Source organism: Miniopterus schreibersii (genome assembly GCF_964146895.1).
Source record: "Miniopterus schreibersii genome assembly, chromosome: 17".
Lineage (NCBI taxonomy): Eukaryota > Metazoa > Chordata > Mammalia > Chiroptera > Miniopteridae > Miniopterus > Miniopterus schreibersii.
This window is the reverse complement of record NC_138117.1, coordinates 27413607-27474554: the sequence shown is the minus strand read 5'-3', so window position 1 is coordinate 27474554 and position 60948 is coordinate 27413607. Positions and strand designations below refer to the sequence as shown.

Below are 60948 nucleotides of genomic sequence, written 5' to 3'. Positions count from 1 at the left end.
ATGCACCCCTCTAAGGCTAGAGTTCTCTGGCCCCCACAGTCCTCTCTCAAGGCCAAACGCTGTGACACGCCCTCTGCCAGGCTTCCAGAGTGACCCCTTTCAGACTCCTCTCTATTCATTTTTGCCATAGTGACCCTTTTCAGCTAAGTGTTAGGAGAAAAGCAATTGATCAAAGTAAATTGACAATAACAAATAGAAAGCCTTAATATTCCTCTGAGGCATTTCCCTTTTAAATTGAGGAGCTTATAGATGCAAAATGCCAGCAGACAACAGTGAATCAAAGTTATTCTTCCCCCATCCCTCTGAATTTTTATTTTTTAATTTTAATTTTCTAAATACATTACTCACTCTAATCTGATAGAAGTCAGGAATGCAGCTGACCCCTGCAGTGTACTCCCTGAGTACAGCTGCTGATGGAAAACTGCAGGCGGTGAATCTGAATGCTGTATCTTCCCCGTGTCTTTCTGCCACAGGGGTGGGTGACTGGAGATAGCTTCAATATTAACCTTCCCTTAGTGCCTCCGCATCACCAGGACCACTCTGCTCCCCTTGAGTTCAGCCCAGGGTAGCCCCTAAGCCGGGCAGTCCACACACGTGCTTTCAGTGCTGACTCTGCCAGGCCCCCATCCCTGTGCACTTGTGTCGGGGGCTGGAGATCATCCCGTGAGTGTGACCATCCAGGGGCTCAAAGGAGCCCACAGAGTGTCCAAATAGAAGACTGGCCAAGTTCTCTAATGTGCAAAGTGTACTCCGCTTTGGGAGGAAGTCTTTTGCTTCCTGACCTTGTGACCTAAACACCGTGGCAACAGTTTCAGAAGAAACTGTACTTAGAAGAACTGGCCTCTCCAACCGAGAGGAGAGGACGCTCCTTCCACTTCACGACCGACCCCTCTGCTGGGGATTAGCAAAGGGAGTGCCGGCCCAGGCAGAGAGGCCTTCCCAACAAAGCTGAGGGTGAATAGCAGTCGACTGGACTGGCTTTAACCTGTCATTTTACTAGCCATTCTGAGAAACCAAACCCTAAGTGGATTGTGTTTTTATCCACGGGAAATGTATCCAGAGGAAGTAGGGCCTTCTATTAGAAAATAGAAGTTTTTCTAAAAACGATCTCCAAATCAAAGAGGCTTCCAAAGTGAAATGGACAAAGGAAAAACAGGCCCAGTGACTCTTAGAAAAAAAAAAATTATAAAAAATATATATCTTCCCAATGTCCCCAGTTATGCTCTCACCCCCCATCCCACCCCCCACTCCCGCCCGTGGTTGTGGGGCAGGGCAGGGCAGGCGGGGGTGGGGCTCTCAGTGTTTCTGTAGCTGGATCCACCCTGACCTGACGCCCAGGCTCAGGTGGGGGCGGGGGCGGGGCGGGGGTGGGAGGGACAGGAAATTCGCACTTTCCGCCTAAGGCAGTGAGCCCGCGGGCCACCCCTCGGAGCTCGAGGTGTGCGCCCCTCCTTCCTGCGCTGCAAGTAGCTGAGGCCCGAGAACTCCCCGCAGAAGTTGCGGGCCTCGCGCGGGGCAAGCTCCCCGCAGCCCCGGCCGGGCCGCGCCGCTCACGGCCCTTGTCGCCCCAGGTGCGGGCGCCCCGCCGCGCCAGAGGACGGCGCCCGCGGAGCCGCTGCGGCGCAGCCTGCGGAGGATGCTGCGCGCCGGCGGGAAGACGGAGCCGCGGCGCGGGGGCTACCAGGGCGTGGAGGCCGGCGCGGGAGACCCCCGGGACGCCGTCCAGGTACCGCGCGGGCCGGGCCGGGCCGGGCCGGGCCGGGCGGCGGGCGGGAGCCTGCGCTGTTGCGCTAGAACTTTCGGTCGATTGTATTCAAAGCAAAGAGCTCGGTGGCCGTACCTGGCGGGTGTGCGGAGCGCGCGGGCGGGGAGGAGCACTCGTGTCTCCCGCAGAGAAGCGGGGAAACCCGCACCTGCGAGGACGGGCCGCGCTGGGGAACCCTCCCGGGGGGCGGGGGGCCGCTACGGAGAGGGAGACCCTTGGAGGTGGGTCGGTGGCCCCCGGGCGTCCCCAGGACTAGGACGGGGCTCCTGTTCTTAAACCCGGCCCTGGACACCTGCCCTGGGGCAGCCGCGGCCGCCGCCCTCAGGTGGCGCGGTCCGGGCGGAGGCGGGGAGCGCTCGGGGCGGCCCCGGGCCCTCCACTGCCGGCGGGGAAGGGCCTCTCTTCAGGTCCTAATCCATCGTTACAGATGTCTCCCAACCCCCAGCACGAACCCCTTTCCACAGGGGAACCATGAACAGTTCCTGCGTATTTTCCGGGGAGGGGAGACGCTCATACAAATACCCACGTCCACAAGCATCTGCCTCTTATTTACAGAGGGGATGGCACTTTTATTTCCTCCCGAAATTATTTCAGAAAGCTTTCCGAATCAGCACCGGGAGGTCGCACCTCACTCTTTTTAGCAGCTCTATAGTATTCCGTTGTCGGAATGTATCATGCTTTACTAACCAGCCCTGCATCCGTGGACGCTTAGGCTGTGTCTGGTTTTGTTATTTCACGTGATTGAACGTGTCTGTGAGGGGAGACGTGGCTTTGTCTGTCTGTACCTTAGGGGGTGTGTCTGTGTGCTGAAGTCCTGGCAGGATCAAGAGGTATGTATAGCTTTAATTTTGGTAGCAACTGCCAAATTGTGCTCTAAACAGGTTGCACGAATTGACACTTGCCAATCGTGTGTGTGAGTCAGGCGGGTGCAGTAAATCACAGAGGCCCGCACACCGGCCCGGGCTGAGCCCTCTGCACATCCAGGCAGAACATGGACTCTTTTCTTCCTTCTCAGCATTAACACGTTAACCGAGGTCTTCTGGTTCAACCCCTGGTGCCGAGGTTATGGGCGGATTTCAAGCATTAGGATAGTGTTTCAGGAATTAATACTATGGGACAGGAAGGAATTATTAAAAAATTTTGCAGATCACACCAGAAATATTTCCTTGGCTTACCTAAGTGAAGCAGAGCTATTTGCATTGTTTTAGAAGCCTATGAGCCTATTAGAGCTTATAGGTGGAGGAATTGATATATTTTATTACCTGCAGCAATTCCAGATCATTCTGTAGAAATCTCAGTGATGAGACGAATTAGAAATCAATACATTTAACATTCCCGGAAGGATTTCCTGATTAAAAAAGATATTTTGTATAATGTTTTCTCCAGCACAGACACTGTTTCAGGAGCACTAACCAAATGGAAGGATGGCAGAAACCTCATAGGATGAGAAATGTGCATAAAACTGTCTGACTTACACTTCTGTCCTTTCCCAGTGGCTCTTCAAGAGTTAGTACTTTAGCTTTTGACCTGTCATTTGCTATAATCTCTCACCTTAGCCTCCCTCCTTTTTGCCCCATTACTACTTATATGCATTGCATTAAAGTAACCTGAAACCAATGTCTTTGATATCTCTGTTTTAAAGAAGTCTCTTCTTTAAAGGTGACCTGTTCTTTGGGTCCTGTGTGTAGTCATATAGGGCAACAGTGCAAACTACACCGGCTGGATGTATAATTGGCCTAAATCATCACATTTGGGGCTTATTTCAGAACTTCCCTTAAAGGCTGACTTATCATGTACTGAACTCAGACTGCTCAGCGCCTGACGAGCTTGCGTAAAGTGTTCTGATGCACTTGTGCCGCTGTGAATTCATCAGCTCCTTGGGTGCATCTGAACCACGTACTTGTTCCCAGGAGTGTGTAACTGGGATTCTGTTGACAGCACATCGCTGAACAAATTGCACTTTCTGGCTCTGTGGGGTGAGCAATATGATCACTTTATTATCACTGAAAGAGCATATCAAACTTAGGTGCTAAAATACTTCCAAATGGATTTAGGTAGACTTGTCTTTGATAGGGTAAGACATTAAGAAAGAGCCTATTTCTGTAAAAGGCTCATTTAAAATTTTTTACTGAATATATGTAAATTTGGAAATGGTTGGATAGCCATTGTCATATGCATTCACTAAAGGTATATGGAGCTTATGCAGAATTTTGTAATTGAGAAGTGACACATCTCTTTTTAAGGGCCTACCAGGGAAGACTGACTCCTTAGGTACTATTCTGTGTTAACGGACCAAAAATCAAAGATCAAAATTTTAAGAGATTCTGTTTTGTTTATTTCAACCTGACATTTATTATATGAATCCTAAATGCCCAATTTTTTATAAACTATATTAAAATACATTAAGAACTTTAAGACTTTATTGTCATGTGTCAAATGTGACCAGTCACAGTCAAAAGTAGGATTAAAGCAAGTGCCTGGATCATTTGTTTGGGGAGTTTCTGCATTTTCAGAAAATAGTCACTTTATAGTGGGTTCCATGAAAAGCTACTGTCTTATAGAACATTTTGCTTTTAGGTCCATGTGATGAAATACTTGCTAAGAAATAGCTTTGGAAAAAATTCAGACAAATGTATTGTTTGGTCATATATTTGCAAAGTTTGAAGGAACATTGAGAAAAAATTTTAGTCTCTGTATTGTCACAGGATTGGATGAGGTGCCATTAATTTTTCCCATTGGTTTTTTAAGCCTCTAGGGAACTGAAATTCACCAAGTAGTCCAGGGAAGTTCTAGTGTCTAATAGTTCACATGGCCTCACCTGCTGCTCCAAAGAGCTCTGGGTTTTCCTCCCTCCCTCCCTCCCTCCTTCCCTCCCTCCCTCCCTCCCTCCCTCTTTCCTTTTTTCTTTCTGAAAAAATTATTTACATATGACAGTATCATGGAAAATAAGTATACAAATGTGTAGTGCATATTTAGCATAGACAGTGTTAGGAAAGAACTAGAGAGAGTTTTTCAAATTTTTTTTTTTTGGTCTCAGAACCTTTTAAACTTAAACAATATGAAGATTCCAAATGAGGTTATAGCTACCAAATATACCATGTTAGAAACACTTGAAAACATGAGAATACACCGCACTTGTTCCGATACCTATCAGCGGTGTGATGTCACCGCATATCCGTGGCCTCTGGAAAACTCCACTGTGTATGTGTGAGAAACTGAGGGAGAGGCTGGGCTGGAGGGGGGGATCCTGTAGCTCTCGTGCAGGCCTGGAGGAGGAGGGAAGATTTAGGAGGGCTGTGGGAAGATGGGTGGATTGGGAACAAGGACAGGGAGAAGGGTGAGTCGTCCAGGTGGAAAGCCTGGTGAAGGTCAAGCCTGCATGCACAGGGCAGCACAGCCAGGTGCAGGACAAGCCCGGCTTCGGCTTCCGGATCAGACCACTGTGTGCAGTGCAGGGATATGTTTGAGAGTTGCCTTTCAGCCTCAAATAGGGGTCACTATCTGCATTCAGTTTTGGCCTTGGCCTTGCCTTTGGCACCAAATATTAGAAAATCTAATTTGATGCCATTTGTGACCTCTCTGAACTGGTGTGTGATCAATGATACTACCAACTCTAAACAATGTAAAAATGTGTGCAATAGAATAAGGTGTGTCATTCATATTGATTGATAATACCTAAATATTGACATTCAAATATAGGGAGTAATTCTAGAAGCAACTTTGAATGAAAATCTTGTCATTGCAGTATGCTTAAATATGGTTACAATGAATGATTTTGAAAATTCTTAATTTTCTATATAAACCAGATTAAGAATTTTCAAGTAGTTGAATAGGGAAATAGATTATCAGTTAATATAGATATTAAGAAAGGATGCATTAATTTTAGGAAGAACATAATATACTTTTATGGTATCTCCCCCAAAATGTATATACAGTTGAACGGCTGATAACTGTTAAATGAAAATGAAATGTATTTTAATAAACACTGCCTTTAAAATTATTCAAAGTGTGTGCATACATTTTTGGGGACACCCTATATATATAAATATAACTTGTAATGCAAGGCAGGCTCATTGAAGCAAGTTTATGACATGAAGGCTGTTTTAAAATTGTGTTTGCTATAGCAACATTAATAACATTGAATAAAATGATTTTAAAAGATTTATTTAATTTTTAGGAAGTTAATTCTATATATGTCATGAGCTTTTCAAGAAAGAGACCTATCTGAGAATTTTTCTTCATATCTTGTGAGAATGAATCAAACTCAGAATGTGAACACTGCCCCCCCTAAAACTTCACAAGGAGGAAGCAGGATGTCATCTGTGATAAGTCATCTTCAGTCTGCTCATAATAAAGAATATAAAAAGCTTGAAGAAAAGAAAGCATTAGAGGAAAGTGAGATACTCACAAAAGCTCTTGCTCCTCCCTGGATGTCCCTGGATGTGAGCATGTGTTTGAAATTACACATTTACAGGCCAGTGGCAGCAGCCAGCGATGCCAGCAAGTACTGAGTCTGCAAAGGCCATTCTTAGGCTCTATAATATCTTATTATATCACATTGTTCTTTGTATGAGGGTTTTTGACCTCTGCTTCTTGTGTATGTTGATTTTTAGCATCCATCATTCAGCAAAATATGTATTCCATGCATCTCCTCTTCAGATTCTAGCTTGGCCACTTACTGTGCCTTTGGGCAAGTGACATAACCTCTCGATGCCTTGATATAGGGTCCTAAGTAATTGCAAATAATACCTTCTCTTCCTGCATGCATAGAGCAATGTGGAGGTGAGCCTGACCTGATTTGGCTGCTGCAGGACCCCAGTGATAGGAATGCTTATTCCCAGGGGTGAGTGGAAGCCATTCTAGATTGCCGACCAAGTGAGTGACATGACAGTGCTCAATGACTAGCTCTGGCATATACAAAAAGAAACACTGGATGGGAATTGACTGTAGGAAGGAAGGCCAAAGACAGGGCAGCAATTTAGATTCCTGGACTTAATTCTTGCATTCATGAAAATCTTTTTATTTCACAGAAATCGCTCATGCTGTAGTTTACATTTTCACCTGGCAAAGAGAATTCCTCTATAGGTTCACTATACTTCTTATTTCTCAGATCACACGCCTTACATTGCTTTGAAATTTTTCTCAAGATCTTTATTTCTATAGTCTATACACATTTATAATCTGAAAATAAAATCAGTTATTTAATGTACTTATCAGTCTTTAGGCATTTGCTTGCACTTCCTTTATGTCTGGGAGCATTTCATGTTCTTAAAAAAATTGCCTCTTTTAAGCACGATAAATGGTTTTGGATGATAAGTTTTAACAGTTAGCTTATCTTAATAAATTCTACATATGCTTGTTTGAGGTAACATTTTTTTAATATACTTCTAGGTGGTTTTTGAAGGAAACACAAATGAATTACAAAGCTGGATGAAAAAAGCAAGAAAGCTACCCAAATATGATGATGTGGACGCCTCCCCTTTGCATTATGCTGCGGAAGAAGGTCAAGTTGAGCTGATGGAGATGATCATCAATGACTCCTCTTGTGAAGGTAGCAAAATGTTACGATTGCTCCCTACCCATTATCCCATTAGATTCATTGAAAAAAGTGCTGTGAAGTTACTCTAAAGGTAGATTAGTTCCAGATTATAAAGGGCCTGCCTAGCTCACTCAGAGTGTGATTTCCCCTATAGGCCATTGTTCCTCAATTTTCCCCACTGAAGCACTGCCCAGGACAGTGCAGAGATCTGGGACGCTGCATAGCAAGCACAGATTTTCTTTGAATTTTTCTGATAGGTCATAAAATTTAATATACGTTGTGTGTATCCTTCTATACTACTTTCATTGAGGTTATTCTACATTTAAATTGCTCATCAGTGAATAAAATTGACACTCTAAGAAGATGTAACGTACTTCCACAAACCCAGCCTCGTACACCCAGCCTCATTTGAGAAACTCAACTAGTCAAGGAAGGTGGATGCCACAGAGATATAAGCAGTGAGGTGTTATGATAAGGCCTTTAATATTTAAGCTAATTCTGACAATATTGTGGAAGATGCCTTGGAAGTGGAATCCCAGTTAGGAAGCTATTTTAGTGTAAAGAGAAGATGAGAGTCCACCAGAGTTTAGAAGTTGAAATAAGGAGAAAGGGAGAGATTCGAGAGCTATTTTGCACTTGGAGTCAACAGTGCTTGATAAAAGATTGAATGTAAGGAGGGAGTGGCAGGAAGTGACTTTGAGACTCCTAATTAAAGAGATGAGGCTGATAGTATAACCACTCGGGAAAGGAGGCATAGAAAGAAAACAGGTGAAAAGTGAGTGTGACGTGTGAGGGGATAATGAACTTGGTTTGGTCATACTGAACTTGGAAGGCCCAGGGGCTATCTACTTGGAAATATCCAGTAGACAACTAGAAATACAGAAGGAAAGGCACCAGCCCTACAAAGCCATAGGAAGTAGCTGGGACTGTGGACATGCATGGAATCCTTTAGGAGATCATAGAATTGCCCATAAAGATAGCTAAGGGGAGAGCCACCAACATAGGGGTCAGATGGCAGAGGAAAACCCAGAGGCAAAATGGTGAAGAGAGTGATGGGAAGGGGATTGATAACACACCCAACAAGGGGGAAGGAAGATCACAGTACACCCTTACATTAGAAAGCCTCGGGGCCTTTGTAGCAATGATTTCTGAAAAGTGGTGGACATAAAAGCCAGATTCAAGTTATTTAATTAGTGAATGGAGTGGGTAAGTTTAGGCCCCTGTTTAACCAAGTTTGGTGCTGACTGAAGTGCTAAATAAAGTGCTCAGTCTTGATCAGACCGAATAGTCAAGAGGGTGTGTGTGTGTGTGTGTGTGTGTGTGTGTGTGTGAGAGAGACTTGGGTTGTGTGAGTCTGTGAGTATATGTGTGTGTGTTTGAGAATGAGGCTTTTGGATGAATGAGAGGAAATAGTGCAGAGATAAATTTTGAAAAGAACAGACAGGGCTGCAGCATGGATCTAGGTGTTGTCGACAGTCCCCAAATCATTTTCACAAGTGAGTACTTTTCCCCCTTCTCAGACATACAGATAACTGCCACTAATTAAAATGGTGATAAAGCAGACAGTGGTGTCTATTTTAGAACAGATATAAGAGGCTGCCCATTCCTGTGCTGAGCACACAGAGTGAACAGCGCGATATGCCATACTATAGAATACATGGAGGCCACGTGTGGCATTGGAGGCTCAGGCTCTAATTCCGGTCTTGTGGTTTATCAGTGGCGTGTGTTTTTTCTCATTAACATTTTCTGAAACATTGCAATGGGCCACGCACTCTGCATGAAGACATTTCATAACCTCCCCCCCAAAACATTGCAATATGTATGTGTGTGTGTGTGTGTGTTTTAATTTTGATTGTAATTAAATTTAAATATAAGAAAATTGAGTTTCAAACAAGTAAGCAACTTTCTGAACTCTACAAGCAGTATAATGTTGGCAAGATTTTGAACCTCTGTAGGCCTCAGCATCTTCTTCTTCATAAAAAATGGTCATGGTTCCTTGCGGGCTATTGGAGGGTTCAATGAAATAATGGTTATATGGAACCTAGTAGAGTGCCTGACATATAATTATTGCTTTAATTGAGCATGATACATTATAACAGTCCCTGAATTCATACCACAGATAAAAGCATGTAGCAATAGGAGGATCTGTTTCTTATTGATGCCATAGAAGGACATCTTACTCATTTGATGTCAGTGTCATGATTCTATGCATCCCTTCCAGGTGTCCATTAGATGTTCCCTGAGAACTGAAGCTATGGTTTTAGTTTGCATAAAGAAGGGGAAGCCTGTCACAGTAGCACCTGGCACTGAGCTTTGAAGTGAATAGTGATGCAGTAGGCGCTCAGTCCCACCCAAGCAAAACCTAACCCGTACTTTGGCATCTCTTCCTAGTGTTGAATGTAATGGACAATAATGGAAACACCCCTTTGCATTGGGCGGCAGGAAAGAACCAGGTTGAAAGTGTTAAGTTTCTTCTCAGCAAAGGAGCCAACCCAAACCTCCGAAACAATGCCATGATGGCACCCCTCCACCTCGCTGTGCAGGGCATGCACAATGACGTGCTGAAGGTAAGCCTGGGCCGGGCGCCGGGGCCCGCTGCCCCTTCCTGGGAGAATGGCCAAGCTAGGCTGCCGGGCAAATAGAACGTGCTGATTGCACTGTTGGCTTTGCTTCTGACCAACTGATGACCATGCCAGTGTTGGTGATGATGATGATATAGTCTTATCTTTGTCAAATAGCTCTTTCTTACCAAGCATTTGTCTAAGGGCTTTATGTGTTTTAGTTTTTATATCCGCATTTAAGTAAGACTGTTATTATTCACATTTCATAGGTGAGGAAACTGAGGCAAAGAGAATTAAGTCACTTGCGTAATGTCAGATCACTGGTGAAAGCAAGAATTACGAATTCTGTTCTTACCTTGAGTTCGCAAATTGATGCTTTACCACCTTTTCATCATGGATTTAATGATTAAAAGGAAGGTGATGAGCGCCTCAGTGAAGACAGAAAACATAATTATAAATTATTATGTTGGTTCAAGCGGATGGCATGTGATAATTTTAGCAGAAGATACTACAATACTATAGGGAAATTCGTTATTTTTTTCAAGGTTTTTGTTTCTTTTCTTTTGAGAGTAAATTAGATCAAGTAGAGGAAACCCTGGTAAATGCCTGAAGGGCAAGGTTTAGGCCCTGGCTTTCAGACTGCATCTCAGCCTCGCAGACATGCTGGGAAGCCCACATGCTTACTTAAAGAGGAGTGCAATCTACAAATGGAACATGTTCCAGAAATACATTCCTAACGTAGGTAATTTGGAACTTATAATAAATTCTCCTGTAGAAACAATATTGCGAGTGACTTGGCTATCGTGCTAAGTCTTTGTCAGCTGGAGCTGCTGTGACACAGTATCATGGGCTGGGCGGCTTAAACAGCGAACATTCATCTCTCACAGTTTTGGAGCCTGGAAGTCCAAGAGCAAGGCACAGGCAGATTCCACATCTGGTGAGGACCTGCTTCTCGGTTCATAGATGGCTGTTTTCTTGCTGTGTCCTCACGTGTCCGAGGGGGCAAGAGAACTCTCTGGGTCTCTTTATAAGGACATGAATCCCCTTCATGAGAGCTCTGCTCTCAGGAATTAATCACCTACCAAAGGCCCCACCTCCTAATACCACCACATCAGGGATTAGGATTTCATTTTTGAGGGACAAAAACATTTGGTCCATCACACCACACCAAAACCTACTTTGTCTGTAAATCACCGAGGAGATCTCAGGGTGTCCAATGAGCTCCATGCTCCCTTTAACCCAAACACTGTCCTCTCAGCCCTCTGAGTCCTTGGTCCTTGTACTCCAGGAATAGAGGATGTGAGGGGAGCCCTCTTTCCACTTTCCCATTGTACCTGGTATATAGGCCTGTCTTAATTCTTAGCACAGGGTATTATAATCATGTGTTTATGTGCTTCTGTCCCCCTCTGGCTGGTTATCCTTGAAGAAGGGACTGTGTGTGAGTCATCTCAATATCTCGAGTCCTTGGCACTGCTGATAATGACTCTGAAATTAATGAATGAATGAATGAATGAATGAATGAGTAAATTGGGGTTCTGGCTGAAGGAGAAGAGGAGTTTAGGTATCAGCACCTAAGAAGTCAGGGTGGCCCCTTGAGGACGTTATTGGAAAAGCCTCTGCCTGTTTGTTCTTTAAATGTCTGCATCCTTCATTCAAGAACCATCCAAATTGGGCCACTAGTGACTGCAGGGACCCCACCTCCAAGCCCCAGAGATGTCACATAGTATTTCCCCAAGGAACTTTTGGGCTTCCTCTGAAGGCTCTTTTCAGAAACAAATGCCCATTGACTTAATTAGTCTTGGCTCTCAATGTGTGAACTGGGAATTCAAAGGCAGGTAATAGTTGAAAGGCTATTGTTAATTAGAAATCAGAATTCGTCAGGCCAACAAATACAGAAAGGTAGGTATCACACAGAAGTAGAAAAGAAAGTTTAGAAATAAGCCCATAAGTGATTTATAAATTACAATGGTGGCTATAGCACATTTTCCTGGGTGATACCAGGATAAGAAGGGAAGTAGGGTTACAAGAGAATGACATCATCTCTCTTTTACTTGGTCTTACCAGCCATCACTTCCTCTAAAAAATATTTTTAACCCCCTGTGCTTCACCTAAGATGAACAGAATAAAAGAAGGGGGAGGAATTTTGGAGTGTCTCACAGGCTTGCAAATGGTCTTCTTCCTTCCTCTCCCCATTACCCCAAGGGGCAGGCCTGTGCCCCACAAGTTCTGGCCAGTCTAGAATGCTTTTCCATTGTCTGGCCTGCCAGCCTTTCCCCAAACCTTCCACCGTGGCCCATATAGTTGTAAACTGAAAAATTGTTACCCATGGTGACCTCTAGTTCTTGCAGACTCTGTTGGCATGCATAGTGTTCCCCGGGGCACACTGGCCTGTGCATAGGAGGGGGCCTTGTTTCTCAGTTGCTTACAGGCCTTAGTCCTTGGGGCTTAACCTCAGAGTATCCAGTGGCTTCACCCTCCCATGAAGCTTCTTGGATTCTCATCAAAGGGTCGTCTGGAGGCCTCACCTGAGAAGCTCCAGACGTGCTTGGTGGGTGCACAGTTTAGTTGCTCTCCCTGGGATCCACGCACATACAATTAAACACAGCTTTGTGAAAGATTGTGCTTTTGGTAATACAACAGTAACACCCGACACATGCTGTAGATCTATGACCTATGGCTCTAAGAGGGGAAAGCGGAAAATCTCTTCCTATATACTTGTGTAGGTTACTTTGCGTGTGACTCGACCATTTGTTAGGAACAGAATGTGAAGGTGCCTGCGTCCATCAAGTGAGCCTTGTGTTCTCATTTCCTGTCATCCATCAGAAATTTCTCCGTATGCTCTTATGAACGTAAATCTCAGTTTCATTTTCTTTTAGGAGCACATTAGTAAGCTTAATTCATTTGCTGAGACAGCACACACTCTTTTATCAGGGTACTCTAGTAGGAGGTAGTGTGCTTTTTAAAAAAAAGTCAAGGTTTTTAAGAAACAGCTTGTTTTAATAAATTATTTTTAAACAATTTAAGTTGTAGTACATTATAGTTTTATTATAGGCTTGCTGCAAGAAAAAAGGCCTCTAGTAGGTCAATCCCAAGATTTCTGTCTTGGGAGAGAGATTTATATGAGATAAGTATTGTTAGGTTTAATATAAAATAAAGACTGGCTAAAGATCTGTAGATTCTTGGCCAGTGATCAGCTGGAAGTCAACCAGGTGAAGGGGTAACAGGTTTTCAGTCAAGTTCCATTAGAAAAACTGCTTAACTGTTTTGTCAGGGGTCCTAATTTCCTACATCATAGAAAAAGTTTCTGTTCCAGACTGTCTGAATTAACTGAGTTAAGCTATACCAGTGTTGCATGAAACTCTCTTTTCTCTATTGAAGACAATGGAATTTTAATTGACATTTCCCAAAATACTTGCAATCTTGGTAAAAGAAAAATAGAGGGGGAAAAAGAAAAACCACATTTCTCCCCCTCACTCTTCCCCCTCTTTCCTTTCTTCCACCTTCCTCCCTCCCTAACCCTCTTCTCCCTTCTTTTCCTCACCCCCAGTCCATATATTCCAACAGATTTATTTTCTTGAAGACTTTAGCTAACACAGTTTACTTAATACAAGTGAGAAATATTAAGTGAACTGTGTTAACTAATATCCACATTTCTTACTCTATGTCTGGTTCCACAACTGCATATTGTGTCAGTTGATGTGATGTGGAAATCGTTGCTACTCATCTGTTTGAGAAATCTGTGTAGCTAAGAAACAAACGGAAGCAAAATAGAGACAGATTCATAGATAGAGAGCAGGCAGGCAGCTCGGGGCAGGATGTTGGGAGGGTGGAGGGATTGAGCAAAAAAGAAAAAAAAGAGAGAACTCATGGAGACAGATAACAGTGTGGTGATTTTGCGGGTGGAGGGGGATGAGTGAGGGTAGAAGAGGGCATAGAGGGGGAAAATGGTGATGGAAAAAATTTAATTAAAAAAAAAAAGAACCTGGCTGGTGCGGCCCAGTGGTTGAGCATTGACCTATGAACCAGGAGGTCACAGTTTGATTCCCAGTCAGGGCACATGCCAGGTTGTGGGCTTGATTCCCAGTAGGGGATGTGCAGGAGGCAGCCGATCAATGATTCTCATCATTGATGTTTCTGTCTCTCTCTCCCTCTTCCTTCCTCTCGCTGAAGTCAATAAAAACATAAAAGAAACACAAAGAAATCTATGTAGAACCCACTACATGCGAGCTTTCGTGCCAGATTCCCTGGGAGAGGGATGAAAAGCTGTGAATAAGGTCGGGTCCCTGGCATCCGAGAGTTTATACTTTAACACCCGGTTTGGAAACCTGCAGGTGAACTTGTTCCCCTCTCTCCTGCAGGTCTTGATTGAGCACAGCAGTACAAATATCAATTTGGAGGGAGAAAATGGAAACACGGCTGTGATCATTGCATGCTCCAAAGATAACAGTGAGGCTCTGCAGATTTTGGTTTGTATCTTAACCTTATTTTTTGTTTTCTTTCCCTTTTTATTAGTACAATATTATTGTTATTTACAACTCTCAGTTTCTCTTTTTAGCAAAATATGAGATACAGAAAATATGTTATTAAAAATAGTTCTGTGTGTTTTTAATGTATGTACACACACCTTAAATCTTAAATGGATTCAGAAAACTAAAAGGAAACATTAAAGAAAATATGAGAAGATCAAACTGAAATGAAAGTATAGACAGGAAAACTTAAAATTAGAAAACCTGAGGTGGTGATGAGGCTAGGATACAAAATACAAAGTATAATAGCCCATGTGTTAATTAAAGTGGATCATACTTTTGACTCTGAACTTCTGAATAGTCCAAGGGAAGATAAATATAGTCAATTGCAGACTTACTGTTGGGCCCATGAAATAAAAGCCCAGAGAAACTTAGCCCTTCATGTTACCAAGATGAGAAGAAATTGCTGCCATGGATTCTCAAAAAAGGGAACCCTGTGTGACAATAATGCTAAGGTTCTTGGCCACAGCACTGGAGGAGAGCCGCCTTCTCTCTGGGGGGGTCTGTGGACCCTGGGCCCGCCCATCTAAATGACGGCCTCCTGCTCCACCTAGTGCCCCTTCCAGCGCGGTGCTGGAATTCCAGTAAAGAGCTTTCTTCCCAAGATTCCTTAATCACTTGTATGTTAGCCAAGCCACATTCTATATTTTTACTACTGGATTTTCCCTCTCCGCCTTCTCAGAGAGTAGGAAAATGAAATAAAATAATTTTATAATATCTTCCTAATACTTAAATCTACAAATACATCCTAACGTATTTACTGTATGGAGAAAAATTCATATTATTTTAGCCTGTCATGATTAGACCAAAAAGGGAATAAATCAGTTAAATAACACTCAAACCTAGAATTTAGAAAAGAGCCTCAAATAAACCAAAAGAAAATTGGACTAAATAAATAGTAAAGTTGAACTCAAATAATAATAATTTTTAAATTATTTGATAAATTAAGAGTAATTTCTTTGAAAAGATAAATAGATAAAGATTGGAAAGTCTAACTAAAACAGAAGAAGGTAAAGCACAAATAAATAAAATTAGAAATAACAAAGGGTTGGCTTTACTTGAATCTGATGGTAATTTTTAAATGACAAAAGATCAGTGTGCACAATTCTAAAAATATTTGTAAATCCCCATTTAATGGATTAACAGCTGAAAGTAATTAAAATTTCAAAATTAAGTAAAAAGTTAAAGACCTGTTGGGGACCATAAAACATTTTTAGAAAGCGCATTACCAAAACTCTGGAGCAGCTGATGAATTTCACCATATAAATAAGTTTGGATGTAAAATCTTAAAAGTGCTAGCAATTAATTCATCAAAATAATTAAAAGAGTAACATGACATGCATGTTGGCCTTATGCAGAGAATGCACAGATAGTTCAGTACTGGATTATAACATCAATTGGCCTGAGCAGGCAAAGCATATGATTATATCTATATGTTTATTTATCTTTAAATGGATACACATTTATCTATATGGTATTCTTACAGATCTATAAGGAAAAAATGATACTCCATGGAAAACTGACAAGGGGACACATGAAGTTTAATTAATTTCTCTAATAATCAAAGATGAAAAAACTTTGTTGATATACAATTAGAGAAATTTTCATGAGTTGGGGAATTATATTCAGTGTGGGTGTGAATATTTTGACTCACCAATTCCAATTCTGGGAATACATCCTTGAGATAATTAAAGCTATCATTGATGTTAACACCAGTATTATATATAATCAGAGGGAGAAAACTGAAAAAAAAATTGGAGTTCAATTAATAGGACTGACTGTATAAAGTTTTGTGTACCCCAAAATGAAATATGCACTTGATACAATTATATTTTTAAAGACTATTGGTAAGTAAAAACTTTTCTGAACAGTATGATCACAAAGTATACACATAAAAATTACCTTTGCAAATAAATAAGACAAAGAAATATATTGTCTTCTATCATGTAAAGCAATGCTGTCCCTAGAAGGTGAGATTGTAGGTAACATTTACTTCATTACACTTTTCTACTTGCCAAAATCTTTTCTTTTATGATAATAAAAAGTACTTAAAACCAAAGTCTAATTATCTATAGAAAATGACAATTGAAAATGATTGACTCAGAAGTCAAGGTAACATATGATTCAGTACTTCTACCATCTTTTTTAGTGGAGAATTTCCATTAGGGAAAATATCTGATTTTCATAGTTAACAAGAATGCTGGTCTCATCATGTCTTCATTTTACATAAATAAAAGTAAAAGAATCTGGGAAATATTATATCACTTTATTTGTATAAGGAATTGAGACAGGGTGTAGGAGGAATCATGTTAATGTTTTAAAATATCTCATGAATCCCATTGAAAACTGTGTTGACTTTTGTTTTCTGAGGTATCAAGATTGATGGCTTGTGTCTACGTTGTCACCTCGTCTTTGGAAAATATAGAGTGTCTCTACTTCAGAACCTTAGCCTCGTTCCCAAGCTGCCTTCTTGCCTCAATTTCGTGTCATTTGAAGCTCTTCCATATAGTTTGACATAATTATAGAAAAGTGAAATGACCTGGGAGAGCACCTAACTCCTGGTCCGCCCTTGCCATGTGGGGTTTAAGTTGTGTCATTTGACTTTTCGCCGTTGTTCTTTCTTTTCCTCCAGTTAAATAATGGAGCTAAGCCGTGTAAATCAAATAAATGGGGATGTTTTCCTATTCACCAGGCTGCCTTTTCGGGAGCCAAAAAATGCATGGAAATAATATTAAAATTTGGTGAGTAGAGGCTTTCCTACATTATATACTATAAGGAAGCTTATACTGGTGGATGCTAATAATTTGAAAAATAACAATTTATATGTGGGCTTTTAAGTAAGTCTAAATGTCCTTCTTTAAAAAAATCCTTTTATTTATTTCTAATATTTCTTATCTTGAATTTTCTTTTAAAGGTGAGGAGCATGGGTACGACAGACAGTTTCATATTAACTTTGTGAATAATGGGAAGGCTAGTCCTCTGCACATGGCAGTTCAAGGCGGTGACTTGGACATGATTAAAATGTGCCTGGACAACGGGGCCCAGTTGGAGCTGATGGAGGTAATTGTTCATATTCTACATGAGACGTTTCTTTTAGAACTGTCATAAATTATTTTCCAAAATGCTTTATAGCTCTTTTACAGTTGATTAGATGGAAACAGATATTTCCTGCTGTTTGTGTAGAAGCAGAACAAGAGAATCTCCCAAATTTCAATCTACGAAAAGAATTTTGAGAGCTACCAAAGCAACTGCAAACACAAATACAGATCCAGTAAAGATAATGATACTGTTAATGACAGAAGTATTGTCAGAGCTGTCAGATTGCAAGGAAGCAAAATTGCCAGCTATGATTTTTATTCTGATGCTTTTCAATAGATGAAACTGATGGCTGTTCATCATCTTAAGTTACATATTCCGTGATTTTGTTGACCTGGGAAGAAAAACCCTCACAGCTGAATTTAGGTCACATCCTTCGATTGGGACTTAGGCATTGACCCTGGTTTCACAACTCATTACAGAATGGGAAGTGCACGGCCCTTCATTTCGCCGCCACTCAGGGAGCCACCGAGATCGTGAAGCTGATGATAAGCTCCTACTCTGGCAGCGACGATGTTGTCAACGCCGTGGACGGAAACCAGGAGACGCTGCTTCACAGGCAAGTTCCCTGCTTACCGCTCTGTAGAGATGCTCACAGTCTCCAGGTGTTCAGTTATATGCTGCAAGAAGTTAGCACTTACATCAGAGATTCTGGGGTTCAAAAGAAAAGAACACGCGTAACAAAGCTCCTGGGGTTCCACTGGAAACGACGTGCTCCTCTGGAATCTAAGCAGAACCTTAAGTAGATTCCCGAAGAGTGAAATCACCAGTGGCGTATCCTGGGTCCAGCTCTTAGTCCCGTGGATATAGGTTCAGGATTAATTTCCTATATGGTCAGAAGGTCAGCATCCATGGCTTGCCACACCCTTTCTATCTGTTCCTGCTCCTCCTGTGTCTTAGCCTCATTTTTAGTGAGGATAATGGAGCAGATAAAAAGTGTTCCACTTTTATCACCCTCTTCCCCCTTCTGCCCACCCCTAAAATGATACAGGTTTCAAAACATCATTTTAGGAAATGACAGCCAAGTTCCAAATATTTCTGTAGAGTTGAACAAAAATACACATCAGAGAAAGCAGTGTCTGAAACTGTAGGCACACTAGATGCTGCTAGGACAGGGAACAAGCGGTGTAGACAAGGTCCAGTTTCCTCGGGAAGACAAGGGCTTCATGCTTCCTATGCGATGAAGGAGGTGAGACTTGTCTGTCTCTGTGTCTCTCTCTGCCCTCTCCTTCTCTCTCTCTCTCTCTCTCTCTCTCTCTCTCTCTCTCTCTCTCTCTCTCTCTCTCTCTCTCACACACACACACACACACACACACACACACACACACACACACACAAACTGTGAGCACACTAGAAGCTGGAATGGCAGAAGAAAGCTGAGATAATACATATTGTAAATCTGTAGTATCCCTCAGGGAAATAGAAACTTTAGCTACCAATATAATATTTGCTTCTAGACTGGGGAGGAGCATTGGTGAATGTACATTAGCAGCACCACCAGGCACAGTGGGATCTGCCTGGGTAGAAAGGAATTAAGGAACTCCCACTTAGGATGAGTTTGTTAACTAAAATTTCCTAGTGTAAAGGAAAACTTATTAAAGACAACAAAATCAACAAAAGACTTCTTCCAAGGAAATAGAAATAATATAGTAATCTGAAAATAATTTTTAAATAATGTTATTTAAGACCTTCAGAAATTTAAAGGAAAGAGTAATCAGTTATGTAAAATTAAGTAGATTAAGATAACAGATTATGAGAAACAGATTGGCATGAATGAACTGAAGATTGTTATATGAAAAAGATCCAGTTAGAAACCCTGGAAATGAAAAAGAAAGCATATGAAATAAAATAACTCAATAGATAGACTAACCTCTAGCCTGGAGAGTCTCCAACTGCACACGTTAGAATCATGGGGAGTTTATAAAATCCTAATGTCAGTTCATATCCCAGATTACATTAGAATCTTTGGATTGGGTATCAGGAATTTTTAAAGCTTCTTAAGCGATTACAATGTTTAATTTAGAAATGCTTTCATCTGGGTATAGTTAACAGGTATCCATTTAGAACACAGCTTTACTATACATAATACATAAATAAATATGCAAAAGAAGGAATTATTTTAGAAAAATAGATCTACCTCACCCATAAATATCCTTAACCTAGCTGGATATATTCAACTTGGATTGGCCGAAGATTTCTTGGTCCAGTTCAGCCCAATTCTGATTAACTAAATACTGACCTAGGATCCTGGAATGACCTTCTAATAGCCAGTGACATTTGGAGTCTATATTGGGCTTCAAAGGGAAGTTTGCTCTTTGGGATAGAATTCCTTCTGTTACTTTTATAGTGCAAAGACCTCAGAGCATTGTTCTGGCTGAAACAGTGAGCTTTGGAGTCAGAGGAATGGGGTTCCAGCCCTACCTGGCCATGTAACCTTTGGCACGTCGTTTGACCTCTCCAAGCCTCAGTGTCCAGATCCATTGAGAATTTTCATTTCTAATGGACTCTCGGGTGGTGCCAATGTTGCTGGTTTGTAGCCCACACTTTGCATAGCAAGGCTGTAGACTGGGGAAATATAAGAACAAATCAAATGGGGCCTTAATGTCATTATTTGTTTCTTAAAATTACCAAATGCATTTAATATAATTTAAATATAATACAACCTCTTGTAAATTTGGGGTCAAAACTGGCAAGCTGATTCTGAGCTTTATATACAGAGGGCTAAGAATACCTAAGATAATCTTGAGTAGGAACAGGGAAATAAGATTTGCCATAGGAAACAAAGTTTTAAATCATTCGCATTTGTTATGGTGGTGCTTGGACATAGGTTGAAAACTTTCATTTGCTTTATTAACATTACCCTTACGACTAGCTGTGCGATGATACCAAAATGACTTCAGTTCTCACCATCATTTTTTTGGCTTCATAAAACCTCAGGAAAGCTAACTCTGCCTGTTCACTTTTGCCAAAGGGCACATTTTGAACCCTGCAGGTGAATTTTAGGTGCCTGAACTCGTTATTTCCCAGGGGCAACAGCGGTAACAATCAGTTCGGTTACCTTTTACTTTAAACTCTTAGATGTTACCACTCACTTCAGGACATCTGCATTATGATTTCACATGAGAAAACACGTTTACAAAACGATGGGGAAGAAAATCTTGTGATGCATTTGATGTTTCTCTATTACTATTATTTTGAAAATATTACCCTAATCAGAACCAATTACAGATTTTGAAAGGTTCTTAATTTTCTGTCATTTTTCATGTTATTAAGTGATCATTTAAATTGATTTTCTGAATATACTAGCCTTATTTTATATCAATAGTAGCTTATTATACTTCTAATTCTCTTTTTTGCAGGGCCTCATTATTTGATCACCATGAACTAGCAGAATACTTAATTTCGGTGGTAACTATTCCATTGACTGTTTATTACTATTTATGGTTGAAAAATCATATAATTACATAATGTGAATTTTAAAAAATAAACCAAATTTTAATTTCTTGTTTATCAGCAAAAAAGTTTACACAAAGATGATTGACACATCTGCAAGTAGAGTGTATTGCACAAGAATACATAACAGCCAAATGTCATTACCATGAAGTTAGAAGGACCAAAGGGTATTCCGATGCCTGTGTCAGTGTGTTTCGTGTGGGAAGTGGGTGGGCACATGGCAAGAAAAGCTCCTGATGTCAGGCTTGGTGACTCTGCTGACCCTTCTCTAGTACAGGAGACTCTGAGGGGGGGCGGGACTGGCAGCACGGGCCACTTCACCCTCACTGTGAGCTTCCGCCCCAGCTGCCTCCGTGCTGTATTTGTAATAAAAAACTGAGGCATTAACTTGGAGTTAAATTTTAACAGATGAATACATGATGTATTTATTTAAGTCCTATCATATCAGCAGTGAATGTCATTTCGTTTGTAGTATTTAATGTGTGTTTGTTGTCAATAGCAACTCTTTGATATGGTGATAGTTACATGTATTTTAGATGAAGCAGATTTTTAAAAAAGTGATCAGTTGCTTGTGAATGTTTTAAAAATCTTGTATGCAATACATTTGGAAGATTTTTTAATTATGGGCATTTAAAAACCTTTTCTAAGTGAGAACTCAACTATTGCTAAAGGTCAAAGGGTTTTGTTTTTTGGTTTAGATAGCAACATAGGTCTTATGGCCAGATGTTAAAAAGATTGACCTGTGAGGATGATTTTTGTTGTTGAAATGATAAAAGAATTCCTTGATTTCTGATGTTACAGTATATGAATTATAGGGAAATTTCAAGCAGTTCTGTAGTTAGTCACATGCTTGGGTGCTGCCATGTTGTGGGCACTATATCCTGATGAATTAATATTATTTACAGATTGTAATGTAAGCCGATTTGTCTGTTCATAAGGTTTTGTTGAATGCCTTGTCTTATTTTAGGGAGCAGATATTAATAGCACCGATTCTGAAGGACGCTCTCCACTTTTATTAGCGACTTCTTCTGCATCCTGGAATATTGTAAATTTGCTCCTCTCTAAAGGTACCATGAGGGATCAAGCCAAACCTTTAGAACTACCACTTAATTTGGTTAACCATTTATGGTGGGCCAGGCATTGGGCCAGGTGCTTGAATACAAAGATAAATAGAGTATTTCCCAAGTCTAGACTAGTATTCAGTCCAGTAGGGGATCAGTACTTAAAAAGATAATTTCAGAACAATTATAGATAATAGTTATAAAGCAGTTATCATATCCCAGGCATTTTGCTGAACATTTTATCTACATTCCTTCAATGGTTAAACTTTATGCCATATAAGTACTATAACTGTCCCCATTTTAGATACTAACCTGATGTGATGATAACAAAGAACAGAGGTATCATCCCCTCTTCTTTCTTGATCTCTAATCTCTCCATCTTTATAGTTTATGCTTTCAAAAGTAAGACTCTATATATTAATTAATGTAATAAATCATATATTCTCTCCCCCCCTTTACATACACACACACACACACACACGCGCGCGCGCATAGTACACACAACAAGGTAAACCCATTTTTAACTATATTTAGTTTTCTTATCTAAAGTTTAGATAAGAAAACTAAAGGTTGGCAGAGATTTAAGTCAAAACTTATTTTTGGATTCTTAAATTAAAACTCTACCATAGGCCGTGCTTTAAATAAATGAGTAGCCCTGGACGATTTGGCTCAGTGGTTAGAGCGTCAGCCCACGTACTAAAGAGTCCTGGGTTCGATTCCAGTTGTGGCGCGTACAGGAGCAACCAATTGATGTGTCTCTCTCATGTTGACGTCTCTCTGTCTCTCTGTCTCTCTGTCTCTCTGTCTCTCTCTCTTTCTCTCTCTCTCCTCCTTACACTCTCTCTGAAAAGCAATGGAAAAAATATCCTTGGGTGAGGGTTAAATAACAAACAAACATAAATAAGTGAGAAGTTATATTTATGTTGTGCTTTTTTAGGTGCCCATGTAGACATAAAAGATCATCTTGGACGTAATTTTTTGCATTTGACTGTCCAGCAACCTTACGGATTAAGAAATTTGCGACCTGAGTTTATGCAGGTAATATGTCTGTATATATGTGGATTCCCAGAAACTGAGTTGGGCTCAACAGAGAGTAAAGTGATTTTGCTTATTATGATTTTTATTATTATGAAGGCTGATTCTGGAATTTAAAAATTATTTTAAAATAAAGTTGCCATATTTAAATATTTATTTACAATATAGTTGTGATGATTATGATGATGATAATAAATTACATTGGGATTGAGTTTTCCAAGTTACAGAGGGTTCCCACATATCCCCATCTGTCTATATTGAGCCAGCATTCTTTCACTCTTTGACCATTACAAATTGGGAATCAGTGAAAAGGCCAGGTACACATGTAGGCTAGCAACACACCATCATCAATTAAGAAAAACTCATCATACTTGACTTGTTGACACTTTGGAAACATTATCTCCATATTTATATTCACTGACTAATATTTATTGAGTGACTCTTAGGTGTATGAAGTGCATCATATTTTTATAATAGATTTAAATATTGCCAATATCTTTAATAAAGAATTAAAAATGTACAGGGGCAGATTTATAGTTGTTCATATGGAAAAAGACTTGCAGGTTATGCTGATCACAATAGCTTTATTAACTCAAAAGAATGTTACTCACAGCGGTAAACTTTCTTTTGCCCACCCCTGTATTTGAATATTTTAAATACAAATGTTTACTTATTGATTGGATTAAGCTGCTCATTTGGCATTCATTTTAAATTTAATATTCATACAAAAGATAAAGGAAACCTAATTTTAATAGTTCATCCCTTTTCCCTAACAGAACACATTAGCATTAAGTTCTTAATTGTTATTTGGGGGGAGAATGAAAAAAGGGGTGAGGAGGATGGTCAGTGGTCTAATATGTTTGGAAAATGCTAGGTTAAAAATGTTAAGTACATTTCCTACTCTCAGAATTTCCCAGAACCTTTTCACATTACAGTAAAGTACACTGTAGGGAGACAGCATGCACTGTCATCCATATTTATTTTACTCTATTACCCTTCCAGTTATTTATAATTTTTGTCCTCAAGGGAGCTTGTTGGAAAATACTATGCTATAGAATAGTTTGAAAAACACTATAATTAGCATGATAGCAGAGTTATGTTTAGAATATTATATTTTTCCCACAGATGCAACACATTAAAGAGCTGGTCATGGATGAAGACAACGATGGGTGCACTCCTCTGCATTATGCATGTAGACAGGGGGTCCCTGTCTCTGTAAATAACCTACTTGGCTTTAATGTGTCCATTCATTCCAAAAGCAAAGATAAACAATCACCCCTACATTTTGCAGCCAGGTAAGGGTCAGTTGATGTGACATATGAGCCTGTCATCTTCCTGTTTGATATTTGCTTTGAACATATGAAATCTAATTTTTTCAAGTTATGGGCGTATCAATACCTGTCAGAGGCTCCTGCAAGACATGAGCGATACGAGGCTTTTGAATGAAGGTGACCTTCATGGAATGACTCCTCTCCACTTGGCTGCAAAAAATGGGCATGATAAAGTAGTCCAACTTCTTCTGAAAAAAGGTGCCTTATTTCTCAGGTGAGGATATATGATTAGAATATTTATATGTATTTTTTAACTAGCCATTTCCAGGCTGTTTTCCTATTTTATTTTAAATTATGGTACCTAACTTTCTATCTCCCTGAGTACTTTTGTCTAATTTACTTCTTGAAACATATGAGACTTCTGAAATATTGAAAGAGAAGTCAGTATTATTTTCAACTGGTGAATGAAGACATTGAGATTTATAGAGTTGAAGTTCACAGAATAAATGGACACAGACAATAGTGTGGTGAAGGCCCTGGGAGGCTGTGGGTGCAGGGTGGAAGAGGTCAATGGGAAAAAAAGGGGTCATCTGTAATACTTTCAACAATAAAGATAAATTTTAAAAAAAAGAATACCTGGCTTTGTGCAGAGTAGTTCCCAGGAGTTTTGAAATACAGTTCCTCATATTTTACCTCATCACGCCATCATCTTTTAACGCAGATACAAAACTGCATGTGTACATGTATCCACACCCATACATATGCAAAGGCTCTACTTTTCATTCCACCTGATGAATGGTAGATGTAAAAAGTGCCCTTTAAACTACAACATGAGATATAAAACATTCCTGAATTTCATTATACTTAACTTTATCATAAGGAGCAAAATCAAATTAAAATAATTATGCATAATAAAAAGGTAGCATAATTAAATGACATGTTTATAAAAGGAAAATAAAGCCCCAGAAAAGTTTTATAGACATATGATGAACTATCTTCTAATGCCACCCAGGTGAATGAGCAAAGAGCTCATTAGGCTCATGTTCAGAAGCACATTTCTTTATCAGACTGCCAATCCCAGCAACATCCTGAGGCAGCTGGGCACTGCTGCTCTGCTCATTTCCTTCCTGTTTCCATGGGGACACCAGGCAGCGACCTGCAGAGGGGACCCCAGTGGACCCAGGCCAGAGAGCTGTTACTTAATCACACCATAACTGAAATAGCGAGGTGGCTCTTGCACCCTAACACAGTTGCTCATCAGCATTGAAATTAAATTTAATTGAAATTAAATTTGGAAAAATGTCAAGCCTTCATCGTATTTAATACTAAATTTCTGTGAGAAAAGACAAACATTTTCCAAAGGGATTAAATAAGCATCTTTGTGACCACAGAGGAAGATCTCTTCAGACCTAAACTCACAGAAAACTATATGGCACTAAGTTAACTATCTTATAGTCATGTATTATAAGATGATGAAATTATCACAATTATTATTATTAGTAATAACTAGTGGCCATGAAGACTATTACCACCACCATGGAAATTTTTGATACAATGCTCAATGAAAGAACAAAACAAGATTTAAATTGTGTGTATACTATATTACAGCCTTGGGGAAAAATATGTATGACACAGACGTGCTAACTTTAGTTTCACCTGCCCCAAGTTTTTGATATATATACTTTTATACTTTAATCTGCTACATATTAAAAAATATGTGTGAGTCACATTATAGGTAGATCATTAGTTTTAAAATTAGCTCACTCACTGTAAGTATGTAATAAATATTTAGGACCTAGAACTTAGATTGCTTTTTTTTTGGTCATGAGACCTACCTTTCAGATGTGTGGCACGCCGTCCCACATTTCACCTGTAAGGGGAATGCACACATCTTTTCTTAACTCTTTAACAGTGACCACAATGGCTGGACTGCCTTGCATCATGCTTCCTTGGGCGGGTACACTCAGACCATGAAGGTCATTCTTGACACTAATTTGAGGTGCACAACTGATCAGCTTGATGAAGATGGGGTACGTACTCTGTTCTTCATACCGCCCCCAAATCTTAGCATATAAGAAACTTCAAAAATCACAAAAAAGCTTTCCTCTTAGCCACCCTCTTCCCTTCCTTGCCCTGTTCATGGCCTTTTATTGGGCCATTACTATGCAGACCCTTAGAGAGAGGAATGTGTGGAAGGGGAACAGACCCTGGAGAATGCTAAGGGGTGGGTGCCTGTTGAGGACACCTCTTCAGTCTCGCAGAGACTGGTTCACAGGCCTGTGGTGACCGATGATAGAATTTCCACCACTTTGGTGAGCTGAGGAAAATGAAGGAGGCAGGGGTAAGTCTTCATAAATCCAGTGTATTTTATTTGTAGAGCTTTATTTTGCTATGATGTTCTTCCTCCTTTTTAGGATGGCAAGTGTTGAAATGTAAATTCTTTCACTAAATGATGGAGATAGAAGATTGCCACTGCTTTTTAATAATGTCTTTATGTAGCAAAACAAAAGATTAGCAGTCTTATAGAAGCTCTGATTTAAAAAAAAATTTATAATCCTGTGAAAACCCCAAATCCGGGATCCACTGCTCTATGAAATGATAAAATGTTCCAGAAGTGTTTTCTTCTGTGCTCATTCCAGCATCCTTACCCTGACAGCTTGTCTTCTGTCCCCATGGAATTATCCCGCTGCAAAAACAAAGCAAAACAACCGCTTGGAATTCATGTACACACACACAGCCCCCCCCCAACACACATGCCATGCTTAAACTATGAACTTATTATTTTGAAGCTTGATTCTGAACACCAGTTTTAAATTGTATGTATTTTGGTATTAAATGGCTAGTTTTGTTAATAATTTCTTTTAAGCAGTTCAACAATGAAACATGACAATGAAATAGCCAAGGGAAGATTGGCCGTTGTCACTGCATTTCCGTGTTCTATTTTCTCTAAAAGAATACAGCACTTCACCTGGCTGCAAGGGAAGGCCACGCCAAAGCCGTCACCCTCCTTCTGAGCTACGACGCTGACATCATCCTGAACAAGCAACAGGCTTCCTTTCTTCACCTTGCCATTCACAACAAGAGGAAGGAGGTGGTTCTTATGACCATCAGGAACAAAAGGTATGCTGTCTTCCTGTCCCCTGTCCTTGAGTGTCTCCTGGCATGAGGGATGATTCACAACCTGAGTGTAAACAGAAAGAGAATAAGTTTCAGCTGTTAATCCACATTTTTAAAATGTCAGTTGCTTATAGAAGACTTAATGGACTCGTTGGATGACAGCAGACATTCTGTTTGACCTCTCAGATCTTCCGTTTCCATTTCTAAATCTTGGGAGCTTGGACCACCTTCGTGGCTGTCTTGGGAGACTCGGGGGTTCAGGTGTGTGTAGTGTCTAGCATCATGGTCACTGTCAAGCAGACTCTGCCCTGTCCTATCTGAACTTCCCTGACACTCTCTTGCCAACAGAAACCCCCAAATTGGATGTTGGTGAAAATATTCTCCAAGGTGGTTATTGTCACTAGTGTCACCTAATGGAATTTCCCATAACACCTGATCTTCTGTGGTGGTAGATTTTTTGAACAACTTCCAGGAGCTTTCATGATGAAGTTGGAGAGTAGTTTGTCTCACTTCTCGTGCATAAGTTTGTCTATATAAACACAGACAGATACGTGCAGTGGCCCAGTGTCACCCAGTAGTGGACACAGAGGGGAACCATCTCATGTTCAAGGCAGATAAGGCCTGTGTTTTTGAGCATTGGACAGTCTCAAGATCCCCTGCTGATCATTCTTTTGAAGCACCTGTCAATGCGTGCAACGGGAAGTTTTCTACTGATTATGCAGATATTCTACATGGATTTCACTGATAGTGTTAACAGAAAACTTGTCTGAGTAGTTTTTAGAACTAGTCTCCTATGACTTAGATAGGCTTTTGGGGGTAAAAGGGCTCTTCTTTACTTCCTGTTGTAGATCTGTTTCCTCCTTGGTATCATATCTTCTCATCCTGTCCTACTGAATGGAAATGAAGAAAGGGGCAGACTCTGCAGTGTTCTGGCAGAACCCATGCTTGTTAATATACTTGACACATGTTATTTTGTAGTTTAATTCAATACATGATGTAAAAATGGGTTAAATACTAAATATCCTGTGCCCAGTACTGTGTTGCTATCCTGTGTATGTGTATGTGAGTATCTCTACCCAACATGACCAGCTTATGATCTCAGGAGGAAAAGAAGGCAAAAGCCTACCTTCTTTAGAAGGCATTTAGAGAAAGAGAATAGCCATGGTAACAGCCATCCTGGAGTTGGCCCACATTTCTAATTCCCATTAATGGACAAGGACCCTATTAATGGATTCATCTTGGTTCAAATATTGGTTCCATTGGAACCAATTCAAGTTTCTCATAAAGATATAATTTTTTAAAAAATTGTTTTTATTTCAGAGAGAGGAAGGGAGAGGGAGAGAGAAACAGAAATATCACTGATGACAGAGAGTCATTGATCGGCAGTCTCCTGCACACCCCCCGCTGGGGATGGAGCCTGCAACTTGGACATGTGCCCTGACCAGGAATTGAACCGCGATCTGCTGGATCCTAGGTTGATGCTCAAACACTGAGGCACGCCTGGCTGGGCTCAACCGATAGCTTTGTTGTTGTGAGAATGGAAGAATTAAGACTTGTGTTTTTTTATTATATTTTTTTTACAGATGGGAAGAATGTCTTAAGGTTTTTAGTCATAATTCTCCAAGCAACAGATGTCCAGTCACGGAAATGGTAGAATACCTCCCTGAATGCATGAAAGTAAGCTCTCCAAACAAAACTCCTGGGTACATGCTTGGCATATAATATAATGTGAGGATTTGCTGTTGTACTCACAACATAAATAGTAGTAATTTCCATCTTTAAATAAAGTTTCTAATTTTCCATAGGCTATATGGGAAGTTAGCCAACAAATATATAAGAAGGACCTACTTGGATTAAAGGATTCCATTAGTTGTCATGTGAAAAATAGAAAATATGGGCAACAGATCTTTTATTCAAATAATCCAGGTCTAGAGCAGAGACTCATAATGGTGGTTGCTGACTGAACAAATCCTCTAGATGTTTTTAATGGAATGCATGTCATTGTTTCAAATTTGCATTAGTTGCTAACATTTAAAACTAGGAGGTTCCCCTTAAGGATCCAGATATCTGGCTTCCTGTAAACATCACATCTGGTGACTGGGCCTACCTGCGCACAAGGCAGGAATCACTGGGTGAGTGAGTAACAACTGCTTCCTTTGGATGAGCAAGCACCCTCCCTTCTCTCACACCAGCCTCCTCCTTTTGTATATTTAGTTCTAATGCCCAGTGTTAGCTGCCTTGTATTGTCATTCTGTGCAACTACTTCCCCTGTACTAGAGTGATGTTTCTCTACATGTGCCTCTATCCAGACTGTGAAGAGTGAAAAAGAAGGAAATCTTACCTTCTGCGACAGCATGGATGGACCTGGAGGGTATATCCCAAGTAATATAAGCCAGTGAGAGAGACAAGTACCATATGGTTTCACTTATATGTGGAATCTAGTGAACAAAATAAACAAAATAGGAACAGACTCATGGATAACAGAGAACAGACTGACAGCTGTCAGAGGGGAGGGGGTGGAGGGCTGGGTGAAATAGGTGAAGGGATGAAGCAAAACCACAAAAACTATAGACACACAACAGTATGGTGATTACCAGAGGGAAAGGGGCGTGGGGGAGGCAGAAGAGGGTATGGGGGGAATAAATGGTGATGGAAAGAGACTTGACTTTGGGTGGTGAACACACAAGACAATATCCAGATGATGTATTATATAGTTATACACTTGGAAGCTATATAATTTTATAACCAATGTAATCCCAATAAATTCAATTAAAAATTAATACAAAAAGTAAAATAAATGTAAAAAAACCACCCCAAATGTGAATATAAAAGCCAGCCCAAGGAGAGCCAACATGTCAAGAACAATGGGGAAGAGCCCTGAAGGCTGGCGTAGCTCGTTCCTTTACACTCCTTGCCTGGCCTCGGCGGGCCTTGGAAGGTGTGACTGCCTGTGCGAGATTAAACTCAGCACGTGGCTGGACCCCCGCTACAAGACAAACACCTACAGACCTTGAGCATGCGAGTATTAAAGGATGCAGGTATAAGACTTCCTGGCAAAGCTGAGATTTGAGGACTGGGAGAGAGAGAATAATTAAGAAAAGAGGAATGACTTTGAATGTCATTAATAGGGGAAAATGTATTCAAATACTGGAGGAGGCAGTGAGACAGATTTGGAGCCTAGTGGCCCTGGGATTTAGTCCTGGCTCTGCATCTTGCTGTGCTGCTTTTGGCCAATCATTTCACCTCTCTGAGCTTCATTTTCTATTTTTGTTGTCTCTAACGAAATGATGCTGATACTGATCTTGCAAAGTGATTACAAAAGTTAGAGGAAAAATATATAATGTATTTGGGATAGTGATTAACCCATATTGCACATCCTACTGTTCTTATACTGCATATGTGGGTTTTAGCACTATCACTATAACACTGTTTTTACTTATTCAGTAAGCACTTAGTATGTGCTAAGTACTTCATGTGCATTTTTTTCTTCACAATATCTGATGGATACTGGAGCAGGTCCAGTTCATAGACTAGCATTTTAGGTACATAAATTTCATCAAAGTGCATATAAATATTCAAGACTGAAAATGACCTCAGACTTCCTTACTCAGTAATTCCAGTTGTTAGAATCTGCCCTAATGAATAATCAGAGGAACAGACAGATTTCTATACATTGATGTTTCCTGCAGCATTATTAATCATAGTAAAAAAGTGTTAGAAATATTCACATATAGAAAACAGAAAAGAATTGAAAAAACATACCAAAATATTAATAAGAATTATCATAGGTGTGCGATTGCAACTGGTTTTTCTTCTCTTCTTTACACTACTATCTATTTTCTAGTTAGTTTTCCAAAATGACTTTGTATTATTTTAGTATTGTGAAACTGTTTTTAAATAGGGGAGCTTAAAAATGTTTTAGCATGGCCTCACACCACACAGCTGAGGAACTTACACAGCCCCTCCCCCAGGGCCCTTCCCGTCCCCAGGCAGCCTGTCCTGTCCTGTGCCTGTGCTGATTATTTGGAGCTCTCAAACTGTGACGACCAGACCCACCTCCCTGGTTCTGGCTTGCACACCACTACTGACTAGTTGTGTCTTTATTTTTCGTGATGTCTCTTATGACACTTAGTGCCTCTACCTCATCACCAACAGGGACTTCCTTGCAATTTCTTAGGGCCCTCTGGTGTTGAGACCAGCCAGTGAGGCCTGGCTCCCCGATTCTCCCCTTCAGGGTGCTGTCCACCCCTCCACCCTTGTGTCCTTCAGGTAGGGTTGACCAGATGCCCCAGGAGCTCTGGGGGACACACTGATGGGGTCATCTGGGGCCTTGTGTCCAAATCTGGGTTCAGGAGGGCAACGTGACTGGGCAGTATTCTTTCTTGGGATATGAATTTGGGTACTGATACACAGAGTTGGGGTGTCTCAAATTGTTTATGTAGATAGGGACCCCACAAACATATTTGTTCCCACACCCTACAGGAGGCTCTATTGACCCGTCACTGCCCCGGCCATGCTGTTCTAGACAAAGACTTTGTCAGTTCTGCTCAGCAAGCAGGGTACAGAAGCAAACACAGCTCTTGAGGCTCTGGCAATGCAGATAGGACCTTGGCCAAAGAAAGATCCTAGAACTCAGCTGAAAGCTGATTAGGGACAATAAATTGTCACTACAAGACGCTGAGCAAAGGAGTCCTTAAAAATCCATGTGTTCTCTAGAAGCCCAGAAAGACATCAAATCTTAGGCAAAACTAATAGAATATTTCTTACTCAAGTTTTAGTAAATGTAATTTGTTTCTCAAGTGGATGGTATTTCTCTGAGTCATTGGTATTTCTGAGGTGTGCAGTGGTAAATGTAACATTTTATTTTTTAAACTTTGTTCCTGAATGACATGGATTAGAGTTTATCTTAGAGGTACAAGAAGCAAAGGACGGGAGGGGAATGTCTTGGGTGTTCTTTTAGAAATAGGATCACATCCTATCTTCTATCTACTCTCCTGCCCAATATTTTGGCGTTTTTCCTCTCAAAGGTACTTTTAGATTGCTGCATGACGCCCTCCACGGAAGACAAGTCCTGCCGAGACTACCACGTAAGCTCAGTTTATCATAACAATTTGAAGTTTATTTCATTATAATTCTTTAAAAAGTATTAAAAATGTTAGTAGAGATCCACAATCTCAAAAGATGGTAATTATTGTCTTCATTTGTCATATTACTGTATTACTTATAAGACAATTTCCTCCTTAGATCCTCAGTTTCCCCTCTAATATTTTAACTGTTTCTAATAGCATTATTTAGGGTTGCTTGTAGTCTTACATTTTCTTGTGTAGTATTGCCTAAAGAATAAAGTTCTAAAAGGTCTAAGTGATCTTTTGAGAATTCATCTTTTTCCATGACTATGAGTTAAAAATCAATTGAATAACAGCTTCCTAGTATATTAATTTTTGAAAGTAATATGAAATAACTTAATTTACTTTTGTTCAGATGAAATTACTCTACTTTTATTTGGATCACTTAATTTCCAGCGGAATTGTAGGCTTGTGTATTTGTGAAGAACAGTTTTAGGGTCTATACTAGACTGTAATTTTTAAAAATTCTGTCTTCTACAGATCGAGTATAATTTCAGATATCTTCAATGTCCATTAGAATTCACGAAAAAAAATGCACAGGATGTTACATATGAGCCTCTCACAACCATCAATGTAAGTCGTGTTTTCATTATGCAGGTAGTTTCTACACAGGCTCTGTAATGTTTGGTACAATAGTTCAGGAAGGGTCCTAGAGACACTCCCAGATTTATACTTTTATGTCTGTCTGCCATGTGGCCCAACCCTTGATTCTTTAGTAAAAAAAGCAATCATTTTCCCCCACAATTGCTATAATTTGGTCTCCTTAAAGTTCCCCACTCTTGATCACTTTAGTCCTCATGGTCATGCTAAACCTGTCCCAATCAGAATCCAATAAACCATGGACAACACAGGCTGTCCACCTAAATACAGACACATATTTATGAGTTTGCTCCAATGAAAACTAGAGGAAAATGCAGGGCTTGACATTTTGCAGTCATAGCTTCCAAGCTCAGCTGATCACTGGGCTCCACGGTAAACTCCGAACTTTCAGAAGCTCTTAGATCCTTCTGGAAGCGTAAATGCACTCTGAGAGCAGATCCTAAATGCTCACCGTGGACCCCAAATTCCCAAGAGACTTGCTCCATACTAGTTCTTATTCTAAAGAGTGCTTCTGCATTTCTAGCAGATGAGGCAATAAAAGCTGTGCAGCTAATCGACTTCAGCCTAAACCAGGGTCTTAGACTCAAATAACTGCACAGGAAACAGGTAACAGACATGCGACGAGCTCCTGGTGTGAAAAGATGATGGCTGATCGCTGTTGCCATGTGGGAATGGCAGCCCAGACTCTGTAAATATTGGCAACAAAGAAAAGTGTGTGCATAAGAAAGAAAACATTTGAGGGTTGGCTTTGTAGATTGTGGTCTAGGGCCTAGATCTGTGATTTCTAATATGGTAACCATGAGCCACATGTGACTACTTAAATTGAAATGAAATAAAGTTAAAAATTTATTTCTTCATTTGCAGTAGCCATAGTTCTAGCACTCAGGAGCCTATGTAGTCTGTGGCTCTCATACTCAACCGCAGAGATACTGGACATTTCCATTGTTGCAGGAAGTTCCATTGGGCAGCACTGGTCTAGACCAGTTCGGAACTTTCATTCACCTTAAATGAATTCACTTCCCTACATGAAGGCCTTTGGTACAGACCGTGGTACCGACCGTCACCTAAAGTGAAATTCTCGAAGGCTTACTGGGTACTTGGAACGTGAAGGAAGCCGTCGTGTGGATTTCATGCCCACAGGGCTGGTGATGGCAACGGGCTCTCACATTTGCTCCATGTAAATAAAGCATTTTAGTTCTGCTGGAGTCTATTATGTTTTGCAGTTGTTATAGTTCATACTCAATAGCCAAGTGACCTAAGAGTAACTCCACTACAGTTATACTTAGAGACTTTTTGCCTATGTGTGGGTTTATTTTTTCATTGTAATTGAGTGAATAGGCAATTACTTTATCAGAAAGAGTTTCTTCTCTCCACCACTAGAATAGGAGGAAATAAAATACTTGCAGCTTTTAGAAAGAAACAGACTCTGAATAATATAAACTCAGTATAATTTATATGAAACAGGCTCACTTGAACAGCTACACCACACTCAGGGGTGACACGTAAGCACTTGATTGACTAACGCCTCATAACATAGCAAACCTTGCTTCAGTTGTAGGAGAGCTGAGTGGGCGTCTTCTGGAGAGATAGCTGGTCTGGTGCAGGAAATTATTGTGCACAGAAGTCTGAAAGTCTAGATGGACCTGTCAGCGCTCAGATTCAGGCAAGACAGAAACCAGACCATCAGCAGTCCCCCGAAAAGAGAAGCCAGATATCTCTTGATCTCACTGTTCTGTGCTGGGGGAGGGGCTAATAGCGAGTAAATGCCTTGAATTTTCCTGCTGCCTTGGACTACAGGCTCACCTGGGGTGCAGGAACCTCTTACCTAGTTTCCTGGATTTCTCACAAAGGCAGTGAGCCTGGGTATTGTTGTTAAGTTGCTGTCTCCTGTGTCAGTGGGTCTGGGGCTTCCTATTCCACTGTCTTGCTGATACCACGTTCTCTATATATTTATTGAAAATTAATTTTGAGATAGGTACTAGTAGTTTCCAATAACTCATGAAAAATTATAAAATACAGGCTAACTGAACTACTATTATGTGTTCTTTACTGTTTAAAATCCTTCTAGAAAGATGAGCCTGGGTTTCTTCAAGGAAAGACCAAGGGTGTAGCTCTTGCTTATTTACCTTTAACGTCCTTTCCAGTTGTAACTTGTATAAGACTGAAAAGCTGATGCTACCTCAACTAGTGAGAAATTGAAAGAGACAAATCCAATCAAATACTTGCATCTGTGTAAAAGAGTTCTCTCTAGCTTGTGGTTTAAAAAAAAAAAGACATTCTTGAAATAATTTTTGGTTTTTCAAATTTTCTAAAATAAACAGTTGTTACTTTTATAATATCAGATGAAGTTATAAAACCAGCAAACAAGTAGCTTAGTTTATACTTGATAGCTTAATATGATTGTAGTTTTATTAATCTTTTCTTATTTCTCAGACAATGGTACAACATAACCGCATAGAGCTTCTCAACCATCCTGTGTGTAAAGAATATTTACTTATGAAATGGTGGGTATTAGGTAGTATTTCTTTTTAATGATATCTTCATTAAATTAATTAAGTCTTCTAAATAATTATGTTTTAATGGGATTTTAATGTTTTAGGCTTTATTATTTTAATGTTTTACACTTTGAAAAAGAAATGTGTTGAAGGCATATTTTGGTTTAAAATGATGATATCATTTATTTTTAACATTAAATGATATATTTGGGGGTGGGGAAATCACTATATAAGACAATGAGAGGCATTCCTCGGCCCTGCAGTTAAGGGGCCATGAATGAAGTGAGAGGTGTGTTCCTGGGAAGAGCAATCAATTTGGAATCAGAAGACATGAGCTAACATCTCTTCCATTAATTGGTGAGAGATTTTTAAGTAACTTATGGTTTACTGGGAAGTTGAAATTCCTGTTTTGAAAATGGAAAAGATGAATTAAAAAATCTTGGTTCTAAAGTTCAGTGGATTTACCAAGTAGGTTTCTGAGAGAAGTCATAACTATTTTTGCACAGGTATCTTAAGGAAATATATCCTGTTGAAACTCCTCAATTATGGTTTACTTATTTTTTTTGTAGGCTGGCTTATGGGTTTAGAGCCCATATTATGAACCTAGGATCTTACTGCCTTGGTCTGCTGCCTATGACCTTTCTTGTTGTCAGTATTCAGCCAGGTATGGCTTTCAACTCAACTGGAATCATCAATGAAACAAGTGATCATTCAGAAATACTAGACAACAAGGTATTTTTCCATTTATTTTCATATTTCAACTTTTAAAATAAAGGATTATTAAAAGTGTGATTTTTTCCTTAGGAATGATAGCCCCATAATCAATCTGAAATACCAGGACTTTGACTATTATAAGTAGCCTATACAATTCATATATGGTAACAATTTCTCCTAAAATCCTTTGTGAAATGAGAGGGAATATAAATAAATAGGTCACTAAATGAGTTTGTAAATTAAATGAAAGGAATTGACATGTATGAGATGCTAGCTTGAATGCTGAAGTATAAAACTTCAAAAGTGGTGTATAAGAAAGCAGATTTGTGGCTGCCAGCGATTGTGGGGAGAGGGGAATGATGCTTAGTGGGTACAGGGTTTCCATTTGGGGTGATGAAAAAGTTATGGAACTAGATGGTGATGATGGTGTATAACACTGTGAATGTACTTCATGCCACAGAAGTGTACATTTTAAAATGTAAATGTACATATAAAATGTAAAACTCTTGAAATGACGCATTTTATATAATGTGTATTTTACCAGAGTAAAATGATTTTTTACATAAGTCTTCAGATTCATACTCCTTTAGAATTCAATTGGCAACTTTTGAACCTGTCTTACTTGGGACATTATGAAATGAGTATGTGTCATCTTTACGTTGGCATCATAGTAATTTTCTGTTTAAAGCAAATATGGACAGTACATAAAATGAAGCAAATGGAAAACAAAAAAATTGTAGCTGGAAATTATTAAGAAATTATTGTTGTTTTCATGTGTTGTTTTCATGTGTATCCTTATAAGTGCTTGTCTTACATTATTTTGTGTTTCAGAATTCATATCCTATAAAAGTTTGTATGATTTTAGTTTTTTTATCAAGTATATTTGGATATTGCAAAGAAGTGGTCCAAATTCTCCAACAGGTAAACAATACATTTTATGTCTCTGAAGCTGTAAATATTTTAATATGCAGAACACAAATTAATTGCTAAACTGCTATTGAAACAATTATGTTGGAATAAAATCACATACCTGGACAAAAGTATAGATTGGAAATACCAAGCATAAACTTCTCCAAATGTAGAAACCACGTGGTTTTAGATTCGCTTCCTGCACTGGATGGTGCCTGTTAGAGACACCTGAAGCAGAGCCAGTCCAGACTGACAAGTCCATGTGGGTCTGTCTGGCTGCAGATGAACTTGTGAATGACTCTTCTGTGCTTTCTCTGATTATTGGTTTAATATTTTGCTAACATAAAAACTAGGTTTTGAATTTGATAATTTTGAATGTAACTGTTTACAAAGAACTTACTTGGGCCAAGACTCCATTTCAAGTGTGTTTTTCTTTGAATTCCTTTCCTAAAAGGAATACTTCTATTTATTGCCTAAAATTTCAAGTTATAATAAAATTTGGGAACTTTTTTTTAAGCATAATTTTTACTTTCTACTCTACTTTTTTAAATGGATGGACCAAGTTCAGATCAGATTCAAGGACCTTGCTCTGGTTGATAAATGGCATCAGTCTTTTATTTCTAAGTCTTTCATTATTCATTTTTGGGGTATACTTTTAGCAAATGATATTTTTTATGTTATATACCTTTTACATAATATCTCATTTTCTATGGAAATTTACCTCATTACATAATATAAGCACATGGGTATCTGCATGATGATAACAGTGCTTTACATTTGTTTTATAATATACATTGCATATTTTATATGTATATAGTTTCAGTAACTTGTCACAGTTCTGAGAGTTAGGACCATATTGTTCCATTGAACGTTAAGTGATGTAGGGCGAATTATTTAATGTCTCTTGTCATTTTCATATTTTAAACATGAGAATTACAGATTTGTTCTCCACATTTTCTTATTGTTAATGGTCTACTCTACATGACATCTTTAAGAACAGAAAATACACCAAATCAGTATGGTAACTGAGTCTTAGCACAGGTCTCAAACCTCCTTAGAAGCAGTATCAGTTGCTTTATATCCTGAGAAATCCACACGTGTGTCCATATAGAGGCAGAAAGGAATTACTAAACCAGCCTGCAGTCCCCCTGGAGCTTTCCTTGAGATGGAGTGGGCTCTGTGGGGAAAGCCTAGAAACGTGAAGAATTTCCTTACGCATCACACTCCCCAAGTGTCAGGTCAACAGAGGAGGCTGGGCCACCTCCCACGGTGATACGTGCCCAGGGCCCGGGTTGGGTCCGGGGTGGCAGGGGTGGGCTCCTTGGTCCCACACTCCCCAGCTGCAGCAACAGAGAACGCTTGGGACTGGTCACAGGCATGTAACCATCCTAAGATGCCAGGTCCTGCTCTCTGCCTGCGGTAATTCTCCGTTCTTTCCAACCCCAGAAAAGGAATTACTTTCTAGATCACAGCAACGGCGCTGAGTGGGTCATCTACACGACGAGCATCGTTTTCGTGCTGCCCCTGTTCGTGGCAATACCGGCCCACGTGCAGTGGCAGTGTGGCGCCATCGCCATTTACTTCTACTGGATGAACTTCTTACTGTATCTTCAGAGGTAAAACCCGCTTCAGTGACTTCCACGTCCTTTAGGCAGGTTTCATATGAGAGAAGAACTATTATAAGTCCCATAAGTTTGTCACTGGCTCGTTCCTTTTCTGCTTGTAGGCTGTGAAGAGATCTTTTATATGCTGTTGAGGGGAAGGGGAGGGAGGTTGGCAGTTCAGAGTGTGGACCAGGTTTCTCTCAACCTCGGCACTATTGGAATTTGGGGCCAGATAATTCTTTGTCAGGGAGTAACAGTGATAGGAGGAAAAAGTAAGCCCCAAAAATCTAATTCTAGAGAGAAAGAAGGGCTAAGTGCTCTTGCCTCCCACAATTGCTAATGTCAAGTTCAATATGTTATTTAAGCCTTGGCTGGTTGGAGCCTCAGCCTTTATGCCAGAAGGTTGTGAGTTCGATTTCCTGTGAGGGCACATTCGTAGGTTTTGGGTTCTGTCCCCGGTTGGGGCGTGTATGGGAGGCAACTGATCGATGTTTCTCTCTCCCATCGATTTCTGTCTCTTTCTCCCTTCTTCTCTCTAAACATATCTTCAGGTGAGGATTAAAAAAAAAATAACTCTTATGTCACATGATCTCTGCAATAACAAGAGATAAATGTTATTACTAATAGTCTGTAAAAGAAGCTGGGGCACTGAGTTAGTAAGTTGCCCAAGATGTCAGCTAGTCAGTCCGATGTCGGCATTTTACCAAAGTCTCTCCAACCCCAGGGGCCACGCTTTCCCCACCTTCAGATCTGCATTGCTGTCATGAGCACAGTGCTGCGGGGCTGAGCCCTGCCCCCTGGAAAGGACAGTGGTGACCTGGACAGTGGGAACAGTGGTGACCTGGAAGGAAAGAGGCTTCAAGACAGGCCCGGGCAGTGCCACTCTCTTGGCTTTGTCATGATCAGTGACAGTTTCTAAGACCTCCAAAGTCCCTTTCAACTTTAAAACCTGTGACTCCTCTCTTAACAGGTGTTTTTGCCAAAGGGAAAGTACAAGTTAGTGACCAGATGATACCCGTTATCTACCCCAACATTTCACAGTGTAGGTTGCTGGGGGAGACACAGGAAAGCTTGGGGAGCTGTAAGGATGGCGAATGTGAAGTGTGCGTATGTGCCCTGTGAGAGGTGCCTTCAGTGAGGAGCTCATTTCATTGCTCCCCACCGAGGCCCCACACAACTCATCTCTCATCCCCTCGTTGTCAGGTAGCACTATCCTGGATACTGGAAAGCTATGATTTCTCTCTCCAACTTTAGCCAAGTGGTAAAACAATTAAAGGTAAACATTAACAAGGAGGAAAAAAAGAAGAAAAAAGCAGGTTGAATGACTAGATTGAAAATAAGACTTGACTAGTCATGAATTCTCATATCTCCTTTTTGGAAGCAGCTGGCCTCAGTGATATCACTTGTGAAAACTAGTGTCTAGTGCGAGATAAATACTGACACTGTGCGAAGTATAGTGGGCCAGAAAAGTGAGTAAATATTCTCATTTTTCACATTCTACGAGGTTTGAAAATTGTGGGATCTTCATTGTTATGCTGGAGGTCATCATGAAGACCTTGCTGAGGTCCACGGTCGTGTTCATCTTCCTCCTTCTGGCCTTTGGGCTCAGCTTCTATGTCCTCCTGAGCATACAGGTGAGGAGCCCCACCTGTGGTTCATTTTGCTGCTGTAGACACTGGGAATATATATTTAAATATTGGGAATATATATTTATACTGATATCTTCATGGTGTATAAAATTGATAATAACACAGCAATATTTGGACACTTTCGTCTTATCCAATATATTGGCATTCAAATGATTTTCATTGCAGGAAAACATAGAGCCTTGTTAAATGACTTTTTCCATTGTCAAAAAGCTTATGTGTCATGCATGATGATTTGTTACATGCGCAGAAAAGACCATTTTGATGACTTTACCACCAGTTTATTAGTAGTTTTTGTCACTGTATTGGAGTAGCCGTATCCTATAACCTTAAAAATGTTTTAAATAGGATTTGTATCATTTTACCCTCCAGGAAGCATGTTTCATTATATGCACTTTGTTTTTCCCTTACCACCTTTCCTCAGGATGCTTTCAGCTCTCCACTGCTTTCTATAGTCCAGACCTTCAGCATGATGCTGGGAGACATTAATTACCGCGATGCCTTCCTGGAACCGTTTTTGAGAAATGAACTGGCATATCCATTTCTGTCCTTTGCACAACTAATTATCTTCACAATGTTTGTCCCAATCGTCCTCATGAATTTACTTGTAAGTAATTTATCCTTGTATTTCCTGTTTGTTGATTATTTGGGACATGTAATAATAATTATTCTTAGCCTCCTTAATCTCCCTCCATGAAGGGAAAAAAGGACAGCTATAGATTCGTTCTTTGATTTACTTCCTGGAGTGGGCCAGGCACGGCGTGGGGCCCAGGGGATGCAAAGATGTCTTCTTGGCAAGAACCTTCTAAATGCCAGACACTGATCCAGGGGGTGGGAAACAGTGGTGAACAAACCACATCAATTCCCAGTCCCTACATGATTATCAACGAGTTGAGAAGTGAGGCAGTGGACAAATAAACACGTAGCGTGAGGGCCCGGGAGTGAGCGACGCCAGGAGGAACTGAAGGCGGGAGGAGAAAAAGACGACGGGTGTGTGCGCCTTGGGGCTGCCGGTGGGGGAGGGCGAAGCCTAGGCTGCGGCCTTCGTGGGGTGGGGAGGAAGAACTCCTCTCTCGAATCTCACGGACCAGAGATTTAAGGGGGAGGGTGTTTGCGGCATTCAGTGCCCCTCTAACGAGTCAGAGGCTGGCCACCCCGCAGACACGGCCCTCCCTTCCACGGAGAACCTGCCCGGCCACGAGCCTCCTGGCAGTGCAGGCAGGAAGGTACCCCAGGTCCTTGGGGAGCCCGAGCCCACATCGCAGGGCATGATTTTCCTTACTCATTTACTCGAACATGCACATGTTCCACACACATTTTTGGAGTCTGACTATGCACCAGGGACTGTGCTAGGCAGTGTTTCCAGGAAGGAAAAAATAATACAGACCACTTAGCGTTTTGATTCACTTCATACAACTCCAGAGTTTTATTTTGGTGACCTAGAAAAATAAAGATGGCATGAAGAATGACAGAGAATGATGTGAAACCCACACCATCTCTTAGATTCACTTACCTTTTGGGAAATCATTATCTAGAAGAGAATTTGGCTTAGCAGTCGTTCTCTACCTGCACGTCCCAGAGCAAAATCAAACCCAGCAGGGCCGAGACTGCAATGTTCTCCTTCCTTCAGCCTGACTCAGGCCCCTGGGAGATACTCTCCATCCGCCCAGCCCCCTTTTCCTCAGTTCTTCCAGCAGATGGCTGCTTCCTCTTAGCTCGCACCCTCACGGTCCCTCGCCCTTACTGCTGCAGGAGACTGAAGAGTTTCTCCATCCCGTCCCATTTCTCTGTCTAATCCTCCCTGCAAATTATCACCACAGTGATGTTCTGATAATGAAAAGCTGGGCTCATCAGAGGCTCTTTCAGATTTTTTTCTATGACTCTAAAGCTTTAACCCAGTCTAAACCCATGAGTGCAGCACGCAAGGATCCTGGTGATCTGGATCCTGCACACATCTCACCCAGCTCCTCACTGCTGGCGGGTTTCACCTGGACGAGCACCACGCATGCATGTTCACGGGGCGGTATTCCAGGCTTTCCTTCCTGCCTCCTGGCCTCCGCTCTTCCTTTCCTAGAAGCCCTCCCACCTTGGGTTAACCCTTTCTAAGCTTTCAACATTCAGCTCATGCATCATCTCTCGTGGGCAGACTTATTCTCAACCAACTCCCCCTCCCCAGTCACCTGCGTCTGAATCGGGTGCCCCTTTCTTGTGTTATCGTAGTTTTGAGGATACAAATCGGAGAAAGAAAATAATAAAAACCGACTTCCTAGGTTATTGTGAGGATGAAATGAGCTAATACAAAGCACTTAGGACACAATGTGCATTCCACATCAAAATGTTAGCTACTATTAAACAGTAAAGGTATTTGATTAATATTTAATTGGTAATTTTCACTTACTTTAATTAGTAAATTACCATGAGACTCAGAAGCTTATAACTTATATTAATAAACTATAATGGGACTCGCAGCTCAGATGACTCACAAGCTGTAAGTCTGACTCACAGGCTCAGTGTCTTCAGGGCCCAGGCAAGCACCTTGGACGTACGAAGCAGCAGTTACGAGACAGTTGGTTTTGATGGAGACTGATCTAAACCCGAGAGGATGCCCAGCTCCAAACTTGCAAATTGAAAAACAGAAAACATTATCCTGCCAACCAGAACCTACTTGCTGACTATACAGGGTTTCCCAAAAAAATGTATACACACTTTAATGGCTGATAGCTCAATTTTGAAAGTGAAATGTATTTTAATAAACACCGCCATTATAATTCAAAGTGTATGTATACATTTTTTGGACACCCTGTACTTGGTTCTCAATACTAGTTTGTATACCCTAGAATATACTTTCACTGCTCATTCAGCCACTATTTTGTGTGCCTACTATGTGCCTTGTACTATTCTAAGCACTGGGCATATGGTGGTGACCTGGCCAGACAGAGCCCTTCTCTCCTGGAGTTTAATTGACTTTGAGCCCCTGAGAGTAGGGACTGGCTTTTCCTCTCCGGCCACAGCAAGCAGGCTGGTTCCGCATAAACAGAAACTGAGTGTCTAATGGTGAGACACTCAGCGAATGTAAGCAATTTAATTTGGACTGAGTAGAACTGAGCTGACACCTTCCCCTCACCTGATTCTACCTAGCCATGGGTTTCTAGGTGGATTTTTTTCTTACCAGAGCCTCGCTCACCCCTAAAGTACACTTTTTCCTGCAAAACATAGGTAAGATATAAATTCCTTCATTACCTCAACTTAATGTTTTAACTCTTCCATGTTGTCCAGTCACTCTTGGTCACCTTAGATGCTAAACTCCTGCAATTTCTAACTATGTTGCATGGCTGTTCCCAACTGCATTTGATATCGCATCACCCTCTTCATCCCCCAAAAGAACATATTTTTACTTTAAATTAAAATGAATTTCAGATGAACTTGTATGTCTTAACTTTTCATGATAACATTTGCATTACTACGCCCACCACCATGACCATCACTGTTAGAATTATACAGGCTTTGCAGCTTCTGTGAGGTGTGGAAGCCAAGTGTGTCAAGGACACTACTGGTAAATTTCATGCCACTCTCACAGTATCCAGAGAGAGAAGGTAAGCGCATTTTGATGTGAGCCATTAAACTGGTCGTGATTCAATGCCGTGTTGTGCTTCAGATTGGTTTGGCCGTTGGGGACATTGCCGAGGTCCAGAAGCACGCACTGCTGAAGAGGATCGCTATGCAGGTGAGGCTCATGTTTGAAACCAGCACCATCCTAACTATTCACAGGTCAGCATGGCTGAGTTCTGAGAATGAGCCGTTGAACACGGGCATTTTCTCAGTGCCGTGCCTGCGGCGCATGTTCTCAGGTGCAACTGCGATAGAGAATCAAAAACAAAAAAATCTCTACAACAGCCTCAGCAGAGAAACTGAGAAATCGCTTGAGCCTCTTTTAGCTCAACTTGTGGCTAACCAGGTAGCTAGCCCGTCTTGTCAGTGGGTGAGATGAAAGCAGGGGAAGGTGACCGGCTATTAGGGGCCAAGGAAAACTGTGAGCAGCTGCCTGTGTGCAACTCAGGACACAGGAGCCAGTTTTCCGTTGGCTGTACTAACGCTTGCGTCTGTGCAGGGTGAGAATTCCAGATGCTAATTAATGATTCCTATCACTAATTCCGAAACTCACTTTAGGTGGAACTTCATACCAACTTGGAGAAGAAGCTGCCGCTCTGGTTCCTACGCAAAGTGGATCAGAAATCCATCACTGTGTATCCCAACAGACCCAGATACGGCCGAGGGTTATTAGTAAGTACATGTGACCAACATTGACATAAAGAGTGTCACCACTGGATGGTCATTCATCGTGTATCCCTCAGGGTGCCCTTTTATACACTTTGAGTCACTCTTCCTGTGGGAAACAAATAATTGTGCTCTAAAAAAAAAAAGTGCAGGATGAAGCCAGAATGAGAAAGTGATGGGCAGTGCAGAGGGGACATTGGTCCCTGTTCCCAGGTGGCTCAGCCACACTCGGTGTTAAACATGTGCCACGTCCTTGTGGACCAGCTATACCATTTAAGTGTCCTTTTCACAGTGCAAGTATGTTTTGTTTTTCCTAATCACATGTCACATATGTGCAGATGTATGTGCATATATACACATGTACATGTTCACAGATACACACACACGGAGTATACATATAGAAAATACACAAAGATTAAGCCAGGCCATTGCATTATAATGAAACAGGAACTATACTAAGAGCCAGAAGTACTGGATGCTAATCCTAACTATCCCTGGGCTCCCTCCTATTTCCAGGAATATCCTTTCTGAGTTCTCTGTAGGTTAGTTTTCCACTGTGTAGTAATAAAATGGTAAAGGCAACCTAAGTATCAGCCTAGGCTTTATTCTCATGCCATGCTACCTCCATATCTGATTTCACTCATGTCCATGGTTGCAGTTTCTCCCTAACACAGAAGCTCAGCAATGGATTTCTCGGGCCTAGAGCCCTCCTTTGCATTCCGGGCGCCAGTAGCCAACTATCGACTTGGCATCTTCCCTGGTGTGTCTCAAAGGTCCCTCAGATTCAGCATGTTCAAAACAAACTCATGCAAAACAAGCTCATGACTTTCACTCCTCCCTTGCATCACTCCCTCCCATGTGACATCTGCTACGGCAAAGGCTGAAAGAGCCTGCCCTTCTCCGAAGTTCCTTACGTCAGTTCATGTCCACGCCATTCATTTGCCTGGCCGGGATGCCAGCCTTGATACTGCCCCTCCCTTTTCCTGTCCCCTCCCATCCAGTCAGTCCCAGGCTTAGGCCATCCGGCTTCCTGAGTGGCCTCCTCTTGCCTGGACTCCTAGAATTACCTCACTCCTGGCCATTTCACATCTGCCCTTGATCCGCTCTAGTCCACTAAGGGTTTAAGGGTTCTAAATTTAAAAAATATATTCAAATAGCCTTTCAGGAATTTGCCCGTGTGGAATTCAGCTGTGTCACGTAATGGGGCAGAGCAGTTTGGGAGAAATAACTAATCCTGTAGGAAACACCACCACTTACGGACATTTTTCATGAGTACTTTCTTATGAAAATGATTCACTTAAACCTCTTTCTAAACAGCCCTCCACTCCAGCTTACCCCTCCTTCTGTATTATTTATAGAGCTTGCATTCTCCTTTGTTGTGTGCATGATTTCCTTATGGAGCTCTTGGCGTGTCTGTTTCTCTCAGCAGACTGTGAGCTCCTTGAGGGCATGGCTCTCATTAGATATTTGTGTTAGCGTGCCCTGGTTCAGGAGCTGAATTATGGCACATGTTCAAAGAGTAGATCCCAAATTGAGTTTAACTTGAGTAACTATTAATCTTTTATCCCACAGTGTATATTTCATAATATCTTTTGTACCCAAGAAGTAAGACAAGAAATACCAAATGTTGATACAGCTTTAGAAGTAGAAATATTGAAGCAGAAATACCGGTATGTATTTTTCCTTCTACCTGTATTTGAGAAACTTAAGAGTCTTAAATAATGATGCATAGTATAAGGTTATACTGAATATTTGTGTTTATCTCATGCATTAAGGCATGCTTTAACTCACTGATGTTGTTAGGAGATTAGGAATCATGAGTTTTTAGACCCAATGACTTATTTGCTGCCCTTCACCAATCAGTATCTTAAGCTACATCCCTCACGAGCCATCTGAATTCATACATCAAAGCTCTGCAAGGTTTTGAGGATCCTTAGAGCAGCTATATAGTGTACAGTGGTTGAGTGTGAGGGTTTTAGGGTTCATTTACCTGAGTTCAAGCCACGTAACCTTTCTGTGCAACAGTGTTTTAATCTCTAAAATGGGAACAGAAGTAAACCAGCCATGAGCCAACAGTGTAACAGTAGGAAAACCGCTTAAACTTTAAAAATATGTATTCGTTAGAAGGATGCTGACTGCCATGAGGCTGTAACCTGAGCACAGGTAATACAATACAGAACGCTTCTAGTACTGGGGCCTCTGTGCACTCAGAGGGCTAAAATAAATTCATGAAATGTGTACGTCCCTTTAGGCTGAAGGACGTGACTTCTCTTCTGGAAAAACAGCACGAGCTTATTAAACTCATCATTCAGAAGATGGAAATCATCTCGGAGACAGAGGATGAAGACAACCATAGTTCTTTTCAAGACAGGTATAAAAAAGAGCGGTTAGAACAAAGGAATAGCAAATGGAATTCCGTGCTGAAAGTAGTAAAGGCCAAAACACAGTACCTTTAGCAGTAGCTACCTAACCAGCAGGGCTTCCTGTGTGTGTATCTCTTGTATATTGAACACAAATATACAAATATACACACGGGGTCTGATTTCCAATTTGGAAAGAATATGGAAAGAGCAGAAAGCTGCTCTCTTTCCCTCCATGTGAAACCACATTTCCTGCATCCCGTGCAAAAGTGAACAATCTCTTTCTAGTCACATTTTCTGCCAGTCATTCTGTGTTAGAAATCTCCTTGGTGATATGTTCAAGTTGGACTTCATCTCTCACTATTGGAATGGGTAGAAAGTAATTTGCTAGAACACACATTTTGATGATAAGGAGTAATAAATGTGACTGTTGAGCTAGAATACAAATGTCTAGAATACTAGAGCCCCACTCGGTAATTATGTAATATGTAATGCATTAAACAGTGAAGAAATACATTGGCTTCTACCATTTGGCATGCTTCTTTGTGTTGGAAGATCCTGTGGGTGGAACACTGTGTGCCTTGTTCTGATCCTAATAAATGGCCCCACCCGTCTGCATCCAGCATGCCTGATGTCACTTTGAGTTGAGGTTCAAATTGATATGCATGAATTTTACTACAGATAGCACGTGTTATTTCTGTAGTTTTGTTTGCCAGTGATCGTAATAAATGTAAAACCTATGTAGTCACCCCGGTGATTATTGTGAGCTGTTCATTGTGTTTAGTTTTTTCAGATTTGCAAAAGGCCTCCATCACATTCGCCCTTTTGTCTTTTGATGCCCACTGTCAGTCACACGCTTTTCGTTCATCTTTTCAAGGTGCCTCTCTCTCTCAAAGTAAATAATAGAAACTTATTTTTCACAGTTCTGGAGGCTAGAAGTCCTAGATGAAGGTGTCAACATGGTTGGGTGAGGGCCCTCATCAGGGTCACAGACTTCTTGTTTTATTCTCAAATGGTGACAAGAACGAAGGATATCTCTGGAACCTCTTTTATAAGGGCATTAATCTCACTCATGAGGGCTCTGCCTTCGTGACCTAATTACCTCCCAAAGACCCCACCTCTTAATACAGTCATCATGGGGGATAGGATTTTAACATATGAATTTTGGGGGGACACAAACATTTAGGGTGTAGAAAATGACCAATAAGTTATAAATTATTTGAAAAAAGTATTTACCATTCTCTGTGACCACAACCCTTGTCTGCCATTTGTAAGCCATGTGTAAAAATGATAAAACTCAAACACTGCAACAGAAATAGAAGAAAATAAAAATTCAAACTTACTAAAATAATTTTAAAGAAATAAAAGGCATTTCTTTCTCTAGCTATCATAAATAATGGACTTGGGACTAACTTACCTCCCCATCATACAACTACTAGACAAAATGTATGAAACAACTGATTTTAGACAGAAAGCAGAACTGTGATCCATGAATAAGGGGGGCGTGTATCCTTCATTCATCCCACTCAGGGTGCTTCTCTTGATTTATTTTATTTTCCCCTTTGCCCTAATTCTTCTGTTTATTCCCTTATGACCCCCAAGAGACACCCACTCTCATGAGTCTCTTTGGCTATCCTTGTGTTACATTGAACAGTGTTGTTTTGGGCATGTTTTTATTTATATAGGTGCTGTCATGCTATGTTTCTTGTTCTCTTTCTTACCTTTTTACAGTGGACATTGTGTCTATGACATACGACTGTGGGACCATCTGTCCATCTAGTACAGGGCTTCTAACAACTGCTTGCTATCATTGTGTGTACCCCACACTGGGCTTATCTCTCCAGAGACAGACATTGTGTTGGCTTCCACCTCCCACTCTCACACACATTCTCAAACATACTCACACCAACAGGCAGAATGCTGAGTGACGATATGTAATATGAGAAAACCAGACATCTTTTCATTGGTGGTTCAACAGAGCATATGGCCTAGAAGCAATGTTGTGTGTGCCTTGATCTTGGATATGAGGAAGGTCTTTGTCCTTTGTTTTCCTTAAAACAGAAAGCTTGGAAATTTACAATACAGGAACAATAACCAGGGATGTCATGATCATGAAATCAAATGGTCTTTTCACCATCTTCACACTCCTCAAACTTTGGGTGGCATCGCACGACACAGATCTTCATTCCACCGCCAAGAATGTGTGGAACGTGGTGCCCTACCTGTCATGGGGAATACTGATGTGAATAAGCTCTCTTACCTTCTCTCAAGGAGCTGACAGTTTAGTGAGTCATCATTTAACTGAAGTTCTCTCCTCCTTTTACCCCAATACTGCGTTTTCCTGTGGCTCCTTCCCTGCAGTCACCTTTGCCTTGAAACGGGTTCAGCCCAGGCTGGTAAATGATGCTGCCAGAAGAGGGCCAGGCGCAGCAAGGATTCTGAAATTTCCCATAACTGGTGAATGGCAGCCCACAGAACTTCAAAATGCGGATTATGTTAAATTCATAACAGGAATGTACGGCCTACGTGACAGGGCAAATCTTTCAAAATCTTAAGTTTTTTAAGAAGTTTCAAAATATTGAAAAAGCTGAATCCTATGAGAATAATTCGAGGTGCGCTCCCGCCACTGCACGCTCTGGCAGCATGGTAAGGGTCATCAGATGTGCAGCTTTCCTTGTTATTAAGGTAATACCGTGAGGGCTTCAAGGGTGAGCTTCACACTTGGAGAGTCAGGCAAGAGAAGCGTCTGTGAAAAGCTGAATTGCTGCTTTTAGTTTCCCCAAGATTGGAATACAATTAATCCACTTGGAAAACACAACAAAATAGGGCCAAAATTGCTGAGCTGCTTTGCCATTCTGTTCTTGTATTTTTAGTGTTTACAGTTAAGTTGAAAAGCATGCTATAGAGCTAATAGGCCTTTTACTGGGCATAGCTTTACTGTCTGGGTAAAATGTTTCCTAAGATTCAGGTCCTTTTCTGCTTAGAAAGTGGGAAAAAGTCAGGATGGGTATTTGATGAAAACATTTAGTATGATTATTGGAAATATAAGTACTACTTTGTTTTCACTTATTGTTAATATTTCTTTTTGGGAAACATCATAGAAAAATATTATATATGTATATACACACAAAGTATCTGAAAACATTAATTATATCACAAGGATATATACATATGATTTCGAATGACAGAGTTTAATGTTAGTTACACAAATCAGATGGGTAAACAGCAAACTAGGACTACACGTTTTAGCTGTTATGTTAATATACAGAGTTTCGTATGTTTAATTATAGTTTTTTGATTAAGACAAAAGTATTAGATGCTTTTGAATTAAAGAAGAAATGTATCACAGATAAAGAAACACAAGCACTTAGTCACTAAGCAGCTCTCATCACCTGAAAAAGAGAAGATTTAAGGCAACACAAACAAAAACACACCTCCAACTTAACCTTACCATGTAAATATTCTAAACAGTCAGCTCTAGACAGGGGCTTCAGCTGGGCTCTGCTAATGACATTGGGGACTCACGGAATTCCCAGCTGGATTCAGCCTGCCTGCAAACAAGTTAGAGAAAGGCCAACTTTCCTCTAGTGCCCTGTGTATATATTCTGGCTATTTTAGGACATAAGGTAATGGGGAAAAGCACCTTTTGCTTCATTTTCACCATAACGAGAGGCACCATTTGACATAGTAAAAATTCCACTAGATAAGACAAGAGTAAGAAAACAGGCTGCAACGTGAAAGAATGTTTCTTAACATTATTGGGCACTGGATAGTTTTTTATGATATCTTAAAACTTATTTGTAACTGGTCATGCCTGAGCTAATCTTTGGAGGAAGAGACACCTATGAATTCTCACTAATCAACAAAAATTCTGAGAGACCAGGAACACTAGGGTGGATGTGCATGACACATGTTTATGGGGAAGTGACTAAACCCATTCATAAATTTCCCCTTCGTACATTTCAAAGACCTAGCCAGTGCTATGTAACAGCAGACTGTACCTTCAGTATTGATCAATGACAGCTCTGACAACTACGAAAGTCCATGTGTTTGCATTTCTCTGCAATAGGCAGTGAATTGGGGGACCGTAAACACTTTAAATCATCCATTTTTCTCAGCAAGGAGCCAATTCTATTCAAATCAAAGTTAAAGACACTGTATGATACCTGGCATTTGAAACATAGCTTAGATCATTTCTTTTAAAAATTGAAACCATAAACATAATTTAAACAGAATAAATACCTATCAGTACACTAAAAAATGAAAAGAAGCAATATAAAAAAGGCTTTAAAAAAGGGAAAGCATCAAGACCCACACAAATCCAAAAACATGCAAACAAGACTATGCAAATAAAACCTATAAATCCTGACAATGAACATAAAAATCACTGAAGGCAAAATACTCTCTGTTTGGGTTAAAATTTTAATTACTAGAGAATAAACTAGCTTTATAGAAAGATGAGCCAAGATAAATCTAAAAATGTAAACAAGAGTGACAAAATGAACCTAACACAAAGAACCCAAGGGAAATTAAGTTAGGCAAAAAGAGTGCTTTACACTGATATAGGTTTTGATCTATTAGGAACTCATGAGCTATTAACCCTTTTGTTTCAAATAAGTTATCAAAATATGTCAAGCTATAGCTGGTAGAAATGAATCATTGGTAGATATGCTGCGGGAAAACTTCACACACCTCCATTAGGCTAATCCCAGCTCTACATTTACGAATTGTGTGACCCACAAAGTTTATTAAAACACAGTTGCCAGGAAACCCTGAGAGAAGAGTCTCCTAGGCCAAGGCAGCCAGCAGAGAGCAGCAGCTGCTATAGTAACCCGGGTGCCAAATTGAGGTTCCCAGGCTAGAACAGGGCCTGGTCAGAAAGGTGGGTCTGTCTGTAGAAGACAGGAGAGTTTGTGAATCCTTTGACTATCTGCTTATGTTTTGTAGTGCGACCACCTCACTTGATCCAGCTTAACCTCTTTTTATGCCAGCTAACTTTTCCCCTTTCTATTTCTGACATTAATATCCTGTTCCGAATAATCAAGAGTTAAAACAATTCATAACCCATGCAACTTGAATTTGTGGGTAAAGAGAGATAATAGTCACTAAATCTGAACTAATACTGGGCCTGATTTTCTTTCCCCCTTACTTGGGTTTTAATGACAAAAATGAAGCTACCTTAGTCCATATGCCGATTGAGGGACCACTTAACCACCCCATATCCCTTACCCAACAAATTCACCAACTGAATTTCAACTGAATGAGACCTGCCATAAGTAAGCTCTTTTAAAAAATTTTATCTTTACTGTTGAAAGTATTACAGACATCCCCCTTTTTTCCACTCATTGACCCCCTTCCATCTACCCACTCTGCCCCCACTCCAGACCTTCAGGACACTACTGTCTGTGTCCATGGATTATGCATATATGCATGTAAGTTATTTGGATAATCTCTTCCTACCCCCTCCCCTCTTTCCTCCTACATAAGCTCTTCCTTCACATTTCCTCTTGTTCTCTGTTCCCTCCAGAGCTTGCTCTTGGTGTGGAACAGCATCCACTCCTTCTGGACAGCATCCTTGTCAAAACAATGGTTCTCAAAGGGAGCAGGATGTATTTCAGTGGTGTCATTTGCTCTCTCACTGGGATGCCAAATATTTCTTCTTGACTCTAGTATGTCCTAGTGCCTTGCTATTCAAAGTGGCCCAGCAGCAGGCGCATCCCCAGAGCTTGTTAGAAATGCAGACTCTCAGAACCCACTCAGACCCACGGAAACAGACCTGCACATGACCCACACCGCCCAGTGATTCCCGTGCACATTGCAGGCTGAGCATCACTGCTCTTGTGACCGCTTCACACTATAACCCCTGGATACGTCATTAGAGAAACCTATGGTCAAATATGGAAATGCCACATACTCTAACACTCCCACTCCAGGTTCACAGTGCACATTGCCTTAATAAAGGCTCTCATAAGGCCTGTAATAAATAAACTTGTGAGACTTGACAGTGCTTTAAGTCAGGTGCCACCTCCTAAGGTAGCTAAACCAAGTTTTCATAAAAGATTCAATGCCTTGTTCATCTCCAGTTGTAGCTACTGAGGGTAAGTCTTAGCTAAATGGCAGAGAGAACTTTGCTCAATCTGGTCTTTGAAATGGAAAATACCCACAGGTTTGAAAGGAGATGGGGGAGGGAGACGAGGTCAGGCCCAAGCTCTGGTGTGGAGACAACTGTATTAGTAATATATGGCTGTATGACATTACCCCAAACCTAGCCTGCCTCAGCTGGGTGCTTCTGCCAGGACAGTGTCTCTCGGGACACTGAGGCTGCGGTCTCAACTGAGGCAGTATCTTCATCAGTCTGGATCTGAGCTCACTCAGGGCAATGGTGAGATTCATTTGGATTTGAAGGCCTGGCTTTCTCTCTATTGGTCTCCCTCAGGGCTAGGCAATATGAGATTGCAATTCATAACGTAGAGGCTTGGTCCCCAGAGTGAGGGACCCGAGAGAGAGACAGAGACTTAGAAAGGTAGAGAGAACACAGGTCAGAGTGAGCAAGTAGTTAGGCACTGACTTGACTTTTTACAGCCAAATCGTGGAAGTGAGAATGGACCACTTTGCCATCTCTATGGAGCCACTAATGCAGTCCATACTTAAAGGGAGGAGATTACAGGCAGCATGTGTCCCAGGAAATAGGGGTTGTGGGGAGACACTGAGGGGAGAAGGGGAAGGCCCCAGAATTTTAGGCCTGGCCAAGAATCACAGACTGATTGGTCAGAATGCACGGCCAAGTAGGAATCCTCCTCTGTCTCCTCAAAGCTGGGACCCTGGCTGCACCCAGACCTTCCAGGGGGCTGCAGAGAGGGGTGTATTGGTGTCACCGTGTACCGATCTGGTATTGCATGGGGAGGCGGGTGAGCAGTCAGCAGCCCTGAGGACAATCCAGATATGTGTTATTGGAGGAGGGGACTTGGGTAAGGGACCACAGGAAGTGAAATCACTTCCTTGACAATAGATCCCAACAGAACTTGGAACCCAGTAATCAGGTACCCCTATTCTAGTGACAGCCCCATAGCTAGCTCATTTGGCAGGAGACACTTGATAGTGACAGATTTTTTTTGTTATGTCCCAACTAACTGGGGCTGAGAGCCTTTTTAGATGCTGTAGACCTTGGTTCAACCCTCATCCCCAACGTCCCTGGCCAATCTCCAGGAGGTTCCCTATAGATAACACAAGGGGGTCTCAGTCAGTCCAATCCAGGCCAGGCCACCTCTGGGAGCCCTCCCTGGGCAGCCCCTGTACCCTCCTCTTCATGTGGGGGGGGAAGAGGGACATAAAGGAAGGACACCCCTCCCCCCCCCCAGCAAGGAACGGGTTGATGGGCAGTGGATAACCTGGTTGTCCTGTCACGATCACACCCCAGGACAAGGCTGGCTAGGTGCAGAGGGACTTCCTAAAGGGCCTCTCACCTGTGCCAATGGAACTAGATGTTGGAGGTGCTGGCATAACCCTGCACCCCACACATGGATTTCTGCAAGAGAGCAGAGGTGTTAGGATTTCTCTTAGAAAAGAGTCAAAGGGAGCATGGACGTGGCTTTGGGTGCTGGAGGAGAGCATTGGGGAGGTCAGTGGACAGAGTCAGCCCTTAAGAGAATCCATCCCCAACCCCTCTCCACCCTAGTGCTTCCATTACTGCCCTTCAACCCTGCCTCTAATACCCCATCCTGGGACCTAGAACAGGAGGTGTAGGGAGCATTCTGCTCACTAATCTGGTAGAACCTCAAGAATAGGTGCTTAGCTGGTGCTCAGGGGACTCAGTGAGGGCTCAGAGGCCAGCTAACCTCACCTTGTGGGAGACAAGTTTCAGTGGGAGGAGGAGAAGACTGACACGGGCACCTAGGGAATTAGGCAGTACAGGCACAGGAGCTAAAGTTTGAAGTGTTAGGAGGGCCCTGGGAAGTCTGGGCAGGAGACAGGGTCCAATTGTTCTCTCATTGGTCAGATATTGATGGAGCACTTACTGTGTGCCAATGAGTGCAATGAACAGAGCAGACACCAACCCTCCCTGCCCTCATGGACTTGACATTCCGATGGAGAGGGGATAGGAAGACTGACAGAGAAGTGTTCCAGGCTTCTCTGAAGAAGAGGTCAGGTGGTTGCACCATTGATCAGTGGCTCTCAGTTACAAAGGCTTTTTGCCAGCCCCTCTTGGGTCACCAGGCATATCTCTGCCAGGACTGCCTGACTGAAGGTAGACAAGGAGTAGGACTGGCTTCTGAGTGGGCAGGAGCATGAGGCACAGCAGAGGTGCTCTGGGAGGGCCACGTAGAGGGAAAAGCCAGGCCTCAGACTCTGCTGCCCATGTGTCTCCCCCCAGGGCCATGTTCTTCATCCTGGGCACCTGGCTGGACCAGTACCCTGAGGATTTTTCCTAGCCAGAATTTCTGTCTGAAGATGCTTTTGGCCTACACAGAGCTCAACTTTCCAGGCTTAGAGCACTAGACCCAGATTCTCCTTTCAGAGCTGGAGTACGTTGAACCCACTGAGGCAGAAAGAGAGGGTGAAGAGGACTCAGGGAGGGGATGTGACTAGGCCACACAGAGAAGACCTTCCAGAAGCTGGGGTTAGGCAGGAGCAATTTGAGTAGGTCCAAATCACTTCCTGAGGGTGACTTCTTGAACTGAGACTTTATTGATAAGTACAAGAGATTTTCTGTCTGTGGAAGGCACATGAAAGCTAATCATATTGATAATATTTTCTCTTTATGCAGCTACAGAACCAGCTGCAGAGTTATGATCAAGAACCATGTCAAGAGCTAACACTGGCTGTAATTCTAGTGCCCTCTACAGTTCCAGAGCCACAGCAATAGCTCTTGGTTCAAGCTAAAGAGGTAAACAAAGCATCTATACCATCCCTAATTTCAGAGCAAAAACAAACTCAAGTCGCAGCTCTTGTTCAAGCTAACATCTAGAATAAGCATTCATGCTAGCTCCACATAAAAAGCCAGAGCAAGCTCAGGCAACAGCTCTCAATAAAACTCAAAAATTAGAACAGCAACTATACCACCTCCAACTGCAAAACCAAAGCAGACTCAAGCCAGAACACCAGCTTCACCTTCAGAGCCAGTGAAAGGTCAAGCCTCAGCTCTCCTTAAAGGTCAAAAGCAAGAATGAGGCACCTGCTCCATCTGCAGCTTCAGAACAAAAGCAGGTTCAAGCCAGAACTCACACTCTAGCTCAAGAACTAAAACTAGCTCATATTCCATCTTTGATTCCAGAGCCAGAGCTGGCTCAATCCACAGCTAAGCCCAAGAGCTAGAACAACCAACTACTTGCACCATCTTTAGCTACAGAGCAAGAGCAGGCTCAAGAGCTAAAACAAGCAACTACCCCAGCATCAACTTTAGACTCAGAGGAAGCTCAAGCCATAGCTCTTGTTCAAGGTTAAGCTCTGGGACAACCATCTGCACCACTTCAAGCTTCAGAGCAAAAGCAGGCTCAATTCAGAGCCCTCGGACAAGCTTAGCAGAAAGAACAAGCACATAGGCTAGATATAATTCCAGAACCAGAGTAGGTTCAATACACAGCTCAACATCCTACATGCTCCTGCAACAAAGAATCACTCCCCAAGTGTCGTAGCCTGAGGTTGATAATCACTGGGTTAGAAAAGCAATATACAAGGTTCTATAAAAGTCTACAAAATCCTACAAGAGTTAAAATTGAATCAGAACAGAAACAGAAACTGAGAAGGCCATCACTTAACTGTTCTCTAGAATTTCCAGAAGACTTGGTCTATTTATCTCCTGTCACTGCATGGGATCATTCACAGGTCTAGTCATAAAATTGTAAGACACCCTCACAAAGTGTGTTCTAGCTACCCACATGGATGTCCCTCAATGCTAGATCAATTTCTCATCAAGGGACTTTTGCTAATTCTTAAACTACCCCATTACTTTGCATTTCTGTAAGTCCACCTAGCATTGCATCTGAAAATAGGACGATTAGTCAGCATTGCCTCTGAAAATAGGAAGATTAGTCAGAAACCAAACAGGAGCATTTCTTGGGTACTTGATTTGAGGGCAAAAGGCAGTTGCATTTTGAAAGACATTATAGTGAGAAGTAGGGTGCAAAGGCACTTGTAGGTAGTCAGCTACCGAGGGCCCTCATTGTGCCAATAATGGTGAAGGCACAGGGCACATGCAGGGCTCAGTCTCATTAGTCTAACTGCTCACACTTCAGCTGGGGAGACTGACATGACTTTCAATTTAACTAAACCTAATACGTAAGATGGAAGGAATTGTATTTCGTAAAGGTCGGGATGCAGAAAATTGTCCTATTTCTTTCATAAATGAAGTCATTGTCTACTTCACTTTTAGTTTAGATGTTATTAGGTAATCAACAGACAGTGAGGGGCAGAAGAGAATGCATCTGGCAATGCCACAGGTAGCAACTGTGGGATGTGATGTATAAGGAAAAGGCATTACCTTACAGAGGCAAAAAATCACAATGTGTGTAGCTGCCATCAGGGTTTCAGAAGAAATATGTAAATAGAGCAATGCAGCATAAACATGACGAGGAAAAGAGCTGGGCTAAACCCTGCAGAGGTTGGAATAAACACAGCTTGTTTAAAAAACAGAGATGGTCCTTTAACTTCAGCTCTTGTGGGTGCAAGTGGCCTATGTCTGATTCCAGTCTGTGGTAGCAAGACCCTTCCTTACCTTGAATAAACAGGAAATTACCACCAAAGAGCGCCATGCAACTCGGAGGAACCTGATCTGTATTGCCTGCGACTCGGCCAGCAGCGCTCCTGGGTTTATATATAAATACTTCAGCACTCTGAATGGTAAAAGGCCTGTTTATCTCTGCATTGTGTACTTGGGAATTAAGACAAAATTAAGGAAATGGCTTACTGTTACCGTAAAGGCCTTGAGCACAATGTTTATAATACAAAATTCCTTTCCTTAGAAAATGTGGGAAACTATGTTGTGGGAACTTTAGAAATGACACACAGAACAGAATGTTGCTTCTGCAGCAACCCCTATCCTTCCCAGCACCCATGGCGCTGAGCATCAGTGTTGTGTCAAGCAAGCCAATTGGAACTGAAAATGAGAAACTTTCCTAAGGTTCTCCATGCCTGATTTTATCAAAGATTCACTTTTTGTCTCTTAAAGAATTTGCCTTTATTCCCAAATGGGCTCCTAAAACACTTGCCCCCAACCTCTGCTCAGAGCCTTCTTCAGGGAAGTTGTGGGCCTCATTAGACAATGCCCGGGGCACTGTCCTTCAGGGCGTCCCTGAAATGTCAAAGGCAACAGCTAAAAGTGACCTCATAGGTGACCTGATGTTTGCTCAGGGCTGTGCAAATAAGTGACCAGTGACTGGGACAGGACTGGCACCCTGGGCTTCTGATTGTAGGTTCTGGCTTGTCGGTTCCTCCCCCAACACTGAGGGTCCCAGACCTCTCTACAGCCATGTTCATAGACCCTCATGGACCCACATCAGTATAAGGGGCTTTCTGGGTCATTCTAATGATAGAAACCCATTTGCATGTGTAAACCAAGCCTAGGGGTATTTGATCTAAAGGAAAGACTAGGAAGATAGTCCATAGCCACTCATTTTCCTGGAAGCCTCCAAGAGGTGGCCCAAGTTCCTCAATGTATTTTCAGTGCAGCCCAATATCACTTTTGCTTTTAGTATTTGAGGTCCTTGTACAAAGAAAAGATGTTGTCATAGAAGCACAAACAACCCTAAGATCAACTAAATACAATTTTAAAAAAACCCTACAATCATCCTTTGTTTGCATTTAGCAATTCCACTTACTGTCAGTACAACTTCAGGCTGTTATTTAACTGTGACTCAGTTACCTCTTCTGAGAAAGGATTAAATATAGCACCTTCCTTGTTAGAATGCAGATTCCTGAGTCCCACCCTTAGAGAGTCAGCAGTTGGAGGTATGGCTCAGGAACTGGCATTTTTGGAAAATTCCTCATCTGATTTTCACGCACAGCTACGTAGGAACCACTGGTTATAATAATTCCAAAAAAAAATAAAGCTATCACCTCAGGAGAATAAAAGACAGTTATATTTGACGTTACCCCAAACCAGGTGTCAACCTGAGAGGATATTATTTTAATTCAAGAAGGGTTTAAATTTAACATGTATAATTTGATAGGCTAAGATTAAGAGGAGGAAAAAAGCAGCAAACTCTTTGGTTGCTGAAACAAATTTCTCAGCTAATTTGTATAAAGTGCTTAGAACAGTGCTGGGTACAAAGTAAATGCTCAATAAATGTTAGCAATTACTTTTAGTATTGAATAGAAATTATATTGGTTAATTTAGGAAATTAATAAGTGATCATTGAATGGGGAGCAATCTACTCTTTATATGAGCAAAATATCCTTTAGAAATTACATATAAACATCAAAGCACATTAAAACTTCATCCAGTATGTTACCTTCTTACACTTTCCCACCAAGAAATTTTTGACACTCCTCTTACTCTCACCTTACTTTTTCCTCCTTAAAACTGATATTTATAACCCTTTTTATTTTTCTGGGGAAAAAATACCAAAAATCATCTAGAAAAGGCATATGTTCCTGTTCAAAAAAACTGGAATTGAGAAAATCCTTTAGGTCACTTAGTGCATCCCTGGCACAAACGTTAGAAGAATATTTTGAAACACATCCCAATTAAACACGCACATCTATAACAAAATTCCTAAACTTTTCCCACTTGTACTTGTTTATAGAACAAAGTGTATCTGAAACAGGCACGGGGAAGGCATAAAGGTGTGCAGGAATAAGTGCTTGCTTTCGATGGCTTCACCTCCCCAACTGACGCATTCATTTGAGTTTCAGGGGGTCTGGGTTCTTCCTTCCTAAGCCTACTGCACCTTGCAGGCATCAGCCCACTTCCCTGTTCTCAGCTGGGACAGGGTGACACTTCTTAGCAGATACAAAATGACTGTTACTTTTATGTCATCACATGCTGGGGCACTCATGCAAGACCACTTTGTGACCCTGGTCAATTATTTTAACCCTTTCTTCTCCCCAAGGTGTCCCCTAGCCGAAGCACCAGTCACTATTAAAACATGATTATAAATCATGGTTATTTGCCCACTGACCCTTTTTACACACCAAAAAAAAAAAAAAAAGGAAAGAAAAAGAAGCTGTGAGCTCTGAGGGCTCAGGCCTAACTTAGACAGTGTCTGTGCTGTTGATGAATCTTTATGGAAGCCTTATCTTATATTTCTAACAGCAAAGCGCGGACTCTGTTTTACTGAAGCTGTTTATATATCTAATCAGAGTAGATCAGGAAATGTGGCTGACAGCACAGGGCTGCCTGAGAAACATAATATTTGCTGGCCAGCATTAAGGCAGCCTTTCAGCTCAGAGGCGTGATCAATGAAGTGTGCCTGAGGCTCTGTTTAGATTAAGGGAAGTAACACATTGGTGGCCACGTTTGTCCCAGCAAATCGGTTTCCCTCACGCGAGCTGCAGTGAAAAGCTTTCCAATAAACTGATGACAGGATTAAACACAACCCACTCTTCACGTGACCCTCCTGTGGTTGTTGGCCACAGGCTGGGAAGGAGCACGGGCTCTAGCGTGACTCGAAGGGGGATGCCCCTGTGAGAAAGAGCAGCCTACACTCTGCCCTGGCCCTAACTAGCTGTGTGGCCTGTGGCAAGTTATTTTCTCTCTCTGAGACTTTGTTTCACCATTCAGAAAATGGAGGAGTATTAGTCAGGGCTGTCCAGAAAAATCTCAGGGGGGTGGAGGCAGATTGATTGATTTTTAAGGAAT

At 41.3% G+C, this 60948-nt stretch overlaps 1 protein-coding gene across 1 annotated transcript; it reads left to right on the top strand.

The window, feature by feature from the left end:
- The first annotated feature begins 1625 nt into the window (after positions 1 to 1625).
- TRPA1 (transient receptor potential cation channel subfamily A member 1) lies at positions 1626 to 47659 on the top strand. Its single transcript, XM_081116424.1, has 27 exons — positions 1626 to 1726; positions 7157 to 7316; positions 9696 to 9871; positions 14224 to 14331; positions 17024 to 17132; positions 17306 to 17451; positions 17910 to 18046; positions 20847 to 20895; positions 21908 to 22007; positions 22939 to 23039; positions 24162 to 24331; positions 24417 to 24581; positions 26220 to 26337; positions 27261 to 27427; positions 29008 to 29101; positions 32452 to 32511; positions 33031 to 33123; positions 35584 to 35654; positions 36215 to 36377; positions 37191 to 37280; positions 38715 to 38884; positions 40377 to 40506; positions 40943 to 41125; positions 44174 to 44242; positions 44686 to 44799; positions 46366 to 46463; positions 47045 to 47659. The coding sequence occupies exons 1-27, from the start codon at positions 1637 to 1639 to the stop codon at positions 47247 to 47249; spliced, it is 3336 nt and encodes a 1111-aa protein (XP_080972550.1). The 5' UTR covers positions 1626 to 1636; the 3' UTR covers positions 47250 to 47659.
- Positions 47660 to 60948: the final 13289 nt, after the last annotated feature.

Bases quoted from the DNA above. Each gene is read 5' to 3' on its own strand.
- TRPA1 (XM_081116424.1), top strand. From the start codon at position 1,637: ATGCTGCGCGCCGGCGGGAAGACGGAGCCGCGGCGCGGGGGCTACCAG. The intron at 22,008-22,938 runs GTACCATGAGGG...GTGCTTTTTTAG, and splicing joins AAATTTGCTCCTCTCTAAAG to GTGCCCATGTAGACATAAAA. The intron at 37,281-38,714 runs GTAAACAATACA...TTCCAACCCCAG, and splicing joins TGGTCCAAATTCTCCAACAG to AAAAGGAATTACTTTCTAGA.